The sequence below is a fragment of the Mesoplodon mirus genome (genome assembly GCF_964341445.2).
Source record: "Mesoplodon mirus genome assembly, contig: SUPER_14_unloc_6, whole genome shotgun sequence".
Lineage (NCBI taxonomy): Eukaryota > Metazoa > Chordata > Mammalia > Artiodactyla > Ziphiidae > Mesoplodon > Mesoplodon mirus.
In genome coordinates, this window is record NW_028295694.1 from 389,024 (window position 1) to 460,442 (window position 71,419).

Here is a 71,419-nt window from a genome sequence, read left to right on the forward strand (position 1 = left end):
TAACATGTAATTTACCATTTTAACCATTTTATAAAAAGGTATACACTTCAGTGGCATTCACACTGTTGTGCAACCATCACTACTGTCCACTTCGAGGACTTTTTTCATCTCGTAAGATGGGAACCCGGTACTCATTAAACAATAACTCCTCTTTCCTCCCTTCCCCCAGCCCCTGGCAACTATCATTCTACTTTCTTTTTTTTTTTTTTTTTTTTCTATTCTTTTTGCGGTATGCGGGCCTCTCACTGTTGTGGCCTCTCCCGTTGCGGAGCACAGGCTCCGGATGCGCAGGCCCAGCGGCTGTGGCTCACGGGCCCAGCCGCTCCGCGGCATATGGGATCCTCCCAGACCGGGGCACGAACCCGTATCCCCTGCATCGGCAGGCGGACTCTCAACCACTGCGCCACCAGGGAGGCCCCATTCTACTTTCTGTCTCTATGAATTTGACTATTCTAGGTATCGTATATAGGTGAGGTAATATACAGTATTTGTCCTTTTGTGACTGGCTTATTTCACTTCACATACTATCTTCAAGGTTCATCCACGTTGTAGCATGTGTCAGAATTTCTTTCCTTTTTAAGGTTGCATAATACTTCACGCTAGGTGTACACCACATTTTCTTTATCCATGCGTGCGTTGATGCACAATTGGGTTGTTTCCTCCTTTGGGCTATTGTGAATACTACTGCTATGAATGTGGGTGGGCAAATATCTTTTCACATCCTTGCTTTCAATTCTTTTGGGTATATATCCAAAAGTGGAATTGTTGGATCAGATAGTAATCCTATTTTTAATTTTTTGAGGAACTGCCATACTACTTTCCACAGTGTTGCACTGTTTTATATTCCCACCAGCAGCGCACAAGAGTTCCGATTTCTCCGCATCTTCACCAATAGTTATTTTCTGTTTTTTGGATAATAACCATTCTGACGAATGGGAAGTGGTGTCTCACTGTGGTTTTGATTTGTATTTCCCTAATATTAGAGATGTAAAGCCATCTCTTCATGCGCTTATTAGATATTTGTATATTTTCTTTGAAGAAATTCCTATTCAAGTCCTTTGCCCATTTTTAAATTGAGTTGTTTGTTTGTTTTGTTGTTGAGTTGTAGGAGTTCTGTTTATATTCTTGATATTAACCCTTTGTCAGACATATAATTTGCAAATATTCTGTTTCATTCCAAGAGCTGCCTTTTCACTTTGTTGATAGTACAAAAGTTGGATGCATAAAAGTTTTAAATTTTGATATAGTCCAATTTACCTATTTTTTTCTTTGGCTGCTTCTGCAGCCTTTGTCTTTTTAGATTCAGTCTTTTATAGTGTTTTTATCTTGAAAGAATAATCTTGGTTATTTTACTCTTTCCTCAAGATTCATGTTATAGACCTTTACTTAACCTCACTGCTAAGCATGCTTTTCACTCTCACAGACACTAAAATCTAGCCTGGAGTGTTGCTCCACGCGGAAGGTGAGTGGGCAGGCTGCAAGGGACCTTACATCCCCATGCTTTTACTTAGGCTTTCTCTAGGTTGAAGTTGTGTTATAAACAATAACGTATGATTTGGTTTGTTGGATAGCCTCAGAATTCCACTTTCTTTTCCATCCATGTATTCACTGTTCATTGGTGCTTGTATTTTCTATTTGTGCAGTTACTTTTCTATTAGTGTTATCTGAAAAATTAATGAGTATTCTAGATAGCCTCATCTAGGTCAGGGTTTTTTTAACTTCTTTCTTTAAAGCACTTGAACCCCTTTTCTAACAAAAGCTTAAGTAGAAGCTCAGTACAGTGGGTAAGAGCAGTGGTTACTCAGGAGCAGGGAATGAAGATGTTCAGCTCACTGCTTTCCCTCCTCCAGCCCTTGAACCTTTCCCTTTGAACCTGGATGGAGGCTCTGTGGAGCCGAGTTTTCTCAGGACAGAAAAGCCTGTTGATAAGGCAGGAGATGAATTACAGTCATTCACTTCCCACTTCTCCAGTCCTACTTACATGAAAGCAATTCAACTTTTGTATGGTAAGTGTATTTAGGAATCCATGTACTATTCAGCTTAAACTACAGGATTCTCTCAAACTGGAAATCAAATAAACAAACATCCCCCCACCCCCTCAAAACAACCAGGTTTCTCTGCCTGAAATTGTTGTTCAGAAACCTCCAATCGACTTTACTGACCAAAACGATAACCCACACATGCCAAGGACTTGTAACCATGATACATGATACACTTCTTGGGACACCCCACTGTGCATAGTGACCCATTTTATTGATGAGTATTTCACATAGGAAGATTCAAAAGCCAGAGGAGAGTCCCCTGGTAAGGAGGCCACCTACTGAGACACAGGAAACTTAATTTTGATCCACAGACATTGTAAGCTAGAAAGGAACTTGGAGATCGGTAGCCCAAGAGGCAGCAAGAGTGGTGTGTTTGGTTTGCACAGAATTTAAAAAATTAGTTGCCAGCATTAAAAAAAAAAAAAAGCAGTGTTTATATAAACATTACAAATAAAGATAAAAATCTTGATTTTAGCCTGTCTTGGAAAAATCATAACATGTGACACTAGGTCCTGTATGGCACTGATGAATTACAGGAGGCCTTTAAAAACCCAGTGTCGGGCTTCCTTGGTGGCGCAGTGGTTGAGAGTCCGCCTGCCGATGCAGGGGACACGGGTTCGTGCCCCGGTCTGGGAAGATCCCACATGCCATGGAGCGGCTGGGCCCGTGAGCCATGGCTGCTGAGCCTGCGCCTCTGGAGCCTGTGCTCCACAACGGGAGAGGCCACAACAGCGAGAGGCCCGCGTACCGCAAAAAAAAAAATTAAAAAAAATAAAATAAAATCCCAGTGTCCAGTCTGCATCCCAGACAAATTAAATGATATTCTCTGTGGTTAGCACTCAGACGTCAGTATATATTTAAAAAATTGTACTAAAAACACATGACAGTGATTATCATCTAAGTCATTTTAAGCATACAGTTTAGTGTTTTAAGTGTATTCACATTGTTGTGCAACAGACTTCTAGAACTTTTTCATCTTGCAGAACTGAAACTCGATACCCATTAAACACTAATTCCCCCACCCTCCTTCTTCCAGCCCTTCCTTGGCATCCACTTTTCTACTTTCTGTTTCTATGATTTTGAGTACTCTACATACTTCATATGAGAGGAATCATACAGTATTTGTCCTTTTGTGACTGGCTTATTTTGCTTAGCATCATGTCCTCAGGATTCATCCATGTTGTAGCATTTGACAGGATTCCCTTCTTTTTTTTTAAGGCTGTATAATATTTCATTGTTTGTATGTCCATTCATCTGTGAAGGAATATTTTGTTTGCTTCCACCTCCTGACTATTGTGAATAATGTTGCAGAGTGTGCAGATTTATTTCTGAGATCCTGCTTTGAATTATTTTGCATATAAACCCAGAAGTGGGATTGCTGGATCATATGGTAATTTTATTTTTAATTTTTTGAGGAACTTCTGTACTATTTTCTCTAGTGGCTGCACCATTTCTCATTCCCAGCAAGAGGGCACAGGGTTCTAACCTCTCCGTGTCCTCTCCAACACTTGTTATTTCTGTTCTTTTGACAGTGGCCATCCCAATGGGTGTGAGATAATGTCTCATTGTGGCCTTGATTTGCATTTCTCTTAAGTTTAGTGATGTTGAGCATCTTTTCATGTGCTTGTTGGCCATTTGTATATCTTCACTGGAGACTTGTCTGTTCAAGTTCTTTGCACTTAAAAAATCAGTTATTTGTGGGTTTTTCTGTTGAGTTGTGGAAGTTCCTCAGATATTTTGGATATTAATCCCACATTAGACATAAGATTTTCAAATATTTTTCCCATTCCAATAGGTTGCCTTGTCATTCTGTTGATTGTTTCCTTACCTGCATGGAAGTTTTAAAATTTGATGTAGTCCTATTTGTCTACTTTTGCATTGTTGTATGTGCTTTTAGTATCGTATCCCAGAAATTATTGCCAAATGTAATGTCCTAAAATTTTTACCCTATGCTTGCTTCTAGGAGTTTTATAGTTTTGGTCCTGTACTTCTTTCTTTCTTTTTTTTTTTTTTTTTTTTGCGGTACGCGGGCCTCTCATTGTTGTGGCCTGTCCTGTTGTGGAGCACAGGCTCCGCACGCGCAGGCTCAGCGGCCATGGCTCACGGGCCTAGCCGCTCCGTGGCATGTGGGATCGTCCCGGACCAGGGGAACGAACCCATGTCCCCTGCATCGGCAGGTGGACTCTCAACCACTGCACCACAGGGAACCCCTGTACTTCGTTCTTTAATTTATTCTTTTGCAAGTAGATATCCAGTTTTCCAATATCATTTGTTTAAGAGATTGTGTTTTCCCCATTGTGTATTTTTGGCACCTTTGTCAAATATCGTTTGGCCATATAAGCAAGGGTTAATTTCTAGGCTCTCTACTCTGTTAAACTGGTCTAAATGTTTTTCTACAAGTACCATACCACTTTGATTGCTGTTGCTTTGTACTGTGTTTTGAAATCAGGAAGTGTGAGGCTTCTAACTTTGTTCTTTTACAAGATTGTTATGGCTACTTGAGGCTCCATAAGAATCATAAGATATTTTTCTGCTACTGGGATTTTGATCGGAATTGCATTCAATTTGTAGATTTCTTTGGGTAGCGTGGCCATTTTAACGATATTCCAATCCTTGAGCATGGGATGTCTTTCCATTTATATACAAATACAATCTTCCTTGATATCTTTAAGCAGTGTGTTGTAGTTTTCAATGTACACGTTCTTCACCTTCTTGGCTAATTTTATACCTAAGCATTTTCTCCTTCTTGATGCTGCTGTGAGATTATTTTCTTAATTCTCTTTCAGATTGATCATTGTTAATGTATAAAAATGCAACTGCATTGTGTTTGTTAATTTTGTATTCTGCAACTTTGCTAAAATTATTTCTTGGGTTCAGCAGGTTTGTTTGTGTGTGTGTGTGTGTGTGTAATCTTTAGGAATTTTTGTGCCTAATATGTCATCTGTAAACAGAGATCATTTTACTTCTTCCTTTCAAATTTGGATGCCTTTTATTTTATTTTTTTGTGTGTCTGATTTCTCTGGCTAGGACATTTAGTACTATGTTGAATAGTAGTGATGAGAGTGGGTATCTTTTCCGTCTTCCTGGTCTTAGAGGAAAAGCTTTAAGTCTTTCACTGCCGAGTATGATGTTAGCTGTTGGTTTTTCATATATGGCTTTTATTATGTTGAAGTACTTTCCTTCTATTAATAGTTCGCTGTGTTTTTATCAGGAAAGGGTATTAGACTTTTGTCAAATGTTTTTTCTACATCAGTTGATATAATCACGTGGTTTTGTCTTTCCTTCTGTTAATTTTGCTGTATTACAATGATTGATTTTCATATGTTTCATCATCACTGCATTTCATTTGGGCATGGTGTATAGTACTTTTTTTTTTTTTTTTTTTTTGCGGTATGTGGGCCTCTCACTGTTGTGGCCTCTCCCGTTGCGGAGCACAGGCTCCGGACGTGCAGGCCCAGCGGCCATGGCTCATGGGCCCAGCGGCTCCGCGGCATGCGGGATGCTCCCGGACCGGGGCACGAACCCATGTCCCTTGCATCGGCAGGCGGACTCCCAACCACTGCGCCACCAGGGAAGCCTGAGGGCTGTCACTTTTGCTCAGTTACATGAACATGGTGACAGGCAAGCATAAATGCAGAGATGGCATTCCTGTGCTGGTATGGGGAAAAGGAAGAGAGGCCACTGGTCAGGACATTGTTTTGCCTAGGGAGAAAGAAGATCCAGTACTTTGGTAATTTATTTAAGCTTTTTTTTTTTTTTTTGCAGGATGGAGGAGCAAATAGGGGAGCTCATACTTGAAGCCGAATCCGGCCTCCGTACCCTGACACTGAATTAAATCTCAAGACAGAGTTGTGGGTGAAGTAGAAAAGAATAGCTTTATTGCTTTGCCAGGCAAAGGGGGCTAGAGCAGGCGATTGCCCTCAAAACTCTGTGTCCCTGACCTGGAGAGGGTAGTGAGGAGTTTTATAGTAATCGTTCAAAGAGGAGAGCATGATCAGCTCATGGACATTTCTCTGATTGGTTGGTGGTGAGGTAAGTGGGTGTCAGCATCATCAACCTTACGGTTCCAACTGGTTCTGGGGTCTGCGTGTTTGTGGGTAGCACACCATTAACTTCTCCCACCTAGTGGGGGTTTCAGTATCTGCAAAACAGGTCAAAGATATTGTTATGTGTATCCCTTAAGGGGGAACCAAGACCCTGCCCGAAGGCTGCACTAGTGTTTCTTTTGACTATTCCTCCCTTGTCTCGCATCCCCTCCCTTCTCTAATTAGCAACTGTTTGAACCTGCTCCTTGGAACTCAGGGAAGGTCATGGAGGCTGAATGAAGCCTATTTCCTGTAATCAAGAAATGGGGGACACTGATACAGGCTTTGTGCCCAGGAGCCCACAGGGTCCTGCTAGGGATCATACTCAGTGCAAGGAGATGTGGAAAATCCAGAGATAAGGAATCATGGCGTCTTACTTTCCAAGGGCTCCTACTCTATGTTGTGGGGGAAATCAGACGCATTCATTAAGAGTCTGCCCGATTGAAGGATGTGAAAAGAGTTATCACAGAGGTACAACTAACATGCTGGGAAAATGTGTGGTCCATTCTCACTGGGATATCTGGAAGGGCTTCCTGTAGAAAGTGGGATTTTAATTGAATTTAAAAACAATTTGTACTTTGAAAAATTATACTCTTGAAAGAAATGAGTTGAGCAAGCGCCTGTCCTCTGATGGAAGGAGGGAAGTCTGGCCTAGTTGAGTGGAGGCAGGAAGGTGAGTGTTACGCTTAGTCTGGAAAACTCGGCAGGGTCTTCAACCCTACGGGGCTTTGAACGTTCGGTTGACTCTTTTCGGTTTTATTCTTCTCGCATTGGGAAGCCATTTAAGATTTAAGCAGGGGAATAATATTCTTAAAGAAAATAACTATGACCAGGATGAATTGAAGGGAGGGAGAAACGACATACTCATTTATCTACAATTTGGGGAAGAGAGGAAGATTACCTCTAATTCATTAGATGTGCATTGTATCAGCAGGAGGGAAATAAGCAGCATATCTTGATACATAAATCCTCCTCCCATATATGCATTCTTTTTCACCAGGGAGCAAGTATTTGGCAGCCAAGTTATCTTTAAAGTAATAATAAGAAAGCTATTTGGAATAAATGTTTCAGAACCATTTGTTACTTTGCACAGACCTATGAGCAAGTAGGATTGAGCTAAAGCATTTACAGTGGTATGTGGTTCTGCAGGGGCCGCCACCCTATTATATATACTTATATCTTGGCTAAACTCCAGCTGTTGCCACTGCTATTAGTCAAAGAACTGAAGTGTCAACGAGCTAATCAAAATAGCAAAGTGGGAGTCAAGAGTTTTTCCGCCTGTTTCCTAAAGTCTTAGGAAGATTGTTTCCTTTTTATTCCTTATATTCAGAACATAAAAGCCTCGCAGACATCTAATCTTTACTAGGTCAAACATTTCAAAAGGCAGTGGGATTATTTTCCAGTTGCTTTTCAGTTTAAGGCAAGTGTTTTAGGGGCTTCCAAAGCCTCCCTCCTGAATCCATTTATGAAAAAAAAAACAAAAACAAAATGAAAGGCATTATTAACCCAACTACATTGTCTTGGTGTAACAATCCTAGCATATAGCATAGTGGGAAAAGGTTCTGAATCATGACCTAAGAGATGTGAGTTCTAGACCCAGTTTTGTGAATGCATAGCTTGGTGGTTTTGTCAAGTCTCCTATTTAACAGGGAGGGATTAGAATTTTTCAGTATGGTTTCTGTACTATTCAGTAGTATTGTTCACAATTACTTTCGCCTAAGGAGTTTAGAAAATGGAGAGACACATGATAATGTTGTAGGAAGAGGGACCTCTTCCAGGGCCCAAGAGTGGGCTCTTGCCTACCACTCAGAAAAGAATTTTCTGAGGAGACACACGTGCTGACAAATCAACACACTTTATTGGGAAGGGGTGTCCGGGTGCAGAGCAGGAGGGGAAGGGAACCCAGGAGAACTGCTCTGCCATGTGGCTCGCAGTCTCAGGTTTTATGATGATGGGGTTAGTTTCTGGGTTGTCTCCGGCCAGTCATTCTGACTCAGGATCCTTTCTGGTGGTGCACACATTGCTCAGCTAAGATAGGTTCCAGAGAGAAGGATTCTGGGAGGTTGGTAGGACATATGGACAGGAGTCTCCTCTCTCCTTTTGACCTTTCCCTAATTCTTCCGGTTGGTGGTAGTTGGTTAGTTCCGCGTTCCTTACCAGGACCTCCTGTTTTAAGATAACTCGTGAAAGTGGTTACTGTCGGGCCTGGTCAGGGCAGGCAGTTTTGGGCAGTGGTTTCCCTAAAAATAAGATTGTGGTCAACAATTTTGGGTGGAAGTAATGTGTGTTACTTTTGGGCGAGAACTCACACTGCCAGTGTGAGGCTCCACAATTCTTTCTCTCTACAAAGATGACTGAGAGAGGTGGCTTTGTCAAGCAGGGGGCAGGAATAAGGAAAACGAAGAGCAGAACTCCTAGGCAGCCAATGATGGGCATGTACAAAGAGCGGGAAATGAACCTTTGTTTTTTTTTTTTTTTTTTTTTTTAATTTATTTATTTTTAGCTGCGTTGGGTCTTCGTTTCTGTGTGAGGGCTTTCTCTAGTTGCGGCAAGCGGGGGCCACTCTTCATTGCGGTGCACAGGCGTCTCACTATTACGGCCTCTCTTGTTGCGGAGCACAGGCTCCCGACGCGCAGGCTCAGTAGTTGTGGCTCACGGGCCCAATTGCTCCGTGGCATGTGGGATCCTCCAAGACCAGGGCTCGAACCTGTGTCCCCTGCATTGGCAGGCAGATTTTCAATGACTGCGCCACCAGGGAAGCCCCAAACGTTGTTGTTTTAAACCACTGATATTTGGAGGAATTATTCAAGCTTATTCCTTTTTGTTTGTTTGTTTGTTTGTTTGTTTTGCAATATGCGGGCCTCTCACTGCTGTGAGAGGAAGATAATAACAATGACAAGTAGCAAAACCTATAAAATGGAGACTATACTCCATTATAGCCAATTAATGGGAGTGGGAAGCTCGGGCTCACTGTCCAGGACATAGAAATAAAAGCTGAGGATGTTCTGAGGCATCTCTTGGATCTCTATAAGCCTCCATCATTTCTGCTGAGTAGGGTTGACAGATAAAATATAGGCTCTTCAGTTAAACATGAATGTCAGAAAAACAACGAGTACATTTTTAAGGTAAGTATGCCCCAAATAGTACACAGGATCTACTTATACTAAAAGTGATGACTTATTATTCATGTGAAGTTCAAGTTTAACTGGGTATCCTGTATTTTTATTTAGTAAAGGTGACAGCCCTACTGATGATCCACAATGAAGGCAGTTCAGGAACGGTACATGCTGGCTCTCGGAGAGTCAGAAATGGCATCAGCAGATCCAGGTACAGTATGAAATTCTTTTTGGATGTAGCTCAGAGGCCATGGCCAGCCCTTGACTGCAAGTACTGCCTCGGGTTTCCCTGAGGTGGGGTAAACCTTCCTCTTAATGGCCTTTTGGTAAGTCTGGAAGACCATATCCAAGGGGAGCCCCAAAGTCAGTTTCATCCTCACAACCATGTTTCCAATTCCTGGAATTGGCTGCATGTGACTCACAAGAGCTGAGGAGGTTTGTGAAAATTGGGAGTGTCATAGCTTGAACCCTTTGTAGGTAAAGTTTTGGTGCTCTGAGAGTTTTAACAGGAGCAATGTGAAAGACTCCATGTCCCCAGGTAGATAGAAACAATCCTGTTTTACTTCTGTGTATGTGACAAGTCTCTAATAGTTCAGAGAGCAAGTATCTGCTCTTACAAAGACTGATCCAAGCTTGGATGTTTCTGGTGACAAGGCAAGGTCGTGAGTCTGAAGTTGATCTTTTATGGTTGAGGAGACAATAAGGTGGTCAGAAGGTTAATCATGGAGGAGACGTTGGCTTCATCCATTGTGCAGGCTTGTATATGTGGTTCTATGTAGATTGTGTTTCAAAGTTGGAGCTTGTTTACAAGTATGAACATTCTCTGACGTGCTTTTTGGACCTTCATACCCAGAGCTAGAGCAGTGCCGAGGCTCTAGAAATGCCATGGATATTCTGAGCTGTCAGTGGCATTTCCCCGGTACTGTTCCCTTGGTGCCGCTCCTTGAAATGTCCAAAGGGATTATCATGTGTCTTGTGGCGGGTCCTAGCATTGTGAAAGGAAGCTGCTGCACCTGGCTCAGAGGATTTCGGATGTGGTGGGAGGAGGAGTAGTACTACGACTATAAATTGTATCACAGCATATCTATTCCATCTTGAGAGTGGGGTTGGGGGGTTATGAAGGGGGGCTTTTATTGTACTTTTATACATTGTACCCTTGAAACTAATTCAATTTTTTAAAATTAATTAATTTATTTGGGGCTGCATTGGGTCTTTGTTGCTGCTAGCGGGCGTTCTCTAGTTGCAGTGAGCGGGGGCTCCTCTTGGCTGTGGTGCACGGGCTGCTCATTGCAGTGGCTTCTCTTGTTGCGGAGCATGGGCTCTAGGCACGCAGGCTTCCGTAGTTGCGGCACGTGGGCTCGGTAGATGTGGCACGGGCACTAGAGTGCAGGCTCAGTATTTGTGGCGCGCGGGCTTAGTTACTCCGTGGCACGTGGGATCTTCCCAAATCACGGCTCGAACCCTTGTCCCCTGCATTCGCAGGCATATTCTTAACCACTGCTCCACCAGGGAAGCCCGATAATTCAGTTTTTTATAAAGAGAAGATTCCTAATATTATTCCAAAATTTTAAAAATATGTAGTTGGATAACACTATGAAAAATTAACGGATATATTCTTTTATTATTTCTCTTTGCTCCCGGGATCTTTTTCCCCATCCAGTCAGCTAGGCACTGTGAGTTCACTGCATTAGGAAGGTAAAGACTCAGCAGAAATGAGGGAGAAAAACAGAAAAGTCTCAGCTTTGGAATGTTCACAACGGAGGCCACAGTAGAACAGGTGAGAATTCTGTGAACCAAAAATAAATGTCGTCTCAAATGCAAAAAAGTATTCTCTGCACTGGGAGGCAGGAGAGGGAGGGAGGGAAGGACTGAAGGAGAGAGATCAGTGTGGCCAGGGACATGGAGACTGTGCTTGAGGACGATATGCCCAGGAAGAGAATCAGAATCTGGAGAAGATTCAGCCTGCACGTGATCATTGCCTCCAGCCAGCACCCTCATCTCAGACGTTGGGAAATTCAGAGAGAGAGTGGGAGTACGTCAGGAGGGCCACGCGCATAGTCTGTGTGGCAGGGGTTGTGGCCGTTCCCTATTTGTGAGGAGTCCCCAGCAATTTGCAGGCCTCTTCTGGAAAATGCTGGCGGACGTCTCTAGTGCTTATGTGAAAGCTTGTTCACAAACCTTGAAAGATACAGATGTAGATGACAGATAGATGCATAGATAGAAAAATGTCATTAAATAAAAGCTCCAGGAAAGGTTTGGAAAATGCCCTTTATTGCATAGGACGCTTCTATTGTCATATGATGTTAGACTGAGTGCCGGTCCCTTCATCCTCCTTCAGACCACGGCATTCTGTCTGCTACTCTCCCGAGGGTCCTTTCTTCTCCCTGGAAGGGATAAAACAAATGAGGTAGGACAGGAAGAGACAAGAAGCACTCCAAGCTCTGCTGGTCAGGGTTACCCTCCAGCATTGCCTTAATGCTCAGAGCCACACACACCACAGTGAGCTTGGCTCCAGATCAACTACCACGCAACGAAGGTTCTGGAACATTTCCATATCTCGGGGGACCTCATTTCCACGTGACTCTCTTTCATATTCCCCTTTGTCACAGAAGGCTAGGTCCAGTGGTCCGGGTGAGATCTCGGCTCAGGCCCAAGGCTCTCAGACCTCAAAGTTCTGGTCCTGCAAGGGCCCCTGTCCTCTCTTGAGACCACTCCTGGCTCTCTCTGCTGAGAAGGAGCTGCTGGCAGTACGTCCTCTAAGAGTTGAGGTCCATCGTGCAGACCCTGAGAAAACTCCTAGGAAAAGGCTCCACCTTCTTGTTTACGTCAACAGAGGTCAATGCCTTTGTTAGTGCTGGGTGTGTCCCATTTGATGCAACTGCAGAGCCATTAGGTAAACCAGCACATGTGTGTGGTCCCTTCCCTTAGACTCCTCTGGGCCCTCGTGACATAGGCTCAGAAGACTGCCAGCCTCAAGCCTTACCTCTTCCAAGGGACGGCCACACCGTCTTCCAGGATCTTCTGTCCTATGAATCTCAGTTGCTGTTTGGAACTCAAAGGAGAGAAAAGACCCTGCCTGCGGGGTCTCTTTGGGCTGGGGCCTTCCCCCGTGGGCTGCTCTCCCTCATTCTCCTTTTCTTCTTGCTTCTCTTCCTCCTCCTCCTCCTCCTCCTCCTCCTCCACAGGTGTGCTCTCGGATTCCACATTGCCCATCCACTGGGCCATGTTGAGATGAAAGACACGGCAGCTGAAGCCCTGCAGGACGCCGCCCTTCACGTGCTGCTGGAGGATCTCCAAGGTGGGGAAGACCCGGCAGCAGGCCATGCACCTGAAGCCGGTCTCCATGGTCACCATCCAGTCCGGTGTCTTGGCCCTGGGTCTCTCCTCGACGGCAGGTGACCCTGATGGGCTGCCTGGCTCTGCCCTTTCCTCATACTCTTTCTCCTCCCCAGTGGGCTCACTGTCAGACAGGAGGCTTTCGGTGAACACATCAGAGGGGCAAGTGCCTACTGTGCACGCATCCTCAGGAAGGGTCACTTCTTCTATCGTCAGCTGCTTTTCAGGCAACTCCAAGGGTTTCTTTGTCTTCCAGGAGACAGCGACACCCTTGTTCACTTGTACCTGCATGTAGTATATTTTCATGCCCCTTTCCTCTTTGTCTGGGTGCAGATAGTCCTTACAGGGTGAAGAGAGTGAGGAGGAGACACAGTGTGATGGGGGAGCGGTCTCCCCTTCTTCCTGAACCTGGGCTAGGGGTGCTGTAGGCCAGGCAGTGTCTCGAAATCTCCGCATTGCTGAAAAAGGAAATTAAAACCATAATAACATGCATGGGCCGTGCCGGAAGCTGAGGGAGCAGGTGTGGTAGACGAGAGAGGGACATTTGCATGACGTAGCTATGTCGTGAGCTTGGTGTCTGTTGGCCGTAGGATGGAGCGGTGTATCTGGTGTCATCTGTGGGCTTTTCATGTGCGTGGGGGGGATACTGGAGCGGTGTCTGTATACAGGGGTGTGGAGTATGGTGGTGAGGGCTGTGGTATGTGAGGGATGCGGCTGGATGCGTGTATGACAAGGAGTGTGATTTTGGTAATATCGGTGGTGCATTCCTTGTGGAATGGGGCTGTGGTGCTTGGGGTTTATGTGTGCTGTGAGAAGGGCTGTGCCTGGAGGGCAGATGTATGTGTGAGCTGTGTGGACCTGAGCTGGATGGTCCTGCTCTCAGGCTGGAGGTGTATGATGCAGAACTCTGTCCTTCTCTGGAAGCAAAGGCAAAGACAAAGCCTACATTTTCCTCTGAAGATGCTTAATCTGGTCCCTCTTCCCTCCACCTCAAGCCCAGACCTTTCCGGCCCCTGATCCTTGACTTCCCCACCATGGTAGTAGCAGTATTCACACACACACACCCAGACTCAGCTGGCATCCACGCCCTCGGAACAGCTCAGCCATCCTGCCCAGGCTCCTCCACAGAGCCCTCATCACCTCTGATGACTCTGGATTTCCTCTCAGCCTCCCTGGGATCTGTGTGCCTCCTGCCTCACAGCCAAGCACCCCTCACCTGAGGAGCCCCGCGCCCTTACCAGCGTAGCTGAGCTTGCGCGGAGTAGAAGTACAGAAGAAGTATTTAGGGGCAGAGGAGACCTCCACTGCCCCTGGGCTGCAGCCTTGGGCCACCACAGTGGATCCAAGCCGAGGGGGATCCTCTTGTGACTTCGAGATTCCTGAGGGAGGAATGAAAGGCTCAGGGTGGGTTCATCAGTCCTCTGTCCACAAATATTTACTGAGTGTGTGACACGTGTCAGGTGCAGTGAATACACACATTTGAGAGTGTGGTTCCCAGTGGATCCTCCAGGATTTAATTCCAATCAATACTTATTCTCTCACTGTCTAGTTGGTAATGTAGGCCTCGGTGGTGACTGTGAGTGTGTGGGAAGAGTGAGTGATGTGTATCAGTTAAGTCTGTGGTAAGTGTGGGGTTGGCATGGGGAGCACAGTGCAGATGTGTCTATCTGTGTCTGGGGCCTTTGTGTGCATTTTTTCTGTTCACAAGTCAGGAATTCTGGGACATGTAACTTTTCCTCATTACATGGTGTGGCTTGTATTTATGGTGCGTGTTCATTCATTCATTCACCAAGATTCAGTAAGCAGCTGCTCCTGTGTATCCGGCACTCTTCCATTGTTGTAGTCTTTGGTAACGCTGCACATTCTAGTAGGGGAAGACACACACTAAACAAAACTACAATAAATATATAATACATCAGCTGGTGGTAAGTATATAAGGGTTGCCAGACATAGCGAACAAGAATACAAGGCACCCAGTTAAATTTCAGTTTCAGATAAACCCAGAATAATTTTTTAGTGTAAGTATTCCCATGCAGTATTTGTTCTTACTTAGTTTTAGTGTAAGTATGGCCCATACAATATTTGGGACATACTGATATTGAAAAATTACTTGTTCTTTATCTGGAATTCAAATTGAACTGGATAGCCCATATTTTCTCTGGCAATCCTGACATGGGTTACTGAGACTGTGGTTTACTGTGGTTTGTACAAAGCGGGTCTGGCATTACTCAAGAATGTGTTACAAGTGTGGTGTGTATGACACGTGACTGGTTCTTACAGAGGTATTTAGCGATGGCTGAAGTTAGCTGTGTTTGTGCGAGAGTTGTGGAGATACATATATATATATATAGTGTGTGTGTGTGTGTGTGTGTGTGTGTGTCCTATATATATAGTGTGTGTGTCTATATACATATCTCATCTCCAGCGTTTGGTGTTGGAGGAGAGGATTGTGATACAGGTGGGTTGTATGAGAACGTAGTACAGGAGGGATCCGTGTATATACCTCCATGTGCTGTGTGTGGTTTACTAAGGAAGTTATATGTGGGGTGTGTGATATTTTTGCTGCATCAGAGTGTACATGGGTGTATGAGTTACTGTCTCATAAAACACCCCTAACAAGAATTCTGTATACACTCTTACGTACACCGAGTGTCAGCCAGGTCCAGGCAGGGTGACAAGAACTTTACCACGCAGCGTTTATATCTGGTAAGCACTCTAACCCCATTCATCTCGCTCTTCTCTACACTACCACACACACACACACACACACACACACACACTCACACACACACACACACACACAGGAACATAGAGCAAAATATTCTGAATGGTCAGGGGCAGTCATTGCCTTCCCCAGCCTGTCCCAGCCACTGCCTGGAAATCTGCCTGCTGTCTAGAGCTCCATTCCCAGGGCCCATCCTACAGTCTCCAGGGCCCTGGGCCTGGTAGGAGCTACTGGGCTCTAATCTGGGGCAGAGGCCTCTAGCTGGAGCTCTGGGGTGACCAACCCTCTCCCAGGGCAAGCTACTCGCCTACATTTAATGCACGCAGGCACCACGTGGCCCGTGGCTCTCAGAGCTCCCCGCAGAACCCTGAGGCCATTTCTCACCCCTGCTCACGCGGTCTCAGTCTCTGGAAAACCCTTCCCTTCCCTTGATCTCCTTTGGGAAATTCTTCCTGTTGAAGGAATAAATCCTCCTTGCTTTCAATATGACACCATCCCTAGACAAACAATCTTCTTTCAAAGTGCATTCCACTTGTCAAGATATTTTTCAACAGGGCCTTCAACTCATGGGGCTTCTCTTTCCACTTTGGTAAAAGAGGCCAAGCAACTCATGGGTCTCTCTCAGCATCCTTGCATCCTTCATATCCCCCACCTCATGACCCCAGGGAAAGATCCAAGAGCATAAGAGAGAAATCGGGGACTGAGAAAAGCTGCACCTCTAGGTCTGTGCAAGCAGGATACAGCCTGCTGTGAGTCCGACAAAGCTCCAGGCCCGGCTGCCCCAGGAGAGAGTCCTCAGACCAGCGGAGCTGACCTCCCATCTCCCAGGGGGCATCTGGCCGTTCTGTGCCGTCTCACACCACAGGGGCCCTCCAGATAGATACGGCAGCATCAGTGAGACAAGGTCTCTCGCTCCCTGCTTCACAGGTGACACGTTCTCAGTCCCCCGCTTCCTAGAGAAGGTTCAGATTGGCAGAAACCCATGTGCCCCAGACAAGTTGCCCCCCACATACCTCCTCCGTTCTCGGCAGTTTCCTGGGACTCTTCATTTTCCAGATGTTTCCTCTTTTGTCGTCGTTCCATCGTACCAACTAGAAGTCTCCCTTAGAAGATGCCTCAAGAGATGTCCAACTCCTCCTCTTCCCTACAGGTTGGCCCTTCTTGGCTCTTGGGCAATCCGTTGAAATGATTCAATACAAACAAAAATAGTCAAGTCTCCTAAATGACTGAAAAACTTGTACCACTTAGTGAACCAACAGTACTGCCTAGTGCTCACCAGGGCTGTTATGTTTGCAAGGTTGCCAGGCGCACAGCGGAATTCTGTGACCTCAGTGCTGACATCAGTGCATTCGGTGGACCTAGGTTGAGCACAGTGTCTGCAGTAGCACAGGCCCCATTTTCAAGAACAATTCCTTTTTCCCAGCCGATGCTTTCCCGTGAAAGGGAAAGGTTCCTACCATATCTATTATAAATTGTATCATACCATGTCTATTATAAAATTCACATTTTGATTGGACATCTTTTAATGTCTTTTCTAGAGAGATTTAATATGAATATTTTAAATGGTCTCCAGTTTCCCTGTGGATTATTGACATTTTAAACTCTGCACTTCAATTTTCCCTCAATACGTGTAATTTTGTCACGGCTATTTCTGTACTTAAAGATGAGGAACTATATAATTGATTTCTTCATTTTTTCCCCATCTCTTTCCAAGGTACTGCATTTGATTGTGTCTTGCGACTGAGTGAAAAATGCTAGTCCTTGAGTCAGGACATTGGGCCCTTTAGCAAGTAACTCAACCTATCTGGGCTTCAGCTTCTGTATGTGCGATCAAGAGGCTTGGACTAGCTGACTTTTCAAATGCTGTGTTTCTTTGATTCACTCTCACTTACTGATCTGCTCCTTAAGAAGAGGGTCTGTTCTCATAAAGTAACAACAGTCTTTTCCTAACCTTGGGTTGGGCGGAGTTTAACTGTTCGTACTCAGTTTGTTAGTTATATTGCCTTCTACGTATGCTTAGCTCTAAGTAATTTATATGGCTCTTGTGACAATTTTTAGATCTTCCTTTTTTCTTATTTTCTTTTACAGTTTCTAATTTGTTATCGCCAGTGTAGAGGAGCCTGATTGATTTTTAAAATTTATTGATCTTGTATGTGTGTGCCTTGTTGAACCGTCTTATTAGTTCCTGCTAGTTTATCTGTGGGTTCTTTTGGGTCTCCTAGATAAATGAGCATATTAAATGTAAATAATGTGTTCTTTGGATAAAGTTTATTTTCTTGCATCTCTATATATAGAAGCAATATGTTGAATTGATTTAAATATTTAAATACTTACATACCTGTTATCACAATCTAACGTTCTTTATCTTATTTTCTTTCAATCAATATTATGTTTTCAAGAGTTATCCACGTGAATCCATATAGATCTAGGTCTTTGATTTTTGACTGTTTGATATTATTTGATCACATGCATATAGCATCATTTATTTTCCATTCAAGCATTATTGGACAATTGGATTGTTTCCCTCCCTTCTCTAGAACAAACAACGTTTCCTAGAATATCCCTGAAGATGTCTGACAGTCGAGAAGGGCCAGGCTGCCCGAAGGATTGCTACTTGCTTTTAGCCACCTTCCAACAGGCCGTCTCCAGCCAGCAATTTGAAGCACAGCTGAAATGAGAACTGCCCCAAATGTGAAGATCTTAGGAGCTTCCTAGAAGGTGGGAGGTTAATGACAGGCATCCTGCTGGGATCCCAGGGGAGTCTGAGCTGGCCTGAAGCTCATCTTCCTCCTCCACCTCTCAAGAGAAATGTGGAGGAAAGAAGACTTCAAAAACTGTGAGCAGGCAGAGGGAGGGATATTGGGGGCCGAAGCTGTAACTGAGGTCTTGGAGTGGGCTGTGAGCACACAGAGCCTCTAGAGAGCCAGGCTCTGCCTTCTGAGGACTTCTCCCCTAAGGCTGCTCATAATTCACGTGATACCAGCCATATAGAGCCGACTTGGCCCACACTATCACAGAAAGCCTTATCAGAATCTCTTCTTCTTCATACACTCTTGTGTCTGTTACTTGGTTATTGCCTTTGGTACTCCACTGATGTGAACCACAGTCGCCAGGGGATGGAGGACACTAGTGACCCATCTTGCTCTGTGGCCTCAGTCCACAGCTTGAGGGTAAGGGAAGAGGCCAAATGAAGGTTAAGAAGGAAAGATGGAGTTTGAAGAGAAGACCTGAGTTAAGGGTGTCTTCTCAAGTCTTGATGACTGAAATGTAGCTCCAGTACCTGAAGTCCTGCTTGTTCTCAAGGCTGACCGCGGGGCTGGGTGCACTCAGTGAAGGAACCGTATACACTTAGTATTTCCTTGCTTGCTCACACTTGCCCTCCTGTGATACACCCTCTGCAAGACTGATCTTCCCCTGAAACAACTTTCCCCCTGCTACTGTCATCTCAGGAACATTTGCTTCCCCTTCCTAGTGTCCCCCTAGAATGCCATTGCAGCCAATTCATAATTTGATTATCATGCTGCTTACCATATTCTCAGCAATTTCGGATAAATTTTATTCGCTTTATTCCATAGTCTTCACCCATCAATAATCTTTCTTAACTTCCTAGCTGCAGGTTAACCCATTCGGAATCATTTCTTTTTCTTTCTCTTCTTTGGCAAATCCTTTCTATCTTTTAAGGTCTTTTTCTTGTCTCTCTACCATCCTGCCTTCCTGAACTTCTTTTTTTTCTGTTTAAGTAACCTTTCAATCTCCTTCCCCAGTTTCCTCATAAACATTGAGAGTTTATTCCTCACACGTTAGACAGCGGTTTATGAATGGCCAGGCATAATGGACTCAGAATGAGTTGGCACCCCCGAGGTACCTGTCTTGCTGGGGAGCCACAGGTGAAGGGCTGGCTGCTGGACACATGTTTGCATGGAGTCAGGCTGAGTGGCCTCAGGGTGTTTGCCCTGCACTTGTGTGTGTTTCTCCCTAGTTGGTTTCCTTGTCCAGCCACCTGTGACCTCCCTCCATCGAGCCCAGGGAATCCTTCTCATCACAGGGGTAGGATGTTTGTCTCATTTTCCATCACATCCTTTCCCCAAAGTTTGGTTGTGAGTTGTTCCCATTCCAAAGACCTTTCCTCTTTGAAGAGAAAAGAGAAAATCTTTTCTCTCCTTTCCTCTCACTTCACTTCTGCTCTATTATCTCCTCCGTCCAGAATGGCCCACTGACTCACATGGGTGTAGATCCGAAGATGGCAAGAACTGCCAGCAATTCTGAGATAATAATATGGATGGATCAGGAAAACTTGAAAACCTTTATCCCGCCACATTAAAAAAAATTGCACTTCCAGTGTATTCAGAGTCTCAGTGTAGAAACACAAATGATAGAGAAATTGAATTACACTCAAGTTTTTCTTTCCTCCTTTCCTGATTTATTCTAATCCTCAATGCTAACATGATGAACGATTTGTTAGGTAAAGTTTCAGACATTTTCTACCCATGCACACTTTTCTTTTTTTCACATAAGAGTGTGAACTAGGTCACTTTCAACATGCTGTGATTCTGTGATTCACTGTCTCCCACCGAGTCATCCACTGATAAAGTCATCTGTTTCACGGAGAACTATTTCCAATAGCTAATAGCCAATGTCTGTGGAGTGCTTACTCTGTGTCGGTTTCTTGTAACTACTTTACAGATCATTTGTACAGCGTACCCATGGACCAGGTACAATTATGACCCCCAAGTGACAGATAAGTGCAGATAAGTACAAATAAATACAGAGGCCAAGTGACTTGCCCAAGACGCTGGAGCAAATCAAAATCCATGCCTCTGTAATCATTTTGCTCTATTGCCTCTGTCTGGGAGGCTTGATGATTTGGCAACTAAAACCTTAAATATCATGTTCCATTTTTATATCTGTGACACAAGCGTGGGGCTGTGATACGGGGTAACTAACCTGACTACTTTTGAAAACCCTTATGCACCTGGATGAAAGTAAGCCAGGGACTGCAAGCCATAGATTTAAGGTTTCCTACCAACTTTTAAAAATAGCTTCTTGAATGCAATTTATGTAGTGTCAAGTCTAGGATGTAGTCCAAATAGTAACAGAAAAATGGAGATATGTAGGAAAATACTTAAAGTTGACAAGTATTGGGAGTGTAGTATTTTTGGGGCCAGCGTGTAGACCACAGGAAAACTTGCTGTTTCCATCCCAAAGGGAAGAGCCCTACGTTGCAACTGCCAAGGTCCCTGGGGCAGCAAGTGTGCTCACTGCTTAGTAAAGAAGCATCCTCAGTTTGATAGAATCATATGGGAGCCTTACATTTGGTTAGCAGTTCTACATTCTTGATGTAATAATATTTTCAGGGTGTGGGAGGGTATCAAGCTCTGAAAATACCCTTGGAGAGATCTGCTTATTAAGTTTGGCTTTTTCAATCTCCCTACTACTTCTTTACTAAACACCAGGCGGTTTCCTTCACTTTTCAGAACCATGTTGTTTTTCCCTTGTCTAATGAACTTTGAAATACTTTTGGATGAGCTATTAAGTTTGGGAAAAAATAAACATCTCTTTAAAATAAGGAAGATAATAACAATGACAAGTAGAAAAAGCTCTAAAACAGAGAATATCCTCCATTCTAGCCAATGACGGAGTGGAAGGTTCGTGCTCGCTGTCCAGGACGTAGAAATAAAAGCTGAGGAGGCGCCGAGGCGTCTCCTGGATCTCTATGAGCCTCCATCATTTCTGCTGAGTAGGGTTGACAGATAAAATATAGGCTGTTTAGTTAAATATGAATGTTTGGAAAACAACGAGTACATTTTGAAGATAAGTATGCCCCAAATAGTTCATAGGATCTACTTATACTAAAAATAATGACTTATTATTCATGTGAAGTTCAAGTTTAACTGGGTATCCTGTATTTTTATGTACTAAATCTGACAGCCCTACTGATGATCCACAATGGAGGCAGTTGAGGAGCGGTACATGCTGGCTCTCCGACAGTCAGAAATGGCTTCAGCAGATCCAGGTACAGTATGAAATTCTTTTTGGATGTAGCTCAGAAGCCATGGCCAGCCCTTGACTGCAAGTACTGCCTCGGGTTTCCCTGAGGTGGGGTAAACCTTCCTCTTAATGGCCTTTTGGTAAGTCTGGAAGACCATATCCAAGGGGAGCCCCAAAGTCAGTTTCATCCTCACAACCATGTTTCCAATTCCTGGAATTGGCTGCATGTGACTCACAAGAGCTGAGGAGGTTTGTGGAAGTTGGGAGTGTCATAGCTTGAACCCTTTGTAGGTAAAGTTTTGCTGTTGTGAGAGTTTTAACAGGAGCAATGTGAAAGACTCCAGGTCCCCAGGTAGATAGAAATAATCCTGTTCTACCTGTGTGTATGTGACAAGTCTCTAATAGTTCAGAGAGCAAGTATCTGGTCTTAGAAAGACTGATCCAAGCTTGGATGTTTCTGGTGACAAGGCAAGGTCCTGAGTTTCAAGTTCACCTTTTATGGTTGAGGAGACAATAAGGTGGTCAGAAGGGAAATCATGGAGGAGACCTTGGCTTCATCCATCGTGCAGGCTTGTATATGTGGTTCTATGTAGATTGTGTTTCAAAGGTGGAGCTTGTTTACAACTATGAACATTCTCCGATGTGCTTTTTGGACCTTCATTCCCAGAGCGAGAGCAGTGCCGAGGCTCTAGAAATGCCATGGATATTCTGAGCTGTCAGTGGCATTTCCCCGGTACTGTTCCCTTGGTGCCGCTCCTTGAAATGTCCAAAGGGATTATCATGTGTCTTGTGGCGGGTCCTAGCATTGTGAAAGGAAGCTGCTGCACCGGGCTCAGAGGATTTCGGATGTGGTGGGAGGAGGAGGAGTACTACGACTATAAATTGTATCACAGCATATCTATTCCATCTTGAGAGTGGGGTTGGGGGGTTATGAAGGGGGGCTTTTATTGTACTTTTATACATTGTACCCTTGAAACTAATTCAATTTTTTAAAATTAATTAATTTATTTGGGGCTGCATTGGGTCTTTGTTGCTGCTAGCGGGCGTTCTCTAGTTGCAGTGAGCGGGGGCTCCTCTTGGCTGTGGTGCACGGGCTTCTCATTGCAGTGGCTTCTCTTGTTGCGGAGCATGGGCTCTAGGCACGCAGGCTTCCGTAGTTGTGGCACGTGGGCTCGGTAGATGTGGCACGGGCTCTAGAGTGCAGTCTCAGTAGTTGTGGTGCGCGGGCTTAGTTACTCCGTGGCACGTGGGATCTTCCCAGAACAGGGCTCGAACCCATGTCCCCTGCATTCGCAGGCATATTCGTAACCACTGCTCCACCAGGGAAGCCCGATAATTCAGTTTTTTAGAAAGAGAAGATTCCTAATATTATTCCAAAATTTTAAAAATATGTAGTTGGATAACACTATGAAAAATTAACGGATATATTCTTTTATTATTTCTCTTTGCTCCCTGGATCTTTTTCCCCATCCAGTCAGCTAGGCACTGTGAGTTCACTGCATTAGGAAGGTAAAGACTCAGCAGAAATGAGGGAGAAAACCAGAAAAGTCTCAACTTTGGAATGTTCACAACGGAGGCCACAGTAGAACAGGTGAGAATTCTGTGAACCAAAAATAAATGTCGTCTCAAATGCAAAAAAGTATTCTCTGCACTGGGAGGCAGGAGAGGGAGGGAGGGAAGGACTGAAGGAGAGAGATCAGTGTGGCCAGGGACATGGAGACTGTGCTTGAGGACGATATGCCCAGGAAGAGAATCAGAATCTGGAGAAGATTCAGCCTGCACGTGATCATTGCCTCCAGCCAGCACCCTCATCTCAGACGTTGGGAAATTCAGAGAGAGAGTGGGAGTACGTCAGGAGGGCCACGCGCATAGTCTGTGTGGCAGGGGTTGTGGCCGTTCCCTATTTGTGAGGAGTCCCCAGCAATTTGCAGGCCTCTTCTGGAAAATGCTGGCGGACGTCTCTAGTGCTTATGTGAAAGCTTGTTCACAAACCTTGAAAGATACAGATGTAGATGACAGATAGATGCATAGATAGAAAAATGTCATTAAATAAAAGCTCCAGGAAAGGTTTGGAAAATGCCCTTTATTGCATAGGACGCTTCTATTGTCATATGATGTTAGACTGAGTGCCGGTCCCTTCATCCTCCTTCAGACCACGGCATTCTGTCTGCTACTCTCCCGAGGGTCCTTTCTTCTCCCTGGAAGGGATAAAACAAATGAGGTAGGACAGGAAGAGACAAGAAGCACTCCAAGCTCTGCTGGTCAGGGTTACCCTCCAGCATTGCCTTAATGCTCAGAGCCACACACACCACAGTGAGCTTGGCTCCAGATCAACTACCACGCAACGAAGGTTCTGGAACATTTCCATATCTCGGGGGACCTCATTTCCACGTGACTCTCTTTCATATTCCCCTTTGTCACAGAAGGCTAGGTCCAGTGGTCCGGGTGAGATCTCGGCTCAGGCCCAAGGCTCTCAGACCTCAAAGTTCTGGTCCTGCAAGGGCCCCTGTCCTCTCTTGAGACCACTCCTGGCTCTCTCTGCCGAGAAGGAGCTGCTGGCAGTACGTCCTCTAAGAGTTGAGGTCCATCGTGCAGACCCTGAGAAAACTCCTAGGAAAAGGCTCCACCTTCTTGTTTACGTCAACAGAGGTCAATGCCTTTGTTAGTGCTGGGTGTGTCCCATTTGATGCAACTGCAGAGCCATTAGGTAAACCAGCACATGTGTGTGGTCCCTTCCCTTAGACTCCTCTGGGCCCTCGTGACATAGGCTCAGAAGACTGCCAGCCTCAAGCCTTACCTCTTCCAAGGGACGGCCACACCGTCTTCCAGGATCTTCTGTCCCATGAATCTCAGTTGCTGTTTGGAACTCAAAGGAGAGAAAAGACCCTGCCTGCGGGGTCTCTTTGGGCTGGGGCCTTCCCCCGTGGGCTGCTCTCCCTCATTCTCCTTTTCTTCTTGCTTCTCTTCCTCCTCCTCCTCCTCCTCCTCCTCCTCAGGGGTGCTCTCGGATTCCACATTGCCCATCCACTGGGCCATGTTGAGATGAAAGACACGGCAGCTGAAGCCCTGCAGGACGCCGCCCTTCACGTGCTGCTGGAGGATCTCCAAGGTGGGGAAGACCCGGCAGCAGGCCATGCACCTGAAGCCGGTCTCCATGGTCACCATCCAGTCCGGTGTCTTGGCCCTGGGTCTCTCCTCGACGGCAGGTGACCCTGATGGGCTGCCTGGCTCTGCCCTTTCCTCATACTCTTTCTCCTCCCCAGTGGGCTCACTGTCTGACAGGAGGCTTTCGGTGAACACATCAGAGGGGCAAGTGCCTACTGTGCACGCATCCTCAGGAAGGGTCACTTCTTCTATCGTCAGCTGCTTTTCAGGCAACTCCAAGTGTTTCTTTGTCTTCCAGGAGACAGCAACACCCTTGTTCACTTGTACCTGCATGTAGTATATTTTCATGCCCCTTTCCTCTTTGTCTGGGTGCAGATAGTCCTTACAGGGTGAAGAGAGTGAGGAGGAGACACAGTGTGATGGGGGAGCGGTCTCCCCTTCTTCCTGAACCTGGGCTAGGGGTGCTGTAGGCCAGGCAGTGTCTCGAAATCTCCGCATTGCTGAAAAAGGAAATTAAAACCATAATAACATGCATGGGCCGTGCCGGAAGCTGAGGGAGCAGGTGTGGTAGACGAGAGAGGGACATTTGCATGACGTAGCTATGTCGTGAGCTTGGTGTCTGTTGGCCGTAGGATGGAGCGGTGTATCTGGTGTCATCTGTGGGCTTTTCATGTGCGTGGGGGGGATACTGGAGCGGTGTCTGTATACAGGGGTGTGGAGTATGGTGGTGAGGGCTGTGGTATGTGAGGGATGCGGCTGGATGCGTGTATGACAAGGAGTGTGATTTTGGTAATATCGGTGGTGCATTCCTTGTGGAATGGGGCTGTGGTGCTTGGGGTTTATGTGTGCTGTGAGAAGGGCTGTGCCTGGAGGGCAGATGTATGTGTGAGCTGTGTGGACCTGAGCTGGATGGTCCTGCTCTCAGGCTGGAGGTGTATGATGCAGAACTCTGTCCTTCTCTGGAAGCAAAGGCAAAGACAAAGCCTACATTTTCCTCTGAAGATGCTTAATCTGGTCCCTCTTCCCTCCACCTCAAGCCCAGACCTTTCCGGCCCCTGATCCTTGACTTCCCCACCATGGTAGTAGCAGTATTCACACACACACCCCCAGACTCAGCTGGCATCCACGCCCTCGGAACAGCTCAGCCATCCTGCCCAGGCTCCTCCACAGAGCCCTCATCACCTCTGATGACTCTGGATTTCCTCTCAGCCTCCCTGGGATCTGTGTGCCTCCTGCCTCACAGCCAAGCACCCCTCACCTGAGGAGCCCCGCGCCCTTACCAGCGTAGCTGAGCTTGCGCGGAGTAGAAGTACAGAAGAAGTATTTAGGGGCAGAGGAGACCTCCACTGCCCCTGGGCTGCAGCCTTGGGCCACCACAGTGGATCCAAGCCGAGGGGGATCCTCTTGTGACTTCGAGATTCCTGAGGGAGGAATGAAAGGCTCAGGGTGGGTTCATCAGTCCTCTGTCCACAAATATTTACTGAGTGTGTGACACGTGTCAGGTGCAGTGAATACACACATTTGAGAGTGTGGTTCCCAGTGGATCCTCCAGGATTTAATTCCAATCAATACTTATTCTCTCACTGTCTAGTTGGTAATGTAGGCCTCGGTGGTGACTGTGAGTGTGTGGGAAGAGTGAGTGATGTGTATCAGTTAAGTCTGTGGTAAGTGTGGGGTTGGCATGGGGAGCACAGTGCAGATGTGTCTATCTGTGTCTGTGGCCTTTGTGTGCATTTTTTCTGTTCACAAGTCAGGAATTCTGGGACATGTAACTTTTCCTCATTACATGGTGTGGCTTGTATTTATGGTGCGTGTTCATTCATTCATTCACCAAGATTCAGTAAGCAGCTGCTCCTGTGTATCCGGCACTCTTCCATTGTTGTAGTCTTTGGTAACGCTGCACATTCTAGTAGGGGAAGACACACACTAAACAAAACTACAATAAATATATAATACATCAGCTGGTGGTAAGTATATAAGGGTTGCCAGACATAGCGAACAAGAATACAAGGCACCCAGTTAAATTTCAGTTTCAGATAAACCCAGAATAATTTTTTAGTGTAAGTATTCCCATGCAGTATTTGTTCTTACTTAGTTTTAGTGTAAGTATGGCCCATACAATATTTGGGACATACTGATATTGAAAAATTACTTGTTCTTTATCTGGAATTCAAATTGAACTGGATAGCCCATATTTTCTCTGGCAATCCTGACATGGGTTACTGAGACTGTGGTTTACTGTGGTTTGTACAAAGCGGGTCTGGCATTACTCAAGAATGTGTTACAAGTGTGGTGTGTATGACACGTGACTGGTTCTTACAGAGGTATTTAGCGATGGCTGAAGTTAGCTGTGTTTGTGCGAGAGTTGTGGAGATACATATATATATATATATATATATATATATATAGTGTGTGTGTGTGTGTGTGTGTGTCCTATATATATAGTGTGTGTGTCTATATACATATCTCATCTCCAGCGTTTGGTGTTGGAGGAGAGGATTGTGATACAGGTGGGTTGTATGAGAACGTAGTACAGGAGGGATCCGTGTATATACCTCCATGTGCTGTGTGTGGTTTACTAAGGAAGTTATATGTGGGGTGTGTGATATTTTTGCTGCATCAGAGTGTACATGGGTGTATGAGTTACTGTCTCATAAAACACCCCTAACAAGAATTCTGTATACACTCTTACGTACACCGAGTGTCAGCCAGGTCCAGGCAGGGTGACAAGAACTTTACCACGCAGCGTTTATATCTGGTAAGCACTCTAACCCCATTCATCTTGCTCTTCTCTACACTACCACACACACACACACACACACACACACACACACACACACACTCACACACACACACACACACAGGAACATAGAGCAAAATATTCTGAATGGTCAGGGGCAGTCATTGCCTTCCCCAGCCTGTCCCAGCCACTGCCTGGAAATCTGCCTGCTGTCTAGAGCTCCATTCCCAGGGCCCATCCTACAGTCTCCAGGGCCCTGGGCCTGGTAGGAGCTACTGGGCTCTAATCTGGGGCAGAGGCCTCTAGCTGGAGCTCTGGGGTGACCAACCCTCTCCCAGGGCAAGCTACTCGCCTACATTTAATGCACGCAGGCACCACGTGGCCCGTGGCTCTCAGAGCTCCCCGCAGAACCCTGAGGCCATTTCTCACCCCTGCTCACGCGGTCTCAGTCTCTGGAAAACCCTTCCCTTCCCTTGATCTCCTTTGGGAAATTCTTCCTGTTGAAGGAATAAATCCTCCTTGCTTTCAATATGACACCATCCCTAGACAAACAATCTTCTTTCAAAGTGCATTCCACTTGTCAAGATATTTTTCAACAGGGCCTTCAACTCATGGGGCTTCTCTTTCCACTTTGGTAAAAGAGGCCAAGCAACTCATGGGTCTCTCTCAGCATCCTTGCATCCTTCACATCCCCCACCTCATGACCCCAGGGAAAGATCCAAGAGCATAAGAGAGAAATCGGGGACTGAGAAAAGCTGCACCTCTAGGTCTGTGCAAGCAGGATACAGCCTGCTGTGAGTCCGACAAAGCTCCAGGCCCGGCTGCCCCAGGAGAGAGTCCTCAGACCAGCGGAGCTGACCTCCCATCTCCCAGGGGGCATCTGGCCGTTCTGTGCCGTCTCACACCACAGGGGCCCTCCAGATAGATACGGCAGCATCAGTGAGACAAGGTCTCTCGCTCCCTGCTTCACAGGTGACACGTTCTCAGTCCCCCGCTTCCTAGAGAAGGTTCAGATTGGCAGAAACCCATGTGCCCCAGACAAGTTGCCCCCCACATACCTCCTCCGTTCTCGGCAGTTTCCTGGGACTCTTCATTTTCCAGATGTTTCCTCTTTTGTCGCCGTTCCATCGTACCAACTAGAAGTCTCCCTTAGAAGATGCCTCAAGAGATGTCCAACTCCTCCTCTTCCCTACAGGTTGGCCCTTCTTGGCTCTTGGGCAATCCGTTGAAATGATTCAATACAAACAAAAATAGTCAAGTCTCCTAAATGACTGAAAAACTTGTACCACTTAGTGAACCAACAGTACTGCCTAGTGCTCACCAGGGCTGTTATGTTTGCAAGGTTGCCAGGCGCACAGCGGAATTCTGTGACCTCAGTGCTGACATCAGTGCATTCGGTGGACCTAGGTTGAGCACAGTGTCTGCAGTAGCACAGGCCCCATTTTCAAGAACAATTCCTTTTTCCCAGCCGATGCTTTCCCGTGAAAGGGAAAGGTTCCTACCATATCTATTATAAATTGTATCATACCATGTCTATTATAAAATTCACATTTTGATTGGACATCTTTTAATGTCTTTTCTAGAGAGATTTAATATGAATATTTTAAATGGTCTCCAGTTTCCCTGTGGATTATTGACATTTTAAACTCTGCACTTCAATTTTCCCTCAATACGTGTAATTTTGTCACGGCTATTTCTGTACTTAAAGATGAGGAACTATATAATTGATTTCTTCATTTTTTCCCCATCTCTTTCCAAGGTACTGCATTTGATTGTGTCTTGCGACTGAGTGAAAAATGCTAGTCCTTGAGTCAGGACATTGGGCCCTTTAGCAAGTAACTCAACCTATCTGGGCTTCAGCTTCTGTATGTGCGATCAAGAGGCTTGGACTAGCTGACTTTTCAAATGCTGTGTTTCTTTGATTCACTCTCACTTACTGATCTGCTCCTTAAGAAGAGGGTCTGTTCTCATAAAGTAACAACAGTCTTTTCCTAACCTTGGGTTGGGCGGAGTTTAACTGTTCGTACTCAGTTTGTTAGTTATATTGCCTTCTACGTATGCTTAGCTCTAAGTAATTTATATGGCTCTTGTGACAATTTTTAGATCTTCCTTTTTTCTTATTTTCTTTTACAGTTTCTAATTTGTTATCGCCAGTGTAGAGGAGCCTGATTGATTTTTAAAATTTATTGATCTTGTATGTGTGTGCCTTGTTGAACCGTCTTATTAGTTCCTGCTAGTTTATCTGTGGGTTCTTTTGGGTCTCCTAGATAAATGAGCATATTAAATGTAAATAATGTGTTCTTTGGATAAAGTTTATTTTCTTGCATCTCTATATATAGAAGCAATATGTTGAATTGATTTAAATATTTAAATACTTACATACCTGTTATCACAATCTAACGTTCTTTATCTTATTTTCTTTCAATCAATATTATGTTTTCAAGAGTTATCCACGTGAATCCATATAGATCTAGGTCTTTGATTTTTGACTGTTTGATATTATTTGATCACATGCATATAGCATCATTTATTTTCCATTCAAGCATTATTGGACAATTGGATTGTTTCCCTCCCTTCTCTAGAACAAACAACGTTTCCTAGAATATCCCTGAAGATGTCTGACAGTCGAGAAGGGCCAGGCTGCCCGAAGGATTGCTACTTGCTTTTAGCCACCTTCCAACAGGCCGTCTCCAGCCAGCAATTTGAAGCACAGCTGAAATGAGAACTGCCCCAAATGTGAAGATCTTAGGAGCTTCCTAGAAGGTGGGAGGTTAATGACAGGCATCCTGCTGGGATCCCAGGGGAGTCTGAGCTGGCCTGAAGCTCATCTTCCTCCTCCACCTCTCAAGAGAAATGTGGAGGAAAGAAGACTTCAAAAACTGTGAGCAGGCAGAGGGAGGGATATTGGGGGCCGAAGCTGTAACTGAGGTCTTGGAGTGGGCTGTGAGCACACAGAGCCTCTAGAGAGCCAGGCTCTGCCTTCTGAGGACTTCTCCCCTAAGGCTGCTCATAATTCACGTGATACCAGCCATATAGAGCCGACTTGGCCCACACTATCACAGAAAGCCTTATCAGAATCTCTTCTTCTTCATACACTCTTGTGTCTGTTACTTGGTTATTGCCTTTGGTACTCCACTGATGTGAACCACAGTCGCCAGGGGATGGAGGACACTAGTGACCCATCTTGCTCTGTGGCCTCAGTCCACAGCTTGAGGGTAAGGGAAGAGGCCAAATGAAGGTTAAGAAGGAAAGATGGAGTTTGAAGAGAAGACCTGAGTTAAGGGTGTCTTCTCAAGTCTTGATGACTGAAATGTAGCTCCAGTACCTGAAGTCCTGCTTGTTCTCAAGGCTGACCGCGGGGCTGGGTGCACTCAGTGAAGGAACCGTATACACTTAGTATTTCCTTGCTTGCTCACACTTGCCCTCCTGTGATACACCCTCTGCAAGACTGATCTTCCCCTGAAACAACTTTCCCCCTGCTACTGTCATCTCAGGAACATTTGCTTCCCCTTCCTAGTGTCCCCCTAGAATGCCATTGCAGCCAATTCATAATTTGATTATCATGCTGCTTACCATATTCTCAGCAATTTCGGATAAATTTTATTCGCTTTATTCCATAGTCTTCACCCATCAATAATCTTTCTTAACTTCCTAGCTGCAGGTTAACCCATTCGGAATCATTTCTTTTTCTTTCTCTTCTTTGGCAAATCCTTTCTATCTTTTAAGGTCTTTTTCTTGTCTCTCTACCATCCTGCCTTCCTGAACTTCTTTTTTTTCTGTTTAAGTAACCTTTCAATCTCCTTCCCCAGTTTCCTCATAAACATTGAGAGTTTATTCCTCACACGTTAGACAGCGGTTTATGAATGGCCAGGCATAATGGACTCAGAATGAGTTGGCACCCCCGAGGTACCTGTCTTGCTGGGGAGCCACAGGTGAAGGGCTGGCTGCTGGACACATGTTTGCATGGAGTCAGGCTGAGTGGCCTCAGGGTGTTTGCCCTGCACTTGTGTGTGTTTCTCCCTAGTTGGTTTCCTTGTCCAGCCACCTGTGACCTCCCTCCATCGAGCCCAGGGAATCCTTCTCACCACAGGGGTAGGATGTTTGTCTCATTTTCCATCACATCCTTTCCCCAAAGTTTGGTTGTGAGTTGTTCCCATTCCAAAGACCTTTCCTCTTTGAAGAGAAAAGAGAAAATCTTTTCTCTCCTTTCCTCTCACTTCACTTCTGCTCTATTATCTCCTCCGTCCAGAATGGCCCACTGACTCACATGGGTGTAGATCCGAAGATGGCAAGAACTGCCAGCAATTCTGAGATAATAATATGGATGGATCAGGAAAACTTGAAAACCTTTATCCCGCCACATTAAAAAAAATTGCACTTCCAGTGTATTCAGAGTCTCAGTGTAGAAACACAAATGATAGAGAAATTGAATTACACTCAAGTTTTTCTTTCCTCCTTTCCTGATTTATTCTAATCCTCAATGCTAACATGATGAACGATTTGTTAGGTAAAGTTTCAGACATTTTCTACCCATGCACACTTTTCTTTTTTTCACATAAGAGTGTGAACTAGGTCACTTTCAACATGCTGTGATTCTGTGATTCACTGTCTCCCACCGAGTCATCCACTGATAAAGTCATCTGTTTCACGGAGAACTATTTCCAATAGCTAATAGCCAATGTCTGTGGAGTGCTTACTCTGTGTCGGTTTCTTGTAACTACTTTACAGATCATTTGTACAGCGTACCCATGGACCAGGTACAATTATGACCCCCAAGTGACAGATAAGTGCAGATAAGTACAAATAAATACAGAGGCCAAGTGACTTGCCCAAGACGCTGGAGCAAATCAAAATCCATGCCTCTGTAATCATTTTGCTCTATTGCCTCTGTCTGGGAGGCTTGATGATTTGGCAACTAAAACCTTAAATATCATGTTCCATTTTTATATCTGTGACACAAGCGTGGGGCTGTGATACGGGGTAACTAACCTGACTACTTTTGAAAACCCTTATGCACCTGGATGAAAGTAAGCCAGGGACTGCAAGCCATAGATTTAAGGTTTCCTACCAACTTTTAAAAATAGCTTCTTGAATGCAATTTATGTAGTGTCAAGTCTAGGATGTAGTCCAAATAGTAACAGAAAAATGGAGATATGTAGGAAAATACTTAAAGTTGACAAGTATTGGGAGTGTAGTATTTTTGGGGCCAGCGTGTAGACCACAGGAAAACTTGCTGTTTCCATCCCAAAGGGAAGAGCCCTACGTTGCAACTGCCAAGGTCCCTGGGGCAGCAAGTGTGCTCACTGCTTAGTAAAGAAGCATCCTCAGTTTGATAGAATCATATGGGAGCCTTACATTTGGTTAGCAGTTCTACATTCTTGATGTAATAATATTTTCAGGGTGTGGGAGGGTATCAAGCTCTGAAAATACCCTTGGAGAGATCTGCTTATTAAGTTTGGCTTTTTCAATCTCCCTACTACTTCTTTACTAAACACCAGGCGGTTTCCTTCACTTTTCAGAACCATGTTGTTTTTCCCTTGTCTAATGAACTTTGAAATACTTTTGGATGAGCTATTAAGTTTGGGAAAAAATAAACATCTCTTTAAAATAAGGAAGATAATAACAATGACAAGTAGAAAAAGCTCTAAAACAGAGAATATCCTCCATTCTAGCCAATGACGGAGTGGAAGGTTCGTGCTCGCTGTCCAGGACGTAGAAATAAAAGCTGAGGAGGCGCCGAGGCGTCTCCTGGATCTCTATGAGCCTCCATCATTTCTGCTGAGTAGGGTTGACAGATAAAATATAGGCTGTTTAGTTAAATATGAATGTTTGGAAAACAACGAGTACATTTTGAAGATAAGTATGCCCCAAATAGTTCATAGGATCTACTTATACTAAAAATAATGACTTATTATTCATGTGAAGTTCAAGTTTAACTGGGTATCCTGTATTTTTATGTACTAAATCTGACAGCCCTACTGATGATCCACAATGGAGGCAGTTGAGGAGCGGTACATGCTGGCTCTCCGACAGTCAGAAATGGCTTCAGCAGATCCAGGTACAGTATGAAATTCTTTTTGGATGTAGCTCAGAAGCCATGGCCAGCCCTTGACTGCAAGTACTGCCTCGGGTTTCCCTGAGGTGGGGTAAACCTTCCTCTTAATGGCCTTTTGGTAAGTCTGGAAGACCATATCCAAGGGGAGCCCCAAAGTCAGTTTCATCCTCACAACCATGTTTCCAATTCCTGGAATTGGCTGCATGTGGCTCACAAGAGCTGAGGAGGTTTGTGGAAGTTGGGAGTGTCATAGCTTGAACCCTTTGTAGGTAAAGTTTTGCTGTTGTGAGAGTTTTAACAGGAGCAATGTGAAAGACTCCAGGTCCCCAGGTAGATAGAAATAATCCTGTTCTACCTGTGTGTATGTGACAAGTCTCTAATAGTTCAGAGAGCAAGTATCTGGTCTTAGAAAGACTGATCCAAGCTTGGATGTTTCTGGTGACAAGGCAAGGTCCTGAGTTTCAAGTTCACCTTTTATGGTTGAGGAGACAATAAGGTGGTCAGAAGGGAAATCATGGAGGAGACCTTGGCTTCATCCATCGTGCAGGCTTGTATATGTGGTTCTATGTAGATTGTGTTTCAAAGGTGGAGCTTGTTTACAACTATGAACATTCTCCGATGTGCTTTTTGGACCTTCATTCCCAGAGCGAGAGCAGTGCCGAGGCTCTAGAAATGCCATGGATATTCTGAGCTGTCAGTGGCATTTCCCCGGTACTGTTCCCTTGGTGCCGCTCCTTGAAATGTCCAAAGGGATTATCATGTGTCTTGTGGCGGGTCCTAGCATTGTGAAAGGAAGCTGCTGCACCGGGCTCAGAGGATTTCGGATGTGGTGGGAGGAGGAGGAGTACTACGACTATAAATTGTATCACAGCATATCTATTCCATCTTGAGAGTGGGGTTGGGGGGTTATGAAGGGGGGCTTTTATTGTACTTTTATACATTGTACCCTTGAAACTAATTCAATTTTTAAAAATTAATTAATTTATTTGGGGCTGCATTGGGTCTTTGTTGCTGCTAGCGGGCGTTCTCTAGTTGCAGTGAGCGGGGGCTCCTCTTGGCTGTGGTGCACGGGCTTCTCATTGCAGTGGCTTCTCTTGTTGCGGAGCATGGGCTCTAGGCACGCAGGCTTCCGTAGTTGTGGCACGTGGGCTCGGTAGATGTGGCACGGGCTCTAGAGTGCAGTCTCAGTAGTTGTGGTGCGCGGGCTTAGTTACTCCGTGGCACGTGGGATCTTCCCAGAACAGGGCTCGAACCCATGTCCCCTGCATTCGCAGGCATATTCGTAACCACTGCTCCACCAGGGAAGCCCGATAATTCAGTTTTTTAGAAAGAGAAGATTCCTAATATTATTCCAAAATTTTAAAAATATGTAGTTGGATAACACTATGAAAAATTAACGGATATATTCTTTTATTATTTCTCTTTGCTCCCTGGATCTTTTTCCCCATCCAGTCAGCTAGGCACTGTGAGTTCACTGCATTAGGAAGGTAAAGACTCAGCAGAAATGAGGGAGAAAACCAGAAAAGTCTCAACTTTGGAATGTTCACAACGGAGGCCACAGTAGAACAGGTGAGAATTCTGTGAACCAAAAATAAATGTCGTCTCAAATGCAAAAAAGTATTCTCTGCACTGGGAGGCAGGAGAGGGAGGGAGGGAAGGACTGAAGGAGAGAGATCAGTGTGGCCAGGGACATGGAGACTGTGCTTGAGGACGATATGCCCAGGAAGAGAATCAGAATCTGGAGAAGATTCAGCCTGCACGTGATCATTGCCTCCAGCCAGCACCCTCATCTCAGACGTTGGGAAATTCAGAGAGAGAGTGGGAGTACGTCAGGAGGGCCACGCGCATAGTCTGTGTGGCAGGGGTTGTGGCCGTTCCCTATTTGTGAGGAGTCCCCAGCAATTTGCAGGCCTCTTCTGGAAAATGCTGGCGGACGTCTCTAGTGCTTATGTGAAAGCTTGTTCACAAACCTTGAAAGATACAGATGTAGATGACAGATAGATGCATAGATAGAAAAATGTCATTAAATAAAAGCTCCAGGAAAGGTTTGGAAAATGCCCTTTATTGCATAGGACGCTTCTATTGTCATATGATGTTAGACTGAGTGCCGGTCCCTTCATCCTCCTTCAGACCACGGCATTCTGTCTGCTACTCTCCCGAGGGTCCTTTCTTCTCCCTGGAAGGGATAAAACAAATGAGGTAGGACAGGAAGAGACAAGAAGCACTCCAAGCTCTGCTGGTCAGGGTTACCCTCCAGCATTGCCTTAATGCTCAGAGCCACACACACCACAGTGAGCTTGGCTCCAGATCAACTACCACGCAACGAAGGTTCTGGAACATTTCCATATCTCGGGGGACCTCATTTCCACGTGACTCTCTTTCATATTCCCCTTTGTCACAGAAGGCTAGGTCCAGTGGTCCGGGTGAGATCTCGGCTCAGGCCCAAGGCTCTCAGACCTCAAAGTTCTGGTCCTGCAAGGGCCCCTGTCCTCTCTTGAGACCACTCCTGGCTCTCTCTGCCGAGAAGGAGCTGCTGGCAGTACGTCCTCTAAGAGTTGAGGTCCATCGTGCAGACCCTGAGAAAACTCCTAGGAAAAGGCTCCACCTTCTTGTTTACGTCAACAGAGGTCAATGCCTTTGTTAGTGCTGGGTGTGTCCCATTTGATGCAACTGCAGAGCCATTAGGTAAACCAGCACATGTGTGTGGTCCCTTCCCTTAGACTCCTCTGGGCCCTCGTGACATAGGCTCAGAAGACTGCCAGCCTCAAGCCTTACCTCTTCCAAGGGACGGCCACACCGTCTTCCAGGATCTTCTGTCCCATGAATCTCAGTTGCTGTTTGGAACTCAAAGGAGAGAAAAGACCCTGCCTGCGGGGTCTCTTTGGGCTGGGGCCTTCCCCCGTGGGCTGCTCTCCCTCATTCTCCTTTTCTTCTTGCTTCTCTTCCTCCTCCTCCTCCTCCTCCTCCTCCTCAGGGGTGCTCTCGGATTCCACATTGCCCATCCACTGGGCCATGTTGAGATGAAAGACACGGCAGCTGAAGCCCTGCAGGACGCCGCCCTTCACGTGCTGCTGGAGGATCTCCAAGGTGGGGAAGACCCGGCAGCAGGCCATGCACCTGAAGCCGGTCTCCATGGTCACCATCCAGTCCGGTGTCTTGGCCCTGGGTCTCTCCTCGACGGCAGGTGACCCTGATGGGCTGCCTGGCTCTGCCCTTTCCTCATACTCTTTCTCCTCCCCAGTGGGCTCACTGTCTGACAGGAGGCTTTCGGTGAACACATCAGAGGGGCAAGTGCCTACTGTGCACGCATCCTCAGGAAGGGTCACTTCTTCTATCGTCAGCTGCTTTTCAGGCAACTCCAAGTGTTTCTTTGTCTTCCAGGAGACAGCAACACCCTTGTTCACTTGTACCTGCATGTAGTATATTTTCATGCCCCTTTCCTCTTTGTCTGGGTGCGGATAGTCCTTACAGGGTGAAGAGAGTGAGGAGGAGACACAGTGTGATGGGGGAGCGGTCTCCCCTTCTTCCTGAACCTGGGCTAGGGGTGCTGTAGGCCAGGCAGTGTCTCGAAATCTCCGCATTGCTGAAAAAGGAAATTAAAACCATAATAACATGCATGGGCCGTGCCGGAAGCTGAGGGAGCAGGTGTGGTAGACGAGAGAGGGACATTTGCATGACGTAGCTATGTCGTGAGCTTGGTGTCTGTTGGCCGTAGGATGGAGCGGTGTATCTGGTGTCATCTGTGGGCTTTTCATGTGCGTGGGGGGGATACTGGAGCGGTGTCTGTATACAGGGGTGTGGAGTATGGTGGTGAGGGCTGTGGTATGTGAGGGATGCGGCTGGATGCGTGTATGACAAGGAGTGTGATTTTGGTAATATCGGTGGTGCATTCCTTGTGGAATGGGGCTGTGGTGCTTGGGGTTTATGTGTGCTGTGAGAAGGGCTGTGCCTGGAGGGCAGATGTATGTGTGAGCTGTGTGGACCTGAGCTGGATGGTCCTGCTCTCAGGCTGGAGGTGTATGATGCAGAACTCTGTCCTTCTCTGGAAGCAAAGGCAAAGACAAAGCCTACATTTTCCTCTGAAGATGCTTAATCTGGTCCCTCTTCCCTCCACCTCACGCCCAGACCTTTCCGGCCCCTGATCCTTGACTTCCCCACCATGGTAGTAGCAGTATTCACACACACACCCCCAGACTCAGCTGGCATCCACGCCCTCGGAACAGCTCAGCCATCCTGCCCAGGCTCCTCCACAGAGCCCTCATCACCTCTGATGACTCTGGATTTCCTCTCAGCCTCCCTGGGATCTGTGTGCCTCCTGCCTCACAGCCAAGCACCCCTCACCTGAGGAGCCCCGCGCCCTTACCAGCGTAGCTGAGCTTGCGTGGAGTAGAAGTACAGAAGAAGTATTTAGGGGCAGAGGAGACCTCCACTGCCCCTGGGCTGCAGCCTTGGGCCACCACAGTGGATCCAAGCCGAGGGGGATCCTCTTGTGACTTCGAGATTCCTGAGGGAGGAATGAAAGGCTCAGGGTGGGTTCATCAGTCCTCTGTCCACAAATATTTACTGAGTGTGTGACACGTGTCAGGTGCAGTGAATACACACATTTGAGAGTGTGGTTCCCAGTGGATCCTCCAGGATTTAATTCCAATCAATACTTATTCTCTCACTGTCTAGTTGGTAATGTAGGCCTCGGTGGTGACTGTGAGTGTGTGGGAAGAGTGAGTGATGTGTATCAGTTAAGTCTGTGGTAAGTGTGGGGTTGGCATGGGGAGCACAGTGCAGATGTGTCTATCTGTGTCTGTGGCCTTTGTGTGCATTTTTTCTGTTCACAAGTCAGGAATTCTGGGACATGTAACTTTTCCTCATTACATGGTGTGGCTTGTATTTATGGTGCGTGTTCATTCATTCATTCACCAAGATTCAGTAAGCAGCTGCTCCTGTGTATCCGGCACTCTTCCATTGTTGTAGTCTTTGGTAACGCTGCACATTCTAGTAGGGGAAGACACACACTAAACAAAACTACAATAAATATATAATACATCAGCTGGTGGTAAGTATATAAGGGTTGCCAGACATAGCGAACAAGAATACAAGGCACCCAGTTAAATTTCAGTTTCAGATAAACCCAGAATAATTTTTTAGTGTAAGTATTCCCATGCAGTATTTGTTCTTACTTAGTTTTAGTGTAAGTATGGCCCATACAATATTTGGGACATACTGATATTGAAAAATTACTTGTTCTTTATCTGGAATTCAAATTGAACTGGATAGCCCATATTTTCTCTGGCAATCCTGACATGGGTTACTGAGACTGTGGTTTACTGTGGTTTGTACAAAGCGGGTCTGGCATTACTCAAGAATGTGTTACAAGTGTGGTGTGTATGACACGTGACTGGTTCTTACAGAGGTATTTAGCGATGGCTGAAGTTAGCTGTGTTTGTGCGAGAGTTGTGGAGATACATATATATATATATATATATATATATATATATAGTGTGTGTGTGTGTGTGTGTGTGTCCTATATATATAGTGTGTGTGTCTATATACATATCTCATCTCCAGCGTTTGGTGTTGGAGGAGAGGATTGTGATACAGGTGGGTTGTATGAGAACGTAGTACAGGAGGGATCCGTGTATATACCTCCATGTGCTGTGTGTGGTTTACTAAGGAAGTTATATGTGGGGTGTGTGATATTTTTGCTGCATCAGAGTGTACATGGGTGTATGAGTTACTGTCTCATAAAACACCCCTAACAAGAATTCTGTATACACTCTTACGTACACCGAGTGTCAGCCAGGTCCAGGCAGGGTGACAAGAACTTTACCACGCAGCGTTTATATCTGGTAAGCACTCTAACCCCATTCATCTCGCTCTTCTCTACACTACCACACACACACACACACACACACACACACACACACACACTCACACACACACACACACACAGGAACATAGAGCAAAATATTCTGAATGGTCAGGGGCAGTCATTGCCTTCCCCAGCCTGTCCCAGCCACTGCCTGGAAATCTGCCTGCTGTCTAGAGCTCCATTCCCAGGGCCCATCCTACAGTCTCCAGGGCCCTGGGCCTGGTAGGAGCTACTGGGCTCTAATCTGGGGCAGAGGCCTCTAGCTGGAGCTCTGGGGTGACCAACCCTCTCCCAGGGCAAGCTACTCGCCTACATTTAATGCACGCAGGCACCACGTGGCCCGTGGCTCTCAGAGCTCCCCGCAGAACCCTGAGGCCATTTCTCACCCCTGCTCACGCGGTCTCAGTCTCTGGAAAACCCTTCCCTTCCCTTGATCTCCTTTGGGAAATTCTTCCTGTTGAAGGAATAAATCCTCCTTGCTTTCAATATGACACCATCCCTAGACAAACAATCTTCTTTCAAAGTGCATTCCACTTGTCAAGATATTTTTCAACAGGGCCTTCAACTCATGGGGCTTCTCTTTCCACTTTGGTAAAAGAGGCCAAGCAACTCATGGGTCTCTCTCAGCATCCTTGCATCCTTCACATCCCCCACCTCATGACCCCAGGGAAAGATCCAAGAGCATAAGAGAGAAATCGGGGACTGAGAAAAGCTGCACCTCTAGGTCTGTGCAAGCAGGATACAGCCTGCTGTGAGTCCGACAAAGCTCCAGGCCCGGCTGCCCCAGGAGAGAGTCCTCAGACCAGCGGAGCTGACCTCCCATCTCCCAGGGGGCATCTGGCCGTTCTGTGCCGTCTCACACCACAGGGGCCCTCCAGATAGATACGGCAGCATCAGTGAGACAAGGTCTCTCGCTCCCTGCTTCACAGGTGACACGTTCTCAGTCCCCCGCTTCCTAGAGAAGGTTCAGATTGGCAGAAACCCATGTGCCCCAGACAAGTTGCCCCCCACATACCTCCTCCGTTCTCGGCAGTTTCCTGGGACTCTTCATTTTCCAGATGTTTCCTCTTTTGTCGCCGTTCCATCGTACCAACTAGAAGTCTCCCTTAGAAGATGCCTCAAGAGATGTCCAACTCCTCCTCTTCCCTACAGGTTGGCCCTTCTTGGCTCTTGGGCAATCCGTTGAAATGATTCAATACAAACAAAAATAGTCAAGTCTCCTAAATGACTGAAAAACTTGTACCACTTAGTGAACCAACAGTACTGCCTAGTGCTCACCAGGGCTGTTATGTTTGCAAGGTTGCCAGGCGCACAGCGGAATTCTGTGACCTCAGTGCTGACATCAGTGCATTCGGTGGACCTAGGTTGAGCACAGTGTCTGCAGTAGCACAGGCCCCATTTTCAAGAACAATTCCTTTTTCCCAGCCGATGCTTTCCCGTGAAAGGGAAAGGTTCCTACCATATCTATTATAAATTGTATCATACCATGTCTATTATAAAATTCACATTTTGATTGGACATCTTTTAATGTCTTTTCTAGAGAGATTTAATATGAATATTTTAAATGGTCTCCAGTTTCCCTGTGGATTATTGACATTTTAAACTCTGCACTTCAATTTTCCCTCAATACGTGTAATTTTGTCACGGCTATTTCTGTACTTAAAGATGAGGAACTATATAATTGATTTCTTCATTTTTTCCCCATCTCTTTCCAAGGTACTGCATTTGATTGTGTCTTGCGACTGAGTGAAAAATGCTAGTCCTTGAGTCAGGACATTGGGCCCTTTAGCAAGTAACTCAACCTATCTGGGCTTCAGCTTCTGTATGTGCGATCAAGAGGCTTGGACTAGCTGACTTTTCAAATGCTGTGTTTCTTTGATTCACTCTCACTTACTGATCTGCTCCTTAAGAAGAGGGTCTGTTCTCATAAAGTAACAACAGTCTTTTCCTAACCTTGGGTTGGGCGGAGTTTAACTGTTCGTACTCAGTTTGTTAGTTATATTGCCTTCTACGTATGCTTAGCTCTAAGTAATTTATATGGCTCTTGTGACAATTTTTAGATCTTCCTTTTTTCTTATTTTCTTTTACAGTTTCTAATTTGTTATCGCCAGTGTAGAGGAGCCTGATTGATTTTTAAAATTTATTGATCTTGTATGTGTGTGCCTTGTTGAACCGTCTTATTAGTTCCTGCTAGTTTATCTGTGGGTTCTTTTGGGTCTCCTAGATAAATGAGCATATTAAATGTAAATAATGTGTTCTTTGGATAAAGTTTATTTTCTTGCATCTCTATATATAGAAGCAATATGTTGAATTGATTTAAATATTTAAATACTTACATACCTGTTATCACAATCTAACGTTCTTTATCTTATTTTCTTTCAATCAATATTATGTTTTCAAGAGTTATCCACGTGAATCCATATAGATCTAGGTCTTTGATTTTTGACTGTTTGATATTATTTGATCACATGCATATAGCATCATTTATTTTCCATTCAAGCATTATTGGACAATTGGATTGTTTCCCTCCCTTCTCTAGAACAAACAACGTTTCCTAGAATATCCCTGAAGATGTCTGACAGTCGAGAAGGGCCAGGCTGCCCGAAGGATTGCTACTTGCTTTTAGCCACCTTCCAACAGGCCGTCTCCAGCCAGCAATTTGAAGCACAGCTGAAATGAGAACTGCCCCAAATGTGAAGATCTTAGGAGCTTCCTAGAAGGTGGGAGGTTAATGACAGGCATCCTGCTGGGATCCCAGGGGAGTCTGAGCTGGCCTGAAGCTCATCTTCCTCCTCCACCTCTCAAGAGAAATGTGGAGGAAAGAAGACTTCAAAAACTGTGAGCAGGCAGAGGGAGGGATATTGGGGGCCGAAGCTGTAACTGAGGTCTTGGAGTGGGCTGTGAGCACACAGAGCCTCTAGAGAGCCAGGCTCTGCCTTCTGAGGACTTCTCCCCTAAGGCTGCTCATAATTCACGTGATACCAGCCATATAGAGCCGACTTGGCCCACACTATCACAGAAAGCCTTATCAGAATCTCTTCTTCTTCATACACTCTTGTGTCTGTTACTTGGTTATTGCCTTTGGTACTCCACTGATGTGAACCACAGTCGCCAGGGGATGGAGGACACTAGTGACCCATCTTGCTCTGTGGCCTCAGTCCACAGCTTGAGGGTAAGGGAAGAGGCCAAATGAAGGTTAAGAAGGAAAGATGGAGTTTGAAGAGAAGACCTGAGTTAAGGGTGTCTTCTCAAGTCTTGATGACTGAAATGTAGCTCCAGTACCTGAAGTCCTGCTTGTTCTCAAGGCTGACCGCGGGGCTGGGTGCACTCAGTGAAGGAACCGTATACACTTAGTATTTCCTTGCTTGCTCACACTTGCCCTCCTGTGATACACCCTCTGCAAGACTGATCTTCCCCTGAAACAACTTTCCCCCTGCTACTGTCATCTCAGGAACATTTGCTTCCCCTTCCTAGTGTCCCCCTAGAATGCCATTGCAGCCAATTCATAATTTGATTATCATGCTGCTTACCATATTCTCAGCAATTTCGGATAAATTTTATTCGCTTTATTCCATAGTCTTCACCCATCAATAATCTTTCTTAACTTCCTAGCTGCAGGTTAACCCATTCGGAATCATTTCTTTTTCTTTCTCTTCTTTGGCAAATCCTTTCTATCTTTTAAGGTCTTTTTCTTGTCTCTCTACCATCCTGCCTTCCTGAACTTCTTTTTTTTCTGTTTAAGTAACCTTTCAATCTCCTTCCCCAGTTTCCTCATAAACATTGAGAGTTTATTCCTCACACGTTAGACAGCGGTTTATGAATGGCCAGGCATAATGGACTCAGAATGAGTTGGCACCCCCGAGGTACCTGTCTTGCTGGGGAGCCACAGGTGAAGGGCTGGCTGCTGGACACATGTTTGCATGGAGTCAGGCTGAGTGGCCTCAGGGTGTTTGCCCTGCACTTGTGTGTGTTTCTCCCTAGTTGGTTTCCTTGTCCAGCCACCTGTGACCTCCCTCCATCGAGCCCAGGGAATCCTTCTCACCACAGGGGTAGGATGTTTGTCTCATTTTCCATCACATCCTTTCCCCAAAGTTTGGTTGTGAGTTGTTCCCATTCCAAAGACCTTTCCTCTTTGAAGAGAAAAGAGAAAATCTTTTCTCTCCTTTCCTCTCACTTCACTTCTGCTCTATTATCTCCTCCGTCCAGAATGGCCCACTGACTCACATGGGTGTAGATCCGAAGATGGCAAGAACTGCCAGCAATTCTGAGATAATAATATGGATGGATCAGGAAAACTTGAAAACCTTTATCCCGCCACATTAAAAAAAATTGCACTTCCAGTGTATTCAGAGTCTCAGTGTAGAAACACAAATGATAGAGAAATTGAATTACACTCAAGTTTTTCTTTCCTCCTTTCCTGATTTATTCTAATCCTCAATGCTAACATGATGAACGATTTGTTAGGTAAAGTTTCAGACATTTTCTACCCATGCACACTTTTCTTTTTTTCACATAAGAGTGTGAACTAGGTCACTTTCAACATGCTGTGATTCTGTGATTCACTGTCTCCCACCGAGTCATCCACTGATAAAGTCATCTGTTTCACGGAGAACTATTTCCAATAGCTAATAGCCAATGTCTGTGGAGTGCTTACTCTGTGTCGGTTTCTTGTAACTACTTTACAGATCATTTGTACAGCGTACCCATGGACCAGGTACAATTATGACCCCCAAGTGACAGATAAGTGCAGATAAGTACAAATAAATACAGAGGCCAAGTGACTTGCCCAAGACGCTGGAGCAAATCAAAATCCATGCCTCTGTAATCATTTTGCTCTATTGCCTCTGTCTGGGAGGCTTGATGATTTGGCAACTAAAACCTTAAATATCATGTTCCATTTTTATATCTGTGACACAAGCGTGGGGCTGTGATACGGGGTAACTAACCTGACTACTTTTGAAAACCCTTATGCACCTGGATGAAAGTAAGCCAGGGACTGCAAGCCATAGATTTAAGGTTTCCTACCAACTTTTAAAAATAGCTTCTTGAATGCAATTTATGTAGTGTCAAGTCTAGGATGTAGTCCAAATAGTAACAGAAAAATGGAGATATGTAGGAAAATACTTAAAGTTGACAAGTATTGGGAGTGTAGTATTTTTGGGGCCAGCGTGTAGACCACAGGAAAACTTGCTGTTTCCATCCCAAAGGGAAGAGCCCTACGTTGCAACTGCCAAGGTCCCTGGGGCAGCAAGTGTGCTCACTGCTTAGTAAAGAAGCATCCTCAGTTTGATAGAATCATATGGGAGCCTTACATTTGGTTAGCAGTTCTACATTCTTGATGTAATAATATTTTCAGGGTGTGGGAGGGTATCAAGCTCTGAAAATACCCTTGGAGAGATCTGCTTATTAAGTTTGGCTTTTTCAATCTCCCTACTACTTCTTTACTAAACACCAGGCGGTTTCCTTCACTTTTCAGAACCATGTTGTTTTTCCCTTGTCTAATGAACTTTGAAATACTTTTGGATGAGCTATTAAGTTTGGGAAAAAATAAACATCTCTTTAAAATAAGGAAGATAATAACAATGACAAGTAGAAAAAGCTCTAAAACAGAGAATATCCTCCATTCTAGCCAATGACGGAGTGGAAGGTTCGTGCTCGCTGTCCAGGACGTAGAAATAAAAGCTGAGGAGGCGCCGAGGCGTCTCCTGGATCTCTATGAGCCTCCATCATTTCTGCTGAGTAGGGTTGACAGATAAAATATAGGCTGTTTAGTTAAATATGAATGTTTGGAAAACAACGAGTACATTTTGAAGATAAGTATGCCCCAAATAGTTCATAGGATCTACTTATACTAAAAATAATGACTTATTATTCATGTGAAGTTCAAGTTTAACTGGGTATCCTGTATTTTTATGTACTAAATCTGACAGCCCTACTGATGATCCACAATGGAGGCAGTTGAGGAGCGGTACATGCTGGCTCTCCGACAGTCAGAAATGGCTTCAGCAGATCCAGGTACAGTATGAAATTCTTTTTGGATGTAGCTCAGAAGCCATGGCCAGCCCTTGACTGCAAGTACTGCCTCGGGTTTCCCTGAGGTGGGGTAAACCTTCCTCTTAATGGCCTTTTGGTAAGTCTGGAAGACCATATCCAAGGGGAGCCCCAAAGTCAGTTTCATCCTCACAACCATGTTTCCAATTCCTGGAATTGGCTGCATGTGGCTCACAAGAGCTGAGGAGGTTTGTGGAAGTTGGGAGTGTCATAGCTTGAACCCTTTGTAGGTAAAGTTTTGCTGTTGTGAGAGTTTTAACAGGAGCAATGTGAAAGACTCCAGGTCCCCAGGTAGATAGAAATAATCCTGTTCTACCTGTGTGTATGTGACAAGTCTCTAATAGTTCAGAGAGCAAGTATCTGGTCTTAGAAAGACTGATCCAAGCTTGGATGTTTCTGGTGACAAGGCAAGGTCCTGAGTTTCAAGTTCACCTTTTATGGTTGAGGAGACAATAAGGTGGTCAGAAGGGAAATCATGGAGGAGACCTTGGCTTCATCCATCGTGCAGGCTTGTATATGTGGTTCTATGTAGATTGTGTTTCAAAGGTGGAGCTTGTTTACAACTATGAACATTCTCCGATGTGCTTTTTGGACCTTCATTCCCAGAGCGAGAGCAGTGCCGAGGCTCTAGAAATGCCATGGATATTCTGAGCTGTCAGTGGCATTTCCCCGGTACTGTTCCCTTGGTGCCGCTCCTTGAAATGTCCAAAGGGATTATCATGTGTCTTGTGGCGGGTCCTAGCATTGTGAAAGGAAGCTGCTGCACCGGGCTCAGAGGATTTCGGATGTGGTGGGAGGAGGAGGAGTACTACGACTATAAATTGTATCACAGCATATCTATTCCATCTTGAGAGTGGGGTTGGGGGGTTATGAAGGGGGGCTTTTATTGTACTTTTATACATTGTACCCTTGAAACTAATTCAATTTTTAAAAATTAATTAATTTATTTGGGGCTGCATTGGGTCTTTGTTGCTGCTAGCGGGCGTTCTCTAGTTGCAGTGAGCGGGGGCTCCTCTTGGCTGTGGTGCACGGGCTTCTCATTGCAGTGGCTTCTCTTGTTGCGGAGCATGGGCTCTAGGCACGCAGGCTTCCGTAGTTGTGGCACGTGGGCTCGGTAGATGTGGCACGGGCTCTAGAGTGCAGTCTCAGTAGTTGTGGTGCGCGGGCTTAGTTACTCCGTGGCACGTGGGATCTTCCCAGAACAGGGCTCGAACCCATGTCCCCTGCATTCGCAGGCATATTCGTAACCACTGCTCCACCAGGGAAGCCCGATAATTCAGTTTTTTAGAAAGAGAAGATTCCTAATATTATTCCAAAATTTTAAAAATATGTAGTTGGATAACACTATGAAAAATTAACGGATATATTCTTTTATTATTTCTCTTTGCTCCCTGGATCTTTTTCCCCATCCAGTCAGCTAGGCACTGTGAGTTCACTGCATTAGGAAGGTAAAGACTCAGCAGAAATGAGGGAGAAAACCAGAAAAGTCTCAACTTTGGAATGTTCACAACGGAGGCCACAGTAGAACAGGTGAGAATTCTGTGAACCAAAAATAAATGTCGTCTCAAATGCAAAAAAGTATTCTCTGCACTGGGAGGCAGGAGAGGGAGGGAGGGAAGGACTGAAGGAGAGAGATCAGTGTGGCCAGGGACATGGAGACTGTGCTTGAGGACGATATGCCCAGGAAGAGAATCAGAATCTGGAGAAGATTCAGCCTGCACGTGATCATTGCCTCCAGCCAGCACCCTCATCTCAGACGTTGGGAAATTCAGAGAGAGAGTGGGAGTACGTCAGGAGGGCCACGCGCATAGTCTGTGTGGCAGGGGTTGTGGCCGTTCCCTATTTGTGAGGAGTCCCCAGCAATTTGCAGGCCTCTTCTGGAAAATGCTGGCGGACGTCTCTAGTGCTTATGTGAAAGCTTGTTCACAAACCTTGAAAGATACAGATGTAGATGACAGATAGATGCATAGATAGAAAAATGTCATTAAATAAAAGCTCCAGGAAAGGTTTGGAAAATGCCCTTTATTGCATAGGACGCTTCTATTGTCATATGATGTTAGACTGAGTGCCGGTCCCTTCATCCTCCTTCAGACCACGGCATTCTGTCTGCTACTCTCCCGAGGGTCCTTTCTTCTCCCTGGAAGGGATAAAACAAATGAGGTAGGACAGGAAGAGACAAGAAGCACTCCAAGCTCTGCTGGTCAGGGTTACCCTCCAGCATTGCCTTAATGCTCAGAGCCACACACACCACAGTGAGCTTGGCTCCAGATCAACTACCACGCAACGAAGGTTCTGGAACATTTCCATATCTCGGGGGACCTCATTTCCACGTGACTCTCTTTCATATTCCCCTTTGTCACAGAAGGCTAGGTCCAGTGGTCCGGGTGAGATCTCGGCTCAGGCCCAAGGCTCTCAGACCTCAAAGTTCTGGTCCTGCAAGGGCCCCTGTCCTCTCTTGAGACCACTCCTGGCTCTCTCTGCCGAGAAGGAGCTGCTGGCAGTACGTCCTCTAAGAGTTGAGGTCCATCGTGCAGACCCTGAGAAAACTCCTAGGAAAAGGCTCCACCTTCTTGTTTACGTCAACAGAGGTCAATGCCTTTGTTAGTGCTGGGTGTGTCCCATTTGATGCAACTGCAGAGCCATTAGGTAAACCAGCACATGTGTGTGGTCCCTTCCCTTAGACTCCTCTGGGCCCTCGTGACATAGGCTCAGAAGACTGCCAGCCTCAAGCCTTACCTCTTCCAAGGGACGGCCACACCGTCTTCCAGGATCTTCTGTCCCATGAATCTCAGTTGCTGTTTGGAACTCAAAGGAGAGAAAAGACCCTGCCTGCGGGGTCTCTTTGGGCTGGGGCCTTCCCCCGTGGGCTGCTCTCCCTCATTCTCCTTTTCTTCTTGCTTCTCTTCCTCCTCCTCCTCCTCCTCCTCCTCCTCAGGGGTGCTCTCGGATTCCACATTGCCCATCCACTGGGCCATGTTGAGATGAAAGACACGGCAGCTGAAGCCCTGCAGGACGCCGCCCTTCACGTGCTGCTGGAGGATCTCCAAGGTGGGGAAGACCCGGCAGCAGGCCATGCACCTGAAGCCGGTCTCCATGGTCACCATCCAGTCCGGTGTCTTGGCCCTGGGTCTCTCCTCGACGGCAGGTGACCCTGATGGGCTGCCTGGCTCTGCCCTTTCCTCATACTCTTTCTCCTCCCCAGTGGGCTCACTGTCTGACAGGAGGCTTTCGGTGAACACATCAGAGGGGCAAGTGCCTACTGTGCACGCATCCTCAGGAAGGGTCACTTCTTCTATCGTCAGCTGCTTTTCAGGCAACTCCAAGTGTTTCTTTGTCTTCCAGGAGACAGCAACACCCTTGTTCACTTGTACCTGCATGTAGTATATTTTCATGCCCCTTTCCTCTTTGTCTGGGTGCGGATAGTCCTTACAGGGTGAAGAGAGTGAGGAGGAGACACAGTGTGATGGGGGAGCGGTCTCCCCTTCTTCCTGAACCTGGGCTAGGGGTGCTGTAGGCCAGGCAGTGTCTCGAAATCTCCGCATTGCTGAAAAAGGAAATTAAAACCATAATAACATGCATGGGCCGTGCCGGAAGCTGAGGGAGCAGGTGTGGTAGACGAGAGAGGGACATTTGCATGACGTAGCTATGTCGTGAGCTTGGTGTCTGTTGGCCGTAGGATGGAGCGGTGTATCTGGTGTCATCTGTGGGCTTTTCATGTGCGTGGGGGGGATACTGGAGCGGTGTCTGTATACAGGGGTGTGGAGTATGGTGGTGAGGGCTGTGGTATGTGAGGGATGCGGCTGGATGCGTGTATGACAAGGAGTGTGATTTTGGTAATATCGGTGGTGCATTCCTTGTGGAATGGGGCTGTGGTGCTTGGGGTTTATGTGTGCTGTGAGAAGGGCTGTGCCTGGAGGGCAGATGTATGTGTGAGCTGTGTGGACCTGAGCTGGATGGTCCTGCTCTCAGGCTGGAGGTGTATGATGCAGAACTCTGTCCTTCTCTGGAAGCAAAGGCAAAGACAAAGCCTACATTTTCCTCTGAAGATGCTTAATCTGGTCCCTCTTCCCTCCACCTCAAGCCCAGACCTTTCCGGCCCCTGATCCTTGACTTCCCCACCATGGTAGTAGCAGTATTCACACACACACCCCCAGACTCAGCTGGCATCCACGCCCTCGGAACAGCTCAGCCATCCTGCCCAGGCTCCTCCACAGAGCCCTCATCACCTCTGATGACTCTGGATTTCCTCTCAGCCTCCCTGGGATCTGTGTGCCTCCTGCCTCACAGCCAAGCACCCCTCACCTGAGGAGCCCCGCGCCCTTACCAGCGTAGCTGAGCTTGCGTGGAGTAGAAGTACAGAAGAAGTATTTAGGGGCAGAGGAGACCTCCACTGCCCCTGGGCTGCAGCCTTGGGCCACCACAGTGGATCCAAGCCGAGGGGGATCCTCTTGTGACTTCGAGATTCCTGAGGGAGGAATGAAAGGCTCAGGGTGGGTTCATCAGTCCTCTGTCCACAAATATTTACTGAGTGTGTGACACGTGTCAGGTGCAGTGAATACACACATTTGAGAGTGTGGTTCCCAGTGGATCCTCCAGGATTTAATTCCAATCAATACTTATTCTCTCACTGTCTAGTTGGTAATGTAGGCCTCGGTGGTGACTGTGAGTGTGTGGGAAGAGTGAGTGATGTGTATCAGTTAAGTCTGTGGTAAGTGTGGGGTTGGCATGGGGAGCACAGTGCAGATGTGTCTATCTGTGTCTGTGGCCTTTGTGTGCATTTTTTCTGTTCACAAGTCAGGAATTCTGGGACATGTAACTTTTCCTCATTACATGGTGTGGCTTGTATTTATGGTGCGTGTTCATTCATTCATTCACCAAGATTCAGTAAGCAGCTGCTCCTGTGTATCCGGCACTCTTCCATTGTTGTAGTCTTTGGTAACGCTGCACATTCTAGTAGGGGAAGACACACACTAAACAAAACTACAATAAATATATAATACATCAGCTGGTGGTAAGTATATAAGGGTTGCCAGACATAGCGAACAAGAATACAAGGCACCCAGTTAAATTTCAGTTTCAGATAAACCCAGAATAATTTTTTAGTGTAAGTATTCCCATGCAGTATTTGTTCTTACTTAGTTTTAGTGTAAGTATGGCCCATACAATATTTGGGACATACTGATATTGAAAAATTACTTGTTCTTTATCTGGAATTCAAATTGAACTGGATAGCCCATATTTTCTCTGGCAATCCTGACATGGGTTACTGAGACTGTGGTTTACTGTGGTTTGTACAAAGCGGGTCTGGCATTACTCAAGAATGTGTTACAAGTGTGGTGTGTATGACACGTGACTGGTTCTTACAGAGGTATTTAGCGATGGCTGAAGTTAGCTGTGTTTGTGCGAGAGTTGTGGAGATACATATATATATATATATATATATATATATATAGTGTGTGTGTGTGTGTGTGTGTGTCCTATATATATAGTGTGTGTGTCTATATACATATCTCATCTCCAGCGTTTGGTGTTGGAGGAGAGGATTGTGATACAGGTGGGTTGTATGAGAACGTAGTACAGGAGGGATCCGTGTATATACCTCCATGTGCTGTGTGTGGTTTACTAAGGAAGTTATATGTGGGGTGTGTGATATTTTTGCTGCATCAGAGTGTACATGGGTGTATGAGTTACTGTCTCATAAAACACCCCTAACAAGAATTCTGTATACACTCTTACGTACACCGAGTGTCAGCCAGGTCCAGGCAGGGTGACAAGAACTTTACCACGCAGCGTTTATATCTGGTAAGCACTCTAACCCCATTCATCTTGCTCTTCTCTACACTACCACACACACACACACACACACACACACACACACACACACACACACTCACACACACACACACACACAGGAACATAGAGCAAAATATTCTGAATGGTCAGGGGCAGTCATTGCCTTCCCCAGCCTGTCCCAGCCACTGCCTGGAAATCTGCCTGCTGTCTAGAGCTCCATTCCCAGGGCCCATCCTACAGTCTCCAGGGCCCTGGGCCTGGTAGGAGCTACTGGGCTCTAATCTGGGGCAGAGGCCTCTAGCTGGAGCTCTGGGGTGACCAACCCTCTCCCAGGGCAAGCTACTCGCCTACATTTAATGCACGCAGGCACCACGTGGCCCGTGGCTCTCAGAGCTCCCCGCAGAACCCTGAGGCCATTTCTCACCCCTGCTCACGCGGTCTCAGTCTCTGGAAAACCCTTCCCTTCCCTTGATCTCCTTTGGGAAATTCTTCCTGTTGAAGGAATAAATCCTCCTTGCTTTCAATATGACACCATCCCTAGACAAACAATCTTCTTTCAAAGTGCATTCCACTTGTCAAGATATTTTTCAACAGGGCCTTCAACTCATGGGGCTTCTCTTTCCACTTTGGTAAAAGAGGCCAAGCAACTCATGGGTCTCTCTCAGCATCCTTGCATCCTTCACATCCCCCACCTCATGACCCCAGGGAAAGATCCAAGAGCATAAGAGAGAAATCGGGGACTGAGAAAAGCTGCACCTCTAGGTCTGTGCAAGCAGGATACAGCCTGCTGTGAGTCCGACAAAGCTCCAGGCCCGGCTGCCCCAGGAGAGAGTCCTCAGACCAGCGGAGCTGACCTCCCATCTCCCAGGGGGCATCTGGCCGTTCTGTGCCGTCTCACACCACAGGGGCCCTCCAGATAGATACGGCAGCATCAGTGAGACAAGGTCTCTCGCTCCCTGCTTCACAGGTGACACGTTCTCAGTCCCCCGCTTCCTAGAGAAGGTTCAGATTGGCAGAAACCCATGTGCCCCAGACAAGTTGCCCCCCACATACCTCCTCCGTTCTCGGCAGTTTCCTGGGACTCTTCATTTTCCAGATGTTTCCTCTTTTGTCGCCGTTCCATCGTACCAACTAGAAGTCTCCCTTAGAAGATGCCTCAAGAGATGTCCAACTCCTCCTCTTCCCTACAGGTTGGCCCTTCTTGGCTCTTGGGCAATCCGTTGAAATGATTCAATACAAACAAAAATAGTCAAGTCTCCTAAATGACTGAAAAACTTGTACCACTTAGTGAACCAACAGTACTGCCTAGTGCTCACCAGGGCTGTTATGTTTGCAAGGTTGCCAGGCGCACAGCGGAATTCTGTGACCTCAGTGCTGACATCAGTGCATTCGGTGGACCTAGGTTGAGCACAGTGTCTGCAGTAGCACAGGCCCCATTTTCAAGAACAATTCCTTTTTCCCAGCCGATGCTTTCCCGTGAAAGGGAAAGGTTCCTACCATATCTATTATAAATTGTATCATACCATGTCTATTATAAAATTCACATTTTGATTGGACATCTTTTAATGTCTTTTCTAGAGAGATTTAATATGAATATTTTAAATGGTCTCCAGTTTCCCTGTGGATTATTGACATTTTAAACTCTGCACTTCAATTTTCCCTCAATACGTGTAATTTTGTCACGGCTATTTCTGTACTTAAAGATGAGGAACTATATAATTGATTTCTTCATTTTTTCCCCATCTCTTTCCAAGGTACTGCATTTGATTGTGTCTTGCGACTGAGTGAAAAATGCTAGTCCTTGAGTCAGGACATTGGGCCCTTTAGCAAGTAACTCAACCTATCTGGGCTTCAGCTTCTGTATGTGCGATCAAGAGGCTTGGACTAGCTGACTTTTCAAATGCTGTGTTTCTTTGATTCACTCTCACTTACTGATCTGCTCCTTAAGAAGAGGGTCTGTTCTCATAAAGTAACAACAGTCTTTTCCTAACCTTGGGTTGGGCGGAGTTTAACTGTTCGTACTCAGTTTGTTAGTTATATTGCCTTCTACGTATGCTTAGCTCTAAGTAATTTATATGGCTCTTGTGACAATTTTTAGATCTTCCTTTTTTCTTATTTTCTTTTACAGTTTCTAATTTGTTATCGCCAGTGTAGAGGAGCCTGATTGATTTTTAAAATTTATTGATCTTGTATGTGTGTGCCTTGTTGAACCGTCTTATTAGTTCCTGCTAGTTTATCTGTGGGTTCTTTTGGGTCTCCTAGATAAATGAGCATATTAAATGTAAATAATGTGTTCTTTGGATAAAGTTTATTTTCTTGCATCTCTATATATAGAAGCAATATGTTGAATTGATTTAAATATTTAAATACTTACATACCTGTTATCACAATCTAACGTTCTTTATCTTATTTTCTTTCAATCAATATTATGTTTTCAAGAGTTATCCACGTGAATCCATATAGATCTAGGTCTTTGATTTTTGACTGTTTGATATTATTTGATCACATGCATATAGCATCATTTATTTTCCATTCAAGCATTATTGGACAATTGGATTGTTTCCCTCCCTTCTCTAGAACAAACAACGTTTCCTAGAATATCCCTGAAGATGTCTGACAGTCGAGAAGGGCCAGGCTGCCCGAAGGATTGCTACTTGCTTTTAGCCACCTTCCAACAGGCCGTCTCCAGCCAGCAATTTGAAGCACAGCTGAAATGAGAACTGCCCCAAATGTGAAGATCTTAGGAGCTTCCTAGAAGGTGGGAGGTTAATGACAGGCATCCTGCTGGGATCCCAGGGGAGTCTGAGCTGGCCTGAAGCTCATCTTCCTCCTCCACCTCTCAAGAGAAATGTGGAGGAAAGAAGACTTCAAAAACTGTGAGCAGGCAGAGGGAGGGATATTGGGGGCCGAAGCTGTAACTGAGGTCTTGGAGTGGGCTGTGAGCACACAGAGCCTCTAGAGAGCCAGGCTCTGCCTTCTGAGGACTTCTCCCCTAAGGCTGCTCATAATTCACGTGATACCAGCCATATAGAGCCGACTTGGCCCACACTATCACAGAAAGCCTTATCAGAATCTCTTCTTCTTCATACACTCTTGTGTCTGTTACTTGGTTATTGCCTTTGGTACTCCACTGATGTGAACCACAGTCGCCAGGGGATGGAGGACACTAGTGACCCATCTTGCTCTGTGGCCTCAGTCCACAGCTTGAGGGTAAGGGAAGAGGCCAAATGAAGGTTAAGAAGGAAAGATGGAGTTTGAAGAGAAGACCTGAGTTAAGGGTGTCTTCTCAAGTCTTGATGACTGAAATGTAGCTCCAGTACCTGAAGTCCTGCTTGTTCTCAAGGCTGACCGCGGGGCTGGGTGCACTCAGTGAAGGAACCGTATACACTTAGTATTTCCTTGCTTGCTCACACTTGCCCTCCTGTGATACACCCTCTGCAAGACTGATCTTCCCCTGAAACAACTTTCCCCCTGCTACTGTCATCTCAGGAACATTTGCTTCCCCTTCCTAGTGTCCCCCTAGAATGCCATTGCAGCCAATTCATAATTTGATTATCATGCTGCTTACCATATTCTCAGCAATTTCGGATAAATTTTATTCGCTTTATTCCATAGTCTTCACCCATCAATAATCTTTCTTAACTTCCTAGCTGCAGGTTAACCCATTCGGAATCATTTCTTTTTCTTTCTCTTCTTTGGCAAATCCTTTCTATCTTTTAAGGTCTTTTTCTTGTCTCTCTACCATCCTGCCTTCCTGAACTTCTTTTTTTTCTGTTTAAGTAACCTTTCAATCTCCTTCCCCAGTTTCCTCATAAACATTGAGAGTTTATTCCTCACACGTTAGACAGCGGTTTATGAATGGCCAGGCATAATGGACTCAGAATGAGTTGGCACCCCCGAGGTACCTGTCTTGCTGGGGAGCCACAGGTGAAGGGCTGGCTGCTGGACACATGTTTGCATGGAGTCAGGCTGAGTGGCCTCAGGGTGTTTGCCCTGCACTTGTGTGTGTTTCTCCCTAGTTGGTTTCCTTGTCCAGCCACCTGTGACCTCCCTCCATCGAGCCCAGGGAATCCTTCTCACCACAGGGGTAGGATGTTTGTCTCATTTTCCATCACATCCTTTCCCCAAAGTTTGGTTGTGAGTTGTTCCCATTCCAAAGACCTTTCCTCTTTGAAGAGAAAAGAGAAAATCTTTTCTCTCCTTTCCTCTCACTTCACTTCTGCTCTATTATCTCCTCCGTCCAGAATGGCCCACTGACTCACATGGGTGTAGATCCGAAGATGGCAAGAACTGCCAGCAATTCTGAGATAATAATATGGATGGATCAGGAAAACTTGAAAACCTTTATCCCGCCACATTAAAAAAAATTGCACTTCCAGTGTATTCAGAGTCTCAGTGTAGAAACACAAATGATAGAGAAATTGAATTACACTCAAGTTTTTCTTTCCTCCTTTCCTGATTTATTCTAATCCTCAATGCTAACATGATGAACGATTTGTTAGGTAAAGTTTCAGACATTTTCTACCCATGCACACTTTTCTTTTTTTCACATAAGAGTGTGAACTAGGTCACTTTCAACATGCTGTGATTCTGTGATTCACTGTCTCCCACCGAGTCATCCACTGATAAAGTCATCTGTTTCACGGAGAACTATTTCCAATAGCTAATAGCCAATGTCTGTGGAGTGCTTACTCTGTGTCGGTTTCTTGTAACTACTTTACAGATCATTTGTACAGCGTACCCATGGACCAGGTACAATTATGACCCCCAAGTGACAGATAAGTGCAGATAAGTACAAATAAATACAGAGGCCAAGTGACTTGCCCAAGACGCTGGAGCAAATCAAAATCCATGCCTCTGTAATCATTTTGCTCTATTGCCTCTGTCTGGGAGGCTTGATGATTTGGCAACTAAAACCTTAAATATCATGTTCCATTTTTATATCTGTGACACAAGCGTGGGGCTGTGATACGGGGTAACTAACCTGACTACTTTTGAAAACCCTTATGCACCTGGATGAAAGTAAGCCAGGGACTGCAAGCCATAGATTTAAGGTTTCCTACCAACTTTTAAAAATAGCTTCTTGAATGCAATTTATGTAGTGTCAAGTCTAGGATGTAGTCCAAATAGTAACAGAAAAATGGAGATATGTAGGAAAATACTTAAAGTTGACAAGTATTGGGAGTGTAGTATTTTTGGGGCCAGCGTGTAGACCACAGGAAAACTTGCTGTTTCCATCCCAAAGGGAAGAGCCCTACGTTGCAACTGCCAAGGTCCCTGGGGCAGCAAGTGTGCTCACTGCTTAGTAAAGAAGCATCCTCAGTTTGATAGAATCATATGGGAGCCTTACATTTGGTTAGCAGTTCTACATTCTTGATGTAATAATATTTTCAGGGTGTGGGAGGGTATCAAGCTCTGAAAATACCCTTGGAGAGATCTGCTTATTAAGTTTGGCTTTTTCAATCTCCCTACTACTTCTTTACTAAACACCAGGCGGTTTCCTTCACTTTTCAGAACCATGTTGTTTTTCCCTTGTCTAATGAACTTTGAAATACTTTTGGATGAGCTATTAAGTTTGGGAAAAAATAAACATCTCTTTAAAATAAGGAAGATAATAACAATGACAAGTAGAAAAAGCTCTAAAACAGAGAATATCCTCCATTCTAGCCAATGACGGAGTGGAAGGTTCGTGCTCGCTGTCCAGGACGTAGAAATAAAAGCTGAGGAGGCGCCGAGGCGTCTCCTGGATCTCTATGAGCCTCCATCATTTCTGCTGAGTAGGGTTGACAGATAAAATATAGGCTGTTTAGTTAAATATGAATGTTTGGAAAACAACGAGTACATTTTGAAGATAAGTATGCCCCAAATAGTTCATAGGATCTACTTATACTAAAAATAATGACTTATTATTCATGTGAAGTTCAAGTTTAACTGGGTATCCTGTATTTTTATGTACTAAATCTGACAGCCCTACTGATGATCCACAATGGAGGCAGTTGAGGAGCGGTACATGCTGGCTCTCCGACAGTCAGAAATGGCTTCAGCAGATCCAGGTACAGTATGAAATTCTTTTTGGATGTAGCTCAGAAGCCATGGCCAGCCCTTGACTGCAAGTACTGCCTCGGGTTTCCCTGAGGTGGGGTAAACCTTCCTCTTAATGGCCTTTTGGTAAGTCTGGAAGACCATATCCAAGGGGAGCCCCAAAGTCAGTTTCATCCTCACAACCATGTTTCCAATTCCTGGAATTGGCTGCATGTGACTCACAAGAGCTGAGGAGGTTTGTGGAAGTTGGGAGTGTCATAGCTTGAACCCTTTGTAGGTAAAGTTTTGCTGTTGTGAGAGTTTTAACAGGAGCAATGTGAAAGACTCCAGGTCCCCAGGTAGATAGAAATAATCCTGTTCTACCTGTGTGTATGTGACAAGTCTCTAATAGTTCAGAGAGCAAGTATCTGGTCTTAGAAAGACTGATCCAAGCTTGGATGTTTCTGGTGACAAGGCAAGGTCCTGAGTTTCAAGTTCACCTTTTATGGTTGAGGAGACAATAAGGTGGTCAGAAGGGAAATCATGGAGGAGACCTTGGCTTCATCCATCGTGCAGGCTTGTATATGTGGTTCTATGTAGATTGTGTTTCAAAGGTGGAGCTTGTTTACAACTATGAACATTCTCCGATGTGCTTTTTGGACCTTCATTCCCAGAGCGAGAGCAGTGCCGAGGCTCTAGAAATGCCATGGATATTCTGAGCTGTCAGTGGCATTTCCCCGGTACTGTTCCCTTGGTGCCGCTCCTTGAAATGTCCAAAGGGATTATCATGTGTCTTGTGGCGGGTCCTAGCATTGTGAAAGGAAGCTGCTGCACCGGGCTCAGAGGATTTCGGATGTGGTGGGAGGAGGAGGAGTACTACGACTATAAATTGTATCACAGCATATCTATTCCATCTTGAGAGTGGGGTTGGGGGGTTATGAAGGGGGGCTTTTATTGTACTTTTATACATTGTACCCTTGAAACTAATTCAATTTTTAAAAATTAATTAATTTATTTGGGGCTGCATTGGGTCTTTGTTGCTGCTAGCGGGCGTTCTCTAGTTGCAGTGAGCGGGGGCTCCTCTTGGCTGTGGTGCACGGGCTTCTCATTGCAGTGGCTTCTCTTGTTGCGGAGCATGGGCTCTAGGCACGCAGGCTTCCGTAGTTGTGGCACGTGGGCTCGGTAGATGTGGCACGGGCTCTAGAGTGCAGTCTCAGTAGTTGTGGTGCGCGGGCTTAGTTACTCCGTGGCACGTGGGATCTTCCCAGAACAGGGCTCGAACCCATGTCCCCTGCATTCGCAGGCATATTCGTAACCACTGCTCCACCAGGGAAGCCCGATAATTCAGTTTTTTAGAAAGAGAAGATTCCTAATATTATTCCAAAATTTTAAAAATATGTAGTTGGATAACACTATGAAAAATTAACGGATATATTCTTTTATTATTTCTCTTTGCTCCCTGGATCTTTTTCCCCATCCAGTCAGCTAGGCACTGTGAGTTCACTGCATTAGGAAGGTAAAGACTCAGCAGAAATGAGGGAGAAAACCAGAAAAGTCTCAACTTTGGAATGTTCACAACGGAGGCCACAGTAGAACAGGTGAGAATTCTGTGAACCAAAAATAAATGTCGTCTCAAATGCAAAAAAGTATTCTCTGCACTGGGAGGCAGGAGAGGGAGGGAGGGAAGGACTGAAGGAGAGAGATCAGTGTGGCCAGGGACATGGAGACTGTGCTTGAGGACGATATGCCCAGGAAGAGAATCAGAATCTGGAGAAGATTCAGCCTGCACGTGATCATTGCCTCCAGCCAGCACCCTCATCTCAGACGTTGGGAAATTCAGAGAGAGAGTGGGAGTACGTCAGGAGGGCCACGCGCATAGTCTGTGTGGCAGGGGTTGTGGCCGTTCCCTATTTGTGAGGAGTCCCCAGCAATTTGCAGGCCTCTTCTGGAAAATGCTGGCGGACGTCTCTAGTGCTTATGTGAAAGCTTGTTCACAAACCTTGAAAGATACAGATGTAGATGACAGATAGATGCATAGATAGAAAAATGTCATTAAATAAAAGCTCCAGGAAAGGTTTGGAAAATGCCCTTTATTGCATAGGACGCTTCTATTGTCATATGATGTTAGACTGAGTGCCGGTCCCTTCATCCTCCTTCAGACCACGGCATTCTGTCTGCTACTCTCCCGAGGGTCCTTTCTTCTCCCTGGAAGGGATAAAACAAATGAGGTAGGACAGGAAGAGACAAGAAGCACTCCAAGCTCTGCTGGTCAGGGTTACCCTCCAGCATTGCCTTAATGCTCAGAGCCACACACACCACAGTGAGCTTGGCTCCAGATCAACTACCACGCAACGAAGGTTCTGGAACATTTCCATATCTCGGGGGACCTCATTTCCACGTGACTCTCTTTCATATTCCCCTTTGTCACAGAAGGCTAGGTCCAGTGGTCCGGGTGAGATCTCGGCTCAGGCCCAAGGCTCTCAGACCTCAAAGTTCTGGTCCTGCAAGGGCCCCTGTCCTCTCTTGAGACCACTCCTGGCTCTCTCTGCCGAGAAGGAGCTGCTGGCAGTACGTCCTCTAAGAGTTGAGGTCCATCGTGCAGACCCTGAGAAAACTCCTAGGAAAAGGCTCCACCTTCTTGTTTACGTCAACAGAGGTCAATGCCTTTGTTAGTGCTGGGTGTGTCCCATTTGATGCAACTGCAGAGCCATTAGGTAAACCAGCACATGTGTGTGGTCCCTTCCCTTAGACTCCTCTGGGCCCTCGTGACATAGGCTCAGAAGACTGCCAGCCTCAAGCCTTACCTCTTCCAAGGGACGGCCACACCGTCTTCCAGGATCTTCTGTCCCATGAATCTCAGTTGCTGTTTGGAACTCAAAGGAGAGAAAAGACCCTGCCTGCGGGGTCTCTTTGGGCTGGGGCCTTCCCCCGTGGGCTGCTCTCCCTCATTCTCCTTTTCTTCTTGCTTCTCTTCCTCCTCCTCCTCCTCCTCCTCCTCCTCAGGGGTGCTCTCGGATTCCACATTGCCCATCCACTGGGCCATGTTGAGATGAAAGACACGGCAGCTGAAGCCCTGCAGGACGCCGCCCTTCACGTGCTGCTGGAGGATCTCCAAGGTGGGGAAGACCCGGCAGCAGGCCATGCACCTGAAGCTGGTCTCCATGGTCACCATCCAGTCCGGTGTCTTGGCCCTGGGTCTCTCCTCGACGGCAGGTGACCCTGATGGGCTGCCTGGCTCTGCCCTTTCCTCATACTCTTTCTCCTCCCCAGTGGGCTCACTGTCTGACAGGAGGCTTTCGGTGAACACATCAGAGGGGCAAGTGCCTACTGTGCACGCATCCTCAGGAAGGGTCACTTCTTCTATCGTCAGCTGCTTTTCAGGCAACTCCAAGTGTTTCTTTGTCTTCCAGGAGACAGCAACACCCTTGTTCACTTGTACCTGCATGTAGTATATTTTCATGCCCCTTTCCTCTTTGTCTGGGTGCAGATAGTCCTTACAGGGTGAAGAGAGTGAGGAGGAGACACAGTGTGATGGGGGAGCGGTCTCCCCTTCTTCCTGAACCTGGGCTAGGGGTGCTGTAGGCCAGGCAGTGTCTCGAAATCTCCGCATTGCTGAAAAAGGAAATTAAAACCATAATAACATGCATGGGCCGTGCCGGAAGCTGAGGGAGCAGGTGTGGTAGACGAGAGAGGGACATTTGCATGACGTAGCTATGTCGTGAGCTTGGTGTCTGTTGGCCGTAGGATGGAGCGGTGTATCTGGTGTCATCTGTGGGCTTTTCATGTGCGTGGGGGGGATACTGGAGCGGTGTCTGTATACAGGGGTGTGGAGTATGGTGGTGAGGGCTGTGGTATGTGAGGGATGCGGCTGGATGCGTGTATGACAAGGAGTGTGATTTTGGTAATATCGGTGGTGCATTCCTTGTGGAATGGGGCTGTGGTGCTTGGGGTTTATGTGTGCTGTGAGAAGGGCTGTGCCTGGAGGGCAGATGTATGTGTGAGCTGTGTGGACCTGAGCTGGATGGTCCTGCTCTCAGGCTGGAGGTGTATGATGCAGAACTCTGTCCTTCTCTGGAAGCAAAGGCAAAGACAAAGCCTACATTTTCCTCTGAAGATGCTTAATCTGGTCCCTCTTCCCTCCACCTCAAGCCCAGACCTTTCCGGCCCCTGATCCTTGACTTCCCCACCATGGTAGTAGCAGTATTCACACACACACCCCCAGACTCAGCTGGCATCCACGCCCTCGGAACAGCTCAGCCATCCTGCCCAGGCTCCTCCACAGAGCCCTCATCACCTCTGATGACTCTGGATTTCCTCTCAGCCTCCCTGGGATCTGTGTGCCTCCTGCCTCACAGCCAAGCACCCCTCACCTGAGGAGCCCCGCGCCCTTACCAGCGTAGCTGAGCTTGCGCGGAGTAGAAGTACAGAAGAAGTATTTAGGGGCAGAGGAGACCTCCACTGCCCCTGGGCTGCAGCCTTGGGCCACCACAGTGGATCCAAGCCGAGGGGGATCCTCTTGTGACTTCGAGATTCCTGAGGGAGGAATGAAAGGCTCAGGGTGGGTTCATCAGTCCTCTGTCCACAAATATTTACTGAGTGTGTGACACGTGTCAGGTGCAGTGAATACACACATTTGAGAGTGTGGTTCCCAGTGGATCCTCCAGGATTTAATTCCAATCAATACTTATTCTCTCACTGTCTAGTTGGTAATGTAGGCCTCGGTGGTGACTGTGAGTGTGTGGGAAGAGTGAGTGATGTGTATCAGTTAAGTCTGTGGTAAGTGTGGGGTTGGCATGGGGAGCACAGTGCAGATGTGTCTATCTGTGTCTGTGGCCTTTGTGTGCATTTTTTCTGTTCACAAGTCAGGAATTCTGGGACATGTAACTTTTCCTCATTACATGGTGTGGCTTGTATTTATGGTGCGTGTTCATTCATTCATTCACCAAGATTCAGTAAGCAGCTGCTCCTGTGTATCCGGCACTCTTCCATTGTTGTAGTCTTTGGTAACGCTGCACATTCTAGTAGGGGAAGACACACACTAAACAAAACTACAATAAATATATAATACATCAGCTGGTGGTAAGTATATAAGGGTTGCCAGACATAGCGAACAAGAATACAAGGCACCCAGTTAAATTTCAGTTTCAGATAAACCCAGAATAATTTTTTAGTGTAAGTATTCCCATGCAGTATTTGTTCTTACTTAGTTTTAGTGTAAGTATGGCCCATACAATATTTGGGACATACTGATATTGAAAAATTACTTGTTCTTTATCTGGAATTCAAATTGAACTGGATAGCCCATATTTTCTCTGGCAATCCTGACATGGGTTACTGAGACTGTGGTTTACTGTGGTTTGTACAAAGCGGGTCTGGCATTACTCAAGAATGTGTTACAAGTGTGGTGTGTATGACACGTGACTGGTTCTTACAGAGGTATTTAGCGATGGCTGAAGTTAGCTGTGTTTGTGCGAGAGTTGTGGAGATACATATATATATATATAGTGTGTGTGTGTGTGTGTGTGTCCTATATATATAGTGTGTGTGTCTATATACATATCTCATCTCCAGCGTTTGGTGTTGGAGGAGAGGATTGTGATACAGGTGGGTTGTATGAGAACGTAGTACAGGAGGGATCCGTGTATATACCTCCATGTGCTGTGTGTGGTTTACTAAGGAAGTTATATGTGGGGTGTGTGATATTTTTGCTGCATCAGAGTGTACATGGGTGTATGAGTTACTGTCTCATAAAACACCCCTAACAAGAATTCTGTATACACTCTTACGTACACCGAGTGTCAGCCAGGTCCAGGCAGGGTGACAAGAACTTTACCATGCAGACTTTATATCTGGTAAGCACTCTAACCCCATTCATCTCGCTCTTCTCTGCACTACCACACACACACACACACACACACACACACACACACACACACTCACACACCCACACACACACAGGAACATAGAGCAAAATATTCTGAATGGTCAGGGGCAGTCATTGCCTTCCCCAGCCTGTCCCAGCCACTGCCTGGAAATCTGCCTGCTGTCTAGAGCTCCATTCCCAGGGCCCATCCTACAGTCTCCAGGGCCCTGGGCCTGGTAGGAGCTACTGGGCTCTAATCTGGGGCAGAGGCCTCTAGCTGGAGCTCTGGGGTGACCAACCCTCTCCCAGGGCAAGCTACTCGCCTACATTTAATGCACGCAGGCACCACGTGGCCCGTGGCTCTCAGAGCTCCCCGCAGAACCCTGAGGCCATTTCTCACCCCTGCTCACGCGGTCTCAGTCTCTGGAAAACCCTTCCCTTCCCTTGATCTCCTTTGGGAAATTCTTCCTGTTGAAGGAATAAATCCTCCTTGCTTTCAATATGACACCATCCCTAGACAAACAATCTTCTTTCAAAGTGCATTCCACTTGTCAAGATATTTTTCAACAGGGCCTTCAACTCATGGGGCTTCTCTTTCCACTTTGGTAAAAGAGGCCAAGCAACTCATGGGTCTCTCTCAGCATCCTTGCATCCTTCACATCCCCCACCTCATGACCCCAGGGAAAGATCCAAGAGCATAAGAGAGAAATCGGGGACTGAGAAAAGCTGCACCTCTAGGTCTGTGCAAGCAGGATACAGCCTGCTGTGAGTCCGACAAAGCTCCAGGCCCGGCTGCCCCAGGAGAGAGTCCTCAGACCAGCGGAGCTGACCTCCCATCTCCCAGGGGGCATCTGGCCGTTCTGTGCCGTCTCACACCACAGGGGCCCTCCAGATAGATACGGCAGCATCAGTGAGACAAGGTCTCTCGCTCCCTGCTTCACAGGTGACACGTTCTCAGTCCCCCGCTTCCTAGAGAAGGTTCAGATTGGCAGAAACCCATGTGCCCCAGACAAGTTGCCCCCCACATACCTCCTCCGTTCTCGGCAGTTTCCTGGGACTCTTCATTTTCCAGATGTTTCCTCTTTTGTCGCCGTTCCATCGTACCAACTAGAAGTCTCCCTTAGAAGATGCCTCAAGAGATGTCCAACTCCTCCTCTTCCCTACAGGTTGGCCCTTCTTGGCTCTTGGGCAATCCGTTGAAATGATTCAATACAAACAAAAATAGTCAAGTCTCCTAAATGGCTGAAAAACTTGTACCACTTAGTGAACCAACAGTACTGCCTAGTGCTCACCAGGGCTGTTATGTTTGCAAGGTTGCCAGGCGCACAGCGGAATTCTGTGACCTCAGTGCTGACATCAGTGCATTCGGTGGACCTAGGTTGAGCACAGTGTCTGCAGTAGCACAGGCCCCATTTTCAAGAACAATTCCTTTTTCCCAGCCGATGCTTTCCCGTGAAAGGGAAAGGTTCCTACCATATCTATTATAAATTGTATCATACCATGTCTATTATAAAATTCACATTTTGATTGGACATCTTTTAATGTCTTTTCTAGAGAGATTTAATATGAATATTTTAAATGGTCTCCAGTTTCCCTGTGGATTATTGACATTTTAAACTCTGCACTTCAATTTTCCCTCAATACGTGTAATTTTGTCACGGCTATTTCTGTACTTAAAGATGAGGAACTATATAATTGATTTCTTCATTTTTTCCCCATCTCTTTCCAAGGTACTGCATTTGATTGTGTCTTGCGACTGAGTGAAAAATGCTAGTCCTTGAGTCAGGACATTGGGCCCTTTAGCAAGTAACTCAACCTATCTGGGCTTCAGCTTCTGTATGTGCGATCAAGAGGCTTGGACTAGCTGACTTTTCAAATGCTGTGTTTCTTTGATTCACTCTCACTTACTGATCTGCTCCTTAAGAAGAGGGTCTGTTCTCATAAAGTAACAACAGTCTTTTCCTAACCTTGGGTTGGGCGGAGTTTAACTGTTCGTACTCAGTTTGTTAGTTATATTGCCTTCTACGTATGCTTAGCTCTAAGTAATTTATATGGCTCTTGTGACAATTTTTAGATCTTCCTTTTTTCTTATTTTCTTTTACAGTTTCTAATTTGTTATCGCCAGTGTAGAGGAGCCTGATTGATTTTTAAAATTTATTGATCTTGTATGTGTGTGCCTTGTTGAACCGTCTTATTAGTTCCTGCTAGTTTATCTGTGGGTTCTTTTGGGTCTCCTAGATAAATGAGCATATTAAATGTAAATAATGTGTTCTTTGGATAAAGTTTATTTTCTTGCATCTCTATATATAGAAGCAATATGTTGAATTGATTTAAATATTTAAATACTTACATACCTGTTATCACAATCTAACGTTCTTTATCTTATTTTCTTTCAATCAATATTATGTTTTCAAGATTTATCCACGTGAATCCATATAGATCTAGGTCTTTGATTTTTGACTGTTTGATATTATGTGATCACATGCATATAGCATCATTTATTTTCCATTCAAGCATTATTGGACAATTGGATTGTTTCCCTCCCTTCTCTAGAACAAACAACGTTTCCTAGAATATCCCTGAAGATGTCTGACAGTCGAGAAGGGCCAGGCTGCCCGAAGGATTGCTACTTGCTTTTAGCCACCTTCCAACAGGCCGTCTCCAGCCAGCAATTTGAAGCACAGCTGAAATGAGAACTGCCCCAAATGTGAAGATCTTAGGAGCTTCCTAGAAGGTGGGAGGTTAATGACAGGCATCCTGCTGGGATCCCAGGGGAGTCTGAGCTGGCCTGAAGCTCATCTTCCTCCTCCACCTCTCAAGAGAAATGTGGAGGAAAGAAGACTTCAAAAACTGTGAGCAGGCAGAGGGAGGGATATTGGGGGCCGAAGCTGTAACTGAGGTCTTGGAGTGGGCTGTGAGCACACAGAGCCTCTAGAGAGCCAGGCTCTGCCTTCTGAGGACTTCTCCCCTAAGGCTGCTCATAATTCACGTGATACCAGCCATATAGAGCCGACTTGGCCCACACTATCACAGAAAGCCTTATCAGAATCTCTTCTTCTTCATACACTCTTGTGTCTGTTACTTGGTTATTGCCTTTGGTACTCCACTGATGTGAACCACAGTCGCCAGGGGATGGAGGACACTAGTGACCCATCTTGCTCTGTGGCCTCAGTCCACAGCTTGAGGGTAAGGGAAGAGGCCAAATGAAGGTTAAGAAGGAAAGATGGAGTTTGAAGAGAAGACCTGAGTTAAGGGTGTCTTCTCAAGTCTTGATGACTGAAATGTAGCTCCAGTACCTGAAGTCCTGCTTGTTCTCAAGGCTGACCGCGGGGCTGGGTGCACTCAGTGAAGGAACCGTATACACTTAGTATTTCCTTGCTTGCTCACACTTGCCCTCCTGTGATACACCCTCTGCAAGACTGATCTTCCCCTGAAACAACTTTCCCCCTGCTACTGTCATCTCAGGAACATTTGCTTCCCCTTCCTAGTGTCCCCCTAGAATGCCATTGCAGCCAATTCATAATTTGATTATCATGCTGCTTACCATATTCTCAGCAATTTCGGATAAATTTTATTCGCTTTATTCCATAGTCTTCACCCATCAATAATCTTTCTTAACTTCCTAGCTGCAGGTTAACCCATTCGGAATCATTTCTTTTTCTTTCTCTTCTTTGGCAAATCCTTTCTATCTTTTAAGGTCTTTTTCTTGTCTCTCTACCATCCTGCCTTCCTGAACTTCTTTTTTTTCTGTTTAAGTAACCTTTCAATCTCCTTCCCCAGTTTCCTCATAAACATTGAGAGTTTATTCCTCACACGTTAGACAGCGGTTTATGAATGGCCAGGCATAATGGACTCAGAATGAGTTGGCACCCCCGAGGTACCTGTCTTGCTGGGGAGCCACAGGTGAAGGGCTGGCTGCTGGACACATGTTTGCATGGAGTCAGGCTGAGTGGCCTCAGGGTGTTTGCCCTGCACTTGTGTGTGTTTCTCCCTAGTTGGTTTCCTTGTCCAGCCACCTGTGACCTCCCTCCATCGAGCCCAGGGAATCCTTCTCACCACAGGGGTAGGATGTTTGTCTCATTTTCCATCACATCCTTTCCCCAAAGTTTGGTTGTGAGTTGTTCCCATTCCAAAGACCTTTCCTCTTTGAAGAGAAAAGAGAAAATCTTTTCTCTCCTTTCCTCTCACTTCACTTCTGCTCTATTATCTCCTCCGTCCAGAATGGCCCACTGACTCACATGGGTGTAGATCCGAAGATGGCAAGAACTGCCAGCAATTCTGAGATAATAATATGGATGGATCAGGAAAACTTGAAAACCTTTATCCCGCCACATTAAAAAAAATTGCACTTCCAGTGTATTCAGAGTCTCAGTGTAGAAACACAAATGATAGAGAAATTGAATGACACTCAAGTTTTTCTTTCCTCCTTTCCTGATTTATTCTAATCCTCAATGCTAACATGATGAACGATTTGTTAGGTAAAGTTTCAGACATTTTCTACCCATGCACACTTTTCTTTTTTTCACATAAGAGTGTGAACTAGGTCACTTTCAACATGCTGTGATTCTGTGATTCACTGTCTCCCACCGAGTCATCCACTGATAAAGTCATCTGTTTCACGGAGAACTATTTCCAATAGCTAATAGCCAATGTCTGTGGAGTGCTTACTCTGTGTCGGTTTCTTGTAACTACTTTACAGATCATTTGTACAGCGTACCCATGGACCAGGTACAATTATGACCCCCAAGTGACAGATAAGTGCAGATAAGTACAAATAAATACAGAGGCCAAGTGACTTGCCCAAGACGCTGGAGCAAATCAAAATCCATGCCTCTGTAATCATTTTGCTCTATTGCCTCTGTCTGGGAGGCTTGATGATTTGGCAACTAAAACCTTAAATATCATGTTCCATTTTTATATCTGTGACACAAGCGTGGGGCTGTGATACGGGGTAACTAACCTGACTACTTTTGAAAACCCTTATGCACCTGGATGAAAGTAAGCCAGGGACTGCAAGCCATAGATTTAAGGTTTCCTACCAACTTTTAAAAATAGCTTCTTGAATGCAATTTATGTAGTGTCAAGTCTAGGATGTAGTCCAAATAGTAACAGAAAAATGGAGATATGTAGGAAAATACTTAAAGTTGACAAGTATTGGGAGTGTAGTATTTTTGGGGCCAGCGTGTAGACCACAGGAAAACTTGCTGTTTCCATCCCAAAGGGAAGAGCCCTACGTTGCAACTGCCAAGGTCCCTGGGGCAGCAAGTGTGCTCACTGCTTAGTAAAGAAGCATCCTCAGTTTGATAGAATCATATGGGAGCCTTACATTTGGTTAGCAGTTCTACATTCTTGATGTAATAATATTTTCAGGGTGTGGGAGGGTATCAAGCTCTGAAAATACCCTTGGAGAGATCTGCTTATTAAGTTTGGCTTTTTCAATCTCCCTACTACTTCTTTACTAAACACCAGGCGGTTTCCTTCACTTTTCAGAACCATGTTGTTTTCCCCTTGTCTAATGAACTTTGAAATACTTTTGGATGAGCTATTAAGTTTGGGAGAAAATAAACATCTCTTTAAAATAAGGAAGATAATAACAATGACAAGTAGAAAAAGCTCTAAAACAGAGAATATCCTCCATTCTAGCCAATGACGGAGTGGAAGGTTCGTGCTCGCTGTCCAGGACGTAGAAATAAAAGCTGAGGAGGCGCCGAGGCGTCTCCTGGATCTCTATGAGCCTCCATCATTTCTGCTGAGTAGGGTTGACAGATAAAATATAGGCTGTTTAGTTAAATATGAATGTTTGGAAAACAACGAGTACATTTTGAAGATAAGTATGCCCCAAATAGTTCATAGGATCTACTTATACTAAAAATAATGACTTATTATTCATGTGAAGTTCAAGTTTAACTGGGTATCCTGTATTTTTATGTACTAAATCTGACAGCCCTACTGATGATCCACAATGGAGGCAGTTGAGGAGCGGTACATGCTGGCTCTCCGACAGTCAGAAATGGCTTCAGCAGATCCAGGTACAGTATGAAATTCTTTTTGGATGTAGCTCAGAAGCCATGGCCAGCCCTTGACTGCAAGTACTGCCTCGGGTTTCCCTGAGGTGGGGTAAACCTTCCTCTTAATGGCCTTTTGGTAAGTCTGGAAGACCATATCCAAGGGGAGCCCCAAAGTCAGTTTCATCCTCACAACCATGTTTCCAATTCCTGGAATTGGCTGCATGTGACTCACAAGAGCTGAGGAGGTTTGTGGAAGTTGGGAGTGTCATAGCTTGAACCCTTTGTAGGTAAAGTTTTGCTGTTGTGAGAGTTTTAACAGGAGCAATGTGAAAGACTCCAGGTCCCCAGGTAGATAGAAATAATCCTGTTCTACCTGTGTGTATGTGACAAGTCTCTAATAGTTCAGAGAGCAAGTATCTGGTCTTAGAAAGACTGATCCAAGCTTGGATGTTTCTGGTGACAAGGCAAGGTCCTGAGTTTCAAGTTCACCTTTTATGGTTGAGGAGACAATAAGGTGGTCAGAAGGGAAATCATGGAGGAGACCTTGGCTTCATCCATCGTGCAGGCTTGTATATGTGGTTCTATGTAGATTGTGTTTCAAAGGTGGAGCTTGTTTACAACTATGAACATTCTCCGATATGCTTTTTGGACCTTCATTCCCAGAGCGAGAGCAGTGCCGAGGCTCTAGAAATGCCATGGATATTCTGAGCTGTCAGTGGCATTTCCCCGGTACTGTTCCCTTGGTGCCGCTCCTTGAAATGTCCAAAGGGATTATCATGTGTCTTGTGGCGGGTCCTAGCATTGTGAAAGGAAGCTGCTGCACCGGGCTCAGAGGATTTCGGATGTGGTGGGAGGAGGAGGAGTACTACGACTATAAATTGTATCACAGCATATCTATTCCATCTTGAGAGTGGGGTTGGGGGGTTATGAAGGGGGGCTTTTATTGTACTTTTATACATTGTACCCTTGAAACTAATTCAATTTTTTAAAATTAATTAATTTATTTGGGGCTGCATTGGGTCTTTGTTGCTGCTAGCGGGCGTTCTCTAGTTGCAGTGAGCGGGGGCTCCTCTTGGCTGTGGTGCACGGGCTTCTCATTGCAGTGGCTTCTCTTGTTGCGGAGCATGGGCTCTAGGCACGCAGGCTTCTGTAGTTGTGGCACGTGGGCTCGGTAGATGTGGCACGGGCTCTAGAGTGCAGTCTCAGTAGTTGTGGTGCGCGGGCTTAGTTACTCCGTGGCACGTGGGATCTTCCCAGAACAGGGCTCGAACCCATGTCCCCTGCATTCGCAGGCATATTCGTAACCACTGCTCCACCAGGGAAGCCCGATAATTCAGTTTTTTATAAAGAGAAGATTCCTAATATTATTCCAAAATTTTAAAAATATGTAGTTGGATAACACTATGAAAAATTAACGGATATATTCTTTTATTATTTCTCTTTGCTCCCTGGATCTTTTTCCCCATCCAGTCAGCTAGGCACTGTGAGTTCACTGCATTAGGAAGGTAAAGACTCAGCAGAAATGAGGGAGAAAACCAGAAAAGTCTCAACTTTGGAATGTTCACAACGGAGGCCACAGTAGAACAGGTGAGAATTCTGTGAACCAAAAATAAATGTCGTCTCAAATGCAAAAAAGTATTCTCTGCACTGGGAGGCAGGAGAGGGAGGGAGGGAAGGACTGAAGGAGAGAGATCAGTGTGGCCAGGGACATGGAGACTGTGCTTGAGGACGATATGCCCAGGAAGAGAATCAGAATCTGGAGAAGATTCAGCCTGCACGTGATCATTGCCTCCAGCCAGCACCCTCATCTCAGACGTTGGGAAATTCAGAGAGAGAGTGGGAGTACGTCAGGAGGGCCACGCGCATAGTCTGTGTGGCAGGGGTTGTGGCCGTTCCCTATTTGTGAGGAGTCCCCAGCAATTTGCAGGCCTCTTCTGGAAAATGCTGGCGGACGTCTCTAGTGCTTATGTGAAAGCTTGTTCACAAACCTTGAAAGATACAGATGTAGATGACAGATAGATGCATAGATAGAAAAATGTCATTAAATAAAAGCTCCAGGAAAGGTTTGGAAAATGCCCTTTATTGCATAGGACGCTTCTATTGTCATATGATGTTAGACTGAGTGCCGGTCCCTTCATCCTCCTTCAGACCACGGCATTCTGTCTGCTACTCTCCCGAGGGTCCTTTCTTCTCCCTGGAAGGGATAAAACAAATGAGGTAGGACAGGAAGAGACAAGAAGCACTCCAAGCTCTGCTGGTCAGGGTTACCCTCCAGCATTGCCTTAATGCTCAGAGCCACACACACCACAGTGAGCTTGGCTCCAGATCAACTACCACGCAACGAAGGTTCTGGAACATTTCCATATCTCGGGGGACCTCATTTCCACGTGACTCTCTTTCATATTCCCCTTTGTCACAGAAGGCTAGGTCCAGTGGTCCGGGTGAGATCTCGGCTCAGGCCCAAGGCTCTCAGACCTCAAAGTTCTGGTCCTGCAAGGGCCCCTGTCCTCTCTTGAGACCACTCCTGGCTCTCTCTGCCGAGAAGGAGCTGCTGGCAGTACGTCCTCTAAGAGTTGAGGTCCATCGTGCAGACCCTGAGAAAACTCCTAGGAAAAGGCTCCACCT

General features: G+C 45.8%; 3 protein-coding genes across 3 annotated transcripts; all 3 read right to left on the minus strand.

The window, feature by feature from the left end:
* Positions 1–24,229: 24,229 nt before the first annotated feature.
* On the minus strand, positions 24,230–28,520 carry LOC309816165 (protein FAM170A-like; the record flags this gene model as incomplete). Its single annotated transcript, XM_082646820.1, has 3 exons — positions 28,196–28,520; positions 25,678–25,818; positions 24,230–24,897 (listed from the first exon to the last, which is right to left on the minus strand). Coding segments are annotated over exons 1-3 (879 nt in total), but the record flags the coding sequence as incomplete, so codon positions are not given.
* A 7,499-nt stretch (positions 28,521–36,019) lies between these two features.
* Positions 36,020–40,398, minus strand: LOC309816166 (protein FAM170A-like; the record flags this gene model as incomplete). The annotated part of the gene is made up of 4 exons (XM_082646821.1): positions 40,074–40,398; positions 37,556–37,696; positions 36,086–36,775; positions 36,020–36,036 (listed from the first exon to the last, which is right to left on the minus strand). The coding sequence occupies exons 1-4, from the start codon at positions 40,141–40,143 to the stop codon at positions 36,020–36,022; spliced, it is 918 nt and encodes a 305-aa protein (XP_082502947.1). The 5' UTR covers positions 40,144–40,398.
* A 19,381-nt stretch (positions 40,399–59,779) lies between these two features.
* LOC309816168 (protein FAM170A-like) lies at positions 59,780–63,969 on the minus strand (the record flags this gene model as incomplete). The annotated part of the gene is made up of 4 exons (XM_082646822.1): positions 63,816–63,969; positions 61,316–61,456; positions 59,846–60,535; positions 59,780–59,796 (listed from the first exon to the last, which is right to left on the minus strand). The coding sequence occupies exons 1-4, from the start codon at positions 63,883–63,885 to the stop codon at positions 59,780–59,782; spliced, it is 918 nt and encodes a 305-aa protein (XP_082502948.1). The 5' UTR covers positions 63,886–63,969.
* Positions 63,970–71,419: the final 7,450 nt, after the last annotated feature.